Raw genomic sequence first — 59153 nt, 5'->3', positions numbered from 1 at the left:
CGAAACGTTTTAGGTCCAATTGGTCATAAAGAAATCGTGTTTATGAAACAAGTTTACATTCTACACGACAGAATTAAGTGTGAAGAGAAATGTATCATTGTAGGGCTGGAAAAAGAAAAAAAACTTGCACTGGCCAAACTACCTTACATATTTCTCCACTCTCTTATTTTACAAGCCGCAATCTACACATGATCGTTTCTTATCTGCTGTAAGAGAATATCAGCTTTATTGTTGGCATTCAATGTCAGTTTAGTTTATGGGCCTGAAAACAACAATTTTCTTATGTGCTCTAGGACTGCTAAGTGGATATTTGACGTGTGCAGATATTCGGCAGTGGGGCGCTCTCTGTGCTTCACCTTACAGTCGTTAAAATCCATGCCAGTAACATGGAGAATTGACCATACCATGAAAGGCCAAACAACCATTTTCAAAATTGTTCTTGACAAGGTTTTGTTCTTGATTTATGGAATTTTGGATCAGTGCTTTAACAGAATTTCTCGACTTTTTCTTTTTTTAAAATGGTATCAACCAAAATTGATACCATCTACAATAATCTGACCACCTCCCTAGCCCTCCTCTGCTCGCCCCCATTCTCAAAAAACCTGGACTCAACCCCCGACATCATGTGCAATTTCCGTCCCATCTCCAGTCTCCCCTTTCTCTCAAAAATACTGGAACGTGTTGTCGCCTCCCAAATCAAAGCCCACCTCAGCTCAAACGACTTATTCGAACCATTTCAATCTGGTTTCCGTTCACAGTACAGCACAGAATCGGCTCTGCTCAAAGTCACCAATGACCTACTCCTCTCCTCAGACTCTGGCCACCTCAGCATTCTCATCCTCCTCGACCTCACCGCCGCTTTTGACACCATCAACCACACCATTCCTCTTTCCCGTCTGGAATCCCATGTCAACATCACTGGCACTGCCCTCTCCTGGTTAAAGTCATATCTCACAAATAGACTGTTGGAAAAATACTACTCTCCTTTAAGATAACCACTGTAGTAACCATGATAAACAATGTAACCATAATGTATTCATTATTATAGGGGTGAATCAATGTAATCGTTTATATTAACAACTATATAACTATACAATCCTTTGTATTGTAAGAAACATCAAGTTCTCTTTGTTCAGAAAGAAAAGGCCTGTGTGGCCCTTTAGGGGACTGCATGTGAGATAAGGTTGGCGCCTCTGCCAGAGTGTTGTGGTCAGTCATAATATATGGAGAAGGTGAAATATTCCTGGTTTGTGATATATCTTGCTCCACTGCTTAGCAGGGCAGTAAATATTGGAGACGACGTATGGTAAAGGTAGAGGAACTAGACAATAATGACGTAATCTAAACCAGCCATAAGAGGAGTCTGTGAAGATGGGCTGGCAGAGGTGCCCCACATACAAAGAGACAAAGTAATGTGTATCTTTTTTTGAGAAAACGTGTATAAAGACCAGTGTTTTGTGAGAAGGAGTCAGTCACTCCCCGGGACCTGACTCAGTTTGTTGTATGTCTTTTGAACTATACAATAAACTTACACTGCATCTGACTCATTGTTAGACTCCTGTTGTTTTGTCTCAGAACAGGTATCGTGTGGCGTTGGGACTCAGTCTCATTTGGCCCAGGCTGAGAATTTCACCCACATTTGAGTGGCGAGCCAGCCAGGAGAGGCACGGGGAAGCCGACAGCTTGGACGGATCTGCTCCTTGGATCGACGGTGGCCACATACAAAAGGTAAGCAGAGCCTTTTTCCAAAATTCTGCATAAAATTGTCGAGATCAAGAGCAGTGGATCCGCCCGGGCCGAGGCATTATCTAGCCTCTCCTCTAAAGAATCTAAATTATAGCAGAGTCCGATGCAGTAATTTGTGAATGTGAGATTGTGTGTGTGTGACTAACTTTTCTGTGTTGTTTAAGTAGAAGCTGTTTACACTGCATGTGCTGAGGGACCGGTGTATGGGAGAAGGTGTTTGTGTTTTGTTTGAGTGTGCTTCCAGTAGAAGCTTGGTGGCTTCCCAAAGGGCTCTGGCTTGGTGTATACCGGGCAGGAGCAGATATGGGGGCTATCCGCTGGAAGTGGACTCCCACCCGAGGCTGTCTGGGAGGTGATGTATTGCACGGTACCTGCCTCCCGGGCCTCGTACAAGCAGACTGGGGAAACCTTGCGGTGTTAACAACCAGTCTGCTTCGGTAAGTATCCAGCCCTCTGTGAGTCCCCTTGGGGCAACGCACACCAGAGGGTGGTCTGGGGCCAACAGACCTTAAATGGGGCCCAGTCTTCTATCGGTGATTAGCACCACTCACACAACAGCACACATAAACACCATCCTGTGGATACCGCTCCCATTGTGTCGAGGAAGTGTATCAGTGGGAGGTCTGCACGGGCAGGAGGGGTGTAGATCAAATCTAGGTTAGCTAAGGGGCCCGCTTCGGACGGCAACCTAGTAGTTGCTAAGGGGCCTAAGGACGGCGACTTAGAATAACACCAGACTAGCTAAGAGGCCTGTTTAGGACGGCAGTCTGAGTAGTTATCAGAAGTTAGACTTGCTAAGGGGCCCAGTTGGGACGGCAGTCTAGCTGTCACTAAGAAGCTTATGAGACAGTGACGCTAAACAATAAAGAGAAAACAGAAAAAAACCCAAAAAATTTATTGTATATATACGTGTATGTGTATGCATGTGTATATATTTGTGTGTGCGTATATACATGTATATATATATACTTATGTTATTTAGACTGATTAAGGGGCCTATTTAGGACAACAGTCTATAGTGGGTCGCTAAGGCTGAAATTAAGACAGCGACTTTTGAGTGTGAATGTACCGGCAAATGTATGAATGAGTGAACGGTATGAACGGCGAGTGAATCGTATATGTTGAGTAAAGTGAGAGAGTGGATATGAGTGGAGGAGAAGTGAAGAAAAGCATCGATTAAAGTGGTAAATGCTGAAATTAATATAGTTGTGAGCGCTGAAGAGAGGTATCTAATAGAAAATATTCCTGTTGTTAAAATAAGAGTTGTGTTTAAAGCGGCATTTTAGAACCACGGAGAGGAGGACGCGGAGTGCGCGAAAGAAGTAATAACTGTCTTCAAACAGTGAAAAGTTATGTGGGATGTCATGTAATTTGTAGTACTCATAAGGTAATAGTAGTGGAGGATTTAAAACTGTTGGGTGCATTATCCGAGGGGTTTTTTGTTAGACATAGACAAGTGTAAGTTATTTCAGCGGGTGCCATGGGGAAGCGCCAGGACCTCCCTAAACATTGCTAAGTGTGCCCATTGTCATGAACAACACTTGTTTCGCTATCAGCCCCAGTCTAAAGAACCACTGAGTAATGTTAAATGTCTATGCTATAGCAGCAAACATCCATATGTGAAAAGTACATGCGAAATACCAAATAAATTAAGCAGTAAACTTTGTGTGTGATAAAAACGCGGACTACTTCATTTTTGTTATGTGTATTACTAGACGCAATCGCCGTTTTTGACCAGTTAAATTTAAAAAGACTATGTAGAAACGTAGGGAATTAGGACACGTTTTTGGTTAAAGCGAACGTATAAAGATTTTAACAGTATTAAACACTGGCAAAGTGACCGGCTGATCGAACTAAAGCTTTGGCAAATTACTAATTGGTAACTTTATAAAAGGTGCTACTTGACGTGGACTGTATATTTACGGAGGCTATGGAGTGCTAGTACGTCGCAGCCGATATTAAAAGTCTCTATAGAAATTCAGACAATATTGTAATCGTACCGTTAAGTCCATTTTCGATGGTATAAGAAAATTAATGTATTAAAGGTCCAGGAAGGCAGTTGGTTAGTCCCAGATTGTGTATAACCGTAAGCTCGCGCAGAGACAGGGACGACAGGCCAGAACTATTGAAATCAACTTAAAAACGTGTATCTGTGATTAACAACATGAAAAAAGCCGTGATGAGCAAAAGCATGAATACACCAAAAGAATTAGTCGTTCAAAAACACCCACAACACAAAGCCCACATTTTAAAGTGCATGAAAAAGTGGAATAAAAGAACAGTTGGAGATCGCCAGTGGCCGTTAGAGGGTACGTTTGACATTGCATGCTGTAAAGAGGTAGAAACTAATATAACACATTACAAAGTGGGAGACACTAGTGATAAGAGGATAGGAAAAAAGCAGAAGGAAAAAGAGGTTCTTGGTTGGTTTATGCAAACAGGGACAGCGTGTAGGCAGTCAGCTAGAAGGGCTGGGGAAATGCAAAATACACATAGAGAGGTGCAGGATGAGAGAGAATGCGGGAAAATAGCAGATAGGCAAGAATCATTGTCTGAAGCAAATGTTTGCACACCACCAACAGTCTTCATCACCCCCATCTTACTCAGCTTACAAGAATCCACTGAAGGCAGGACAATACGTCTTACAGACAGGACAACCCCAGGAAGAAAGAAGGATTGAAACAGAAATAGAGCTGGAACCGATAAGAGGGACTGTCAAACTTGCATGGAATCCCACAGACACCCATACAGATGCAGATGCACACACCCATACAGGCATTCCACTACGTGCAGGCACACATACACACACACGCACCCACACACACACAGGCATGCACACATACCCGAGCACACATACACACAGAGGCACACAGACATATGCAGACTTCAAAGAGAATCAGGAAGAGGGGGGCTACACCTGGAAGGAGTGGAGACAGAGAGGAGCAACAGGAGGCACACACAGTGACGGAGAAAGAAAATATATGGAGGACCCACAAGAGAGGGCAGACAAGGAGGAGTTTCACAGACTAGTGGATACGCTTCCTGCGGATATGGAGAAGCCTCAAAGGTCAATGCTTATCAACCCAGAGGAGTTAATGGACGAGGGATACACAACTTCCACGCAAAGCACAGGGACATGAGTTGCAGAAGGAAGACAACAGAGCCGCCCACAGGGTCAACCTCCATGGAGAGATTTGTGTCTGGAAAATTATGGATAGAGGGAACCGAAGAGGCCCAAAAAGAGAGGAAACAGAACTAACCAACAATATCAACATCTACTTGAAGACTTCAGTAGGGCGGAGATGACAAGATTAACAGAAACAGCAGAGACCGGAATGGAGCTGAGGAGTGGGCGTAGAGTCAACACAGCACCGAGAGAACAGGTGAAGTCGGAGGAGGAGGAGATCGAGATCCAGGCACCACTGATTGTGAAAAGAGACAGAGAGCAATACGTGCCATAGTCATTTATGGACATGCAAACCCTGGCCAGCAAACTGCCTCCGTTGACTGAAGGGGCCAATAAGTGGATCGTGGCCCTAGAGGAGTTCACAGGAGGAGTGAGGCTGGCACTGGGTGATATCAAAGCTTTATTAATGCATACGGCAGGAAAACAAATAGCCCATGAGATTTCCGACGAAGCAGAACTACCGCAATTGGCCGTTAGCAATATTGCAGATGATGTAGGGTTTAATGGTCATAGAAGGGAGATTTGGGCTGCAGTAAGAAAACAATATCCAGAAAAGATGGACCCTTCAAAACTAGAGGGGGAAACATTAAAAGATGACGAGTGCCCACTGAAATTTCTGCATGCCTTTCAAAGAAAGTGGAGGGAAGAGACAGGAAGTCCGTGGAATGCTAATGCTACCACTGCAAGTTTATTTAAAATGATGGTTAAAAAGAGCATGCCACACGAGGTGCAGCAGAAATTAGATAATGTGGTGGGGCTGCTAAAAATGGATTGGGCGATGTTTTCTGAACATATAGTCCATCATGTGGAACAACACAGAAAGGAGCAGCGGAAGCAGGAGGAGGAGTCCAAGCGGCTGGCCAACAAACTGACTCAGTTGCAAGTAGGACAGCTCACAAAGAATACCAAAGGCAAAAATAAAAAAGGAGCACATCCAAGCACCTGTAGTGACAGCTATACCACAAGTGCCATCACCGCCTCAGACGCCCCCTGCCCCAGTACTGAAGCAGCAGCAGCCAATGCCACCCACACACATGTATCAACCATCTACAGCCATAATCCAAGTGCACGTGAATTCACTCCCCTATGGTTACAAACTGTCAAGAGGACAGGGCAAACGACAAAGAGGAGGTTACAGAGGCCCGACACAAACGACAGCTGGGCACCCTCCACAGAACCAAGCATACCCCCCACAGAGCCAACAACCAGGACCACAGCCGTATAATTCCTGGCAAGCACAGCAGGGGCCAGCACAGCCTGGACAACAGCAGCCACAAGCCCCCACTCAAACAAGCAACGAATTGTGTTGGGGATGTAACCAGGTAGGGCACAAGAAAAGAGAATGCCCAATCAATCCGTGGACAGGCCCGGCAACAGGATTGCCATATTAGGGCTGCCCAGAGAGGCCCGAGGGAGAGCAGATGCTGCCTGTCACCTCTCAGCATTCACAAGAACAGCCCACCATACCTGTAGTTATAAACCAGAGAGAACACTTATTTATGGTGGATACAGGCGCAACATATTCATGCATTGGTAAAGAGGGCTCAGCTCTCCCCCTTTCAAAGTCATCTGTGAAGACTGTGGGCTTCTCTGGGAGATTACAGGTAATACCATTAACAGAGCCCGTACCAATGCAAATTAACGGTAGAACAATAATTGCATCCTTACTCTACTCAGCCAACACACCAGCAAATCTCATGGGAAGAGATATCCTATGCTCTTTAAAAGCTAAAATAATGTGTACACAAGATGGGATTTATGTTGACTTTCCAGACGAAATTGTGAGGTCTGTGATGTCACTTTCAGCAGCAGAAGAACAATCCCTAAATCAGCCAGTAGCATACTGGCTACGTCTCACACAGCATAATACAGCCTTACAACAACAGTGGATGCTATGGAAACCATGGGTGCAGGCCCAGCTGGGGAAAGCAACAGACCCAAGGTTATCCTTAATTGCACAATGAAGTTTGATGAGGTTCAGTCAGATAAAGACTATGAGGAATGTTGGGATGAAGACGTCAACGGACTCCAACCCTATATCATAAGGGAGGACATTTATGTGGGGCCGCAAGGTGCAGCAGCAGCCGTAACCTTACCAGCCCAGCTCCAGCAGTGGTTTCAAGTCAATAACTCTGTGCCTCATGTAACTTTACTGATTGCTAATGGACATGAGTCACATGAATTAGGACCTATGATCAAAAAAACATTGCAGGTACAAGATTGGCTTCCAACCGGTAATCCTAAGATTCACATTTCTTCGGATAAACAATTTATTAGGATATCAAATAAGACATATGATCAGAGTGTAACTGAAAAAGTGTTGTTAGATGAAAGAATAAACACACAATTACCACTCACTGAAGAACAAAACACCCTGTTGCAGCAGGTACCAGACAATCTATGGACATTGCATAAGACAGATGTAGGTCTGGTTAGATCTGCGCAACCAATAAAAATTAAAGTTAAAGCAGGGGTTAACTTACCATATAAAAAACAATATCCACTCACACCTCAGGCCATAGACGGCATTAGGCCTACTATTGAGGGCTTGGTACAAGCAGGAGTCTTAATCAAAATTAAAAGTCCATGTAATACCCCGATTTTCCCCATCAGAAAGCCACATTCAAATGATTATAGGTTAGTGCATGATTTAAGGGCGATTAATGCCATAGTTGAAGCGGAGACTCCAGTTGTACCAGACCCTCATACAGTGTTGTCCAATATTCCACCGGACACTCAATGATACACAGTAATAGATCTATGTTCAGCATTTTTTAGTGTACCCTTACATCCAGACTCACAATATCTTTTTGCATTCACATACCAAGGTCAGCAATACACATACACCAGGATGCCACAAGGTTTTTGTGATAGTCCGACCATTTTCAATAGAGTGCTTTCTGAGGACTTAGAACACATCAATATTGATAGCACTTTAATTCAGTACATGGATGATTTATTAATTTGCAGTCCTACAAAACAGCAGTGTGAAAGAGACACAGTAACTGTCTTATGTGCCCTAGCAGAAGGAGGTCATAAAATCAGTAAGGATAAAATACAGTTGTGTAAACAAGAAGTAGAATATTTAGGTAGGAAGTTGTGCGGTGATAAAAGGTGTATTGCTCCATCACACATAGATGCCATAATTAAAGTTCCACAGCCACAGGCAGTTGGACAGATGCTTTCTTTTCTGGGTATGGCGGGATACAGCAGACAGTGGATTTGTGATTATGCTCTTAAAACAGCGCCATTACGGGCTATGATTAAAGCAGCAGGGCAATCAGATAGTGCTACACCTTTACAGTGGACTACAGAAGCAGAGGCTGCATTCCAATTAATTAAAGGTGAACTGCAGTCTGCTCCGGCATTAGGCACCCCAAACTATAGCAAGTCATTTCACTTGTATGTATCTGAAAGAGCGGGTTTTGCTAATGCAGTGTTAGAGCACACTGCACTGGCTCCCAGTCAAATCTCGTATTGATTATAAAATCTTACTATTAACATATAGAGCATTAAATGGTCTTGCGCCACAGTACCTGCGCGAACTCCTGGTCTTTTATGATCCACCACGCCTACTTAGATCAAAAGGTGCAGGCTATTTGTTGGTACCTCGAGTTATGATGGCTACAGCAGGGGGCAGAGCCTTCTCTTACAGAGCCCCACAGTTATGGAATAGCCTCCCAATTAATGTTCGAGACTCAGACACAGTCTCTATGTTTAAGTCAAGGCTGAAAACTTATCTGTTTAGCCAAGCCTTTTGCTAATAGCTCTATACTAGGCAAAGGAGCAGATCTGGAGGGTTCTCGGGCATAGATTGTTTGGTGAACTGGGATGTTTGGATGCTGTCGCCCCCCCACTTTAACATGTTCACTCAGGTTTGTTGACTGTGGAGTGGGTGGCCGCCTTGTGTCCCAGAGTGCCATCATGTCCATATTACCTTCTAGCTCTCCCTTTTAGCTATGCTGTACTAGTTAGTCTTGCTGGAGTCCCTGCCTGCACTCGGCACACGATGTATATTTACCTCAACCATTATGTGGAAATGAACATCTAACAATGTCCCTCTCTCTCTCTCTCTCTCTCTCTCTCTCTCTCTCTCTCTCTCTCTCTCTCTCTCTCTCTGTCGAGCCACACATGCTACTCCTGAGACACCAGTGATCCTGACTCCTCCCGCCCTGTGGACTGATCCATCCTGGTGTCATCATCTTCCATCCCCCGTCAGCCTCCTGTCTACATCACCATCCCCTTTGTTCATGCCCCAATTTATTTTCAGCTGTAACTGCCCACGTGGTCGGCACCTATTGCACACCTGTCTGACCAAGGAGGGGTCTCCTCTCTCTGTGGTCCTCCTCAAGATTTCTCCCATTTTCCCATTTCCCTCTTGGGTTTTTGGGGAGTTTTTTCTTGCCCGCCATGAGGATTAAGTCAGGGGGTGCCGTCATATTTTGATTTGACTGTTGTGGCCTGTAAAGCCCCTTGAGACTGTAAACAGTGATATTGGGCTCTAAATAAACTTGAACTTGAACTTGAACTTGAACTTAATGCAGGACACCCCCACAGGTAAGCAACCAATAGCGTACTATAGTACTAAGCTAGATACAGTAGAACAAGGTTTACCCCCATGTTATCAGGGACTTGCGGCTACATCGTTTGCATACCAAAAAGCTTCCACCATAACCATGGGACATCCGGTAACACTGTATACATCTCACCAATTACACGCCCTGTTAACTAGTCCACGCTTTGTGTTAAACCATGCCAGGAAGACTGGCTATGAAGTAATTCTTTCAGCACCTGAGCTCACTATTCAACGTTGTACCACTATTAATCCAGCCTCCAGAATGGTACTTCCAAATGAAGGCACTCCACATGATTGTGCCCAAGCCACGGATAACTTTCTCAAGGTTCGTGACGACCTCTTTAACCACCCTATCGATGCTGATCTTACATTATTTGTTGATGGATCATGTTATAGAGATGAAACAGGTAATCATGCGGGCTATGGAATAGCACAATTGAACATCCCTGATAATTCTTTTTCTTCGATACAAGCCAAAAAGCTTGATCAGCCGTGTTCTGCTAAGTTAGCCGAAATTAAAGCTTTAACTGCAGCGTGTACATTTGCGGCAGGAAAACGTATTAATATTTATACTGATTCGGCCTATGCCTACGGCGTATGCCACATTTACGGTAACATTTGGAAGCAAAGAGCATTCCTGAGGGCTGACGGTACGCCAATTACACATGGGAATGCAATTTCTCAATTATTAGAGGCCATGCATCTACCAACCGCCTTAGCTATCATTAAATGTCCAGCTCATCAAAAAACAAACACTATAGTTGCAAAAGGAAATACTTTTGTAGATGAACTGGCCTGTCATGCAGCTGTTGGTACTAAATTAATAGGGGTACTAGTGGCGGAAGAACCCAGTCCAGCAGGAGACTTAAACTCTCTTATACAAGCACAAGAACAAGCCAGCGTCTATGAAAAAAGCGTTTGGCTACAAAGAGGGGCAATTCAAACACCAAACGACCCAAATCAGGGTTTATGGAGGGGTCCTGCGGGACATTTCGTGGCACCTGCATCACTCATTCACACCTTAATTAATGATGCGCATGGTCAAGACCATTGCGCAAGGGGGGAGGTTATTAAGCGTATTCAAAATGCATGGTGGTCACCCTATTTGTCAGCAATGGTGGATCAAGCATTACATAATTGTACAACATGTGCGGCCTATAATAACAGAAAGGCTTTTTCAGCGCCTATAGGACATATTCCACCACCAGACGGAGCATTTAGACATCTCATGATAGATTACGTGGACATGATTGAGAGGGTTCAGGGGAAAAGATATATGCTGGTAATAGTGGACAGGTTTAGTCGGTGGGTCGAAGCAATACCTACTAAGGGACCTGATGCCAAGTCAGTGGCAAAATTTTTGTGTACGGAAGTGTTTCCTAGATTTGGAATTCCAGATAGCATAAGTTCTGACAATGGACCAAATTTTGTAGCTCAAATAATGGCAACAGTGACAAAGGCGCTTGGAATAAGGCAAAAGTTTGGGTGTGTTTATCGCCCCCAATCGCAAGGTAGGGTTGAAAGAGCGAATGGTGGTTTAAAAGCAAAAATAGGTAAAATATGTGCCGATGGGAAAATTAATTGGGTGGAAGCACTGCCATTAGCACTAATGAGCATGAGAATGCAAACTAACAGAATTACGCATCTAACACCGCATGAAATGCTGACGGGTCGACCCATTGCCTTTGCCATATCTGAGAGGACCATACAGAGGCCCTCCGCTTGAACAGTTAGAAAGCCAACTTGCTACTTATGTGCAACATTTAACTGTCATACACAGAACTATTTTTCAACAGGTAAAAGGCGCCACTGAGGGGAGGAGTGCTGAGATTCCAGGGGACCTGCAGAAAATTCAGCCAGGCGACTGGGTGTATGTTAAAGTGTTTAAAAGGAAGTGGAGTGAGCCAAGACGTGAAGGACCATATAAAGTGGTACTAGCGACACCCACAGCCCTTAAAGTAGAAGGCAAAACCTAACCTGGTTTCACCTAAATCATTGCTGCAGAGCTGCAGAGCCTGGGCGTACACAGCAAGACAACAGTTCATCAATATCAACAACTGCACCTCCTCCATAGCCCCTCTGTCCCAAGGCGTCCCCCAGGGTTCAGTGCCTGGTCCTCTCCTATTCATCCTCTACATGCTCCCCCTTGGCAACATCATCCGTCAGCACAATCTCCACTTCCACTGCTATGCTGATGATGTCCAGCTCTACATTTCCACCAAATCCATCACCACTGCAATTTACTCTAGTCTGACCAACTGTATCACTGAGGTGAAATCCTGGATGCAAGCCAATTTCCTCATGCTAAACTGGGAAAAATCAGATATGATCATCATCGGTCCCAAATCCCTCACTAAAAATGCTCACAACGTCTGCCTCACCATCAATAACTCCACATTGTCTCCCTCCCCACACATCCGACACCGTGGAGTCATTTTTGACAGTAACCTCTCTTTTGAACACCATGTTAAGCACATCACCAGAACTACTTTCTTCCATCTAGAGAACATAGCACGTCTCCGTTCATCACTCTCCTTTTCTGCTGCAGAAACTCTGATCCATGCTTTCATTACATCCAGTATTGACTACTGCAACAGCATTCTTCACGGCTCATCAACCAAAGTCCTAAATAAACTTCAATACATCCAGAACTCTGCTGCTCGCCTGCTCTCTCACTCCTGTTCCCGTGATCACATGACCCCGGTTCTTCAGAAACTCCACTGGCTTCCTGTCCCTCAACGGATCCAATTCAAAGTTCGCCTTTTCACCTTCAAAGCCCTCCATAACCAGGACCCCTCCTATCTCACGACCTGCTCCATCTCCATGCTCCTTCCCGAAGCCTCCGTTTCTCTGATGCGAAACTCCTGTCTGTACCATGCAGTACCAAGCACCGGACCTGGGGCGATAGAGCCTTCTCCATTGCTGCCCCCTCCCTCTGGAACTCCCTCCCCCAACACATCCGAGACTGCACTGAACTATCATTATTCAAATCCCTCCTTAAAACCCACCTCTTTCGAACTGCTTTTAATCTATGATTAACACTGCGTCTTATACCCTTTTATTGCATTGATTTTACGACTTTTTAAGTCAAGTGCTCTTATTTCTTATTTTATTGTTTCTTATGTTCTCTTATTATTTTTCTTATGATTATGATTCTTTTACTGATTATTTTATGCTTGTTAAGCGTCTTTGAGTGTCATGAAAAGCGCTCTACAAATAAAATGTATTATATATATATATATAATTTTATTATTTTTGAAATCTCAGAATTTATCATTTTTTTGGACTATGCAAATTCAAATTTCAGAGTTACAGTACGTTTGTTTTGCAGCATGTTAATCCTCATGTTAATCTGTATGTTAATCTGCATGTTAATCTGTTAATGTCTAATGTTCCGTCTCTGAACAGGCTGCTGCGTCATGGTGTACAGTGCAAACTGACGCCCCCTCATCGGTCGGACTGTACGTTAAATGATGTCTAATCAACTCTTAACACGCCCACTTAGATCAAAAGGTGCAGGCCAAAAGTGTTCCGGACTCAGAAAAGTCTCAGTGTTTAAGTCAAGGCTGAAAACTTATCTGTTTAGCCAAGCCTTTTGCTCTGTACTAGGTAAAGGAGCAGATCTGGAGGGTTCTCGGGCATAGAATGTTTGGTGAACTGGGATGTTTGGATGCTGTCGCCCCCCCACTCTAACATGTTCACTCAGGTTTGTTGACTGTGGAGTGGGTGGCCGCCTTGTGTTCCAGAGTGCCCTCATGTCCGTATTACCTTCTAGCTCTCCCTTTTAGCTATGCTGTAATAGCTAGTCTTGCCGGAGTCCCTGCCTGCACTCGGCACACGATGTACATTTTCCCTTAACCATTATGTGGCAATGAACATATCTAACAAGTTCTCTCTCTCTCTCTGTCGAGCCACACGTGCTACTCCTGAGATACCAGTGATCCTGACTCCTCCTGCCCTCTGGACCAATCCATACTGGTGTTCTCATCTTTCATCCCCCTGTCAGCATCGCCATCCCCTTTGTTCATAGTCTGAATTTACTTGCAATTGTAATTGCCCGCTGGGTCGGCACCTATTGCACACCTGTCTGGCCAAGGAGGGTTCTCCTCTCTCTGTGGTCCTTCTCAAGATTTCTCCCATTTTCCCTGTTATTCCTGTTACACCTGGGTTTTTGGGGAGTTTTTTCTTGCCTGCCATGAGGATTAAGTCAGGGGGTGCCGTCCTGTTTTGTTTGTTGTGGGCACGTAAAGCCCTTTGAGACTGTAAACAGTGATATTGGGCTGTAAATAAACTTGAAACTTGAATAGTGTTAATATCAAACAACTGTCCAGGTGTTTTGTGATTATTAGCTGGTGGAAACATAATCAGGTAACATGACATAAGCATTGGTTTTGTGTGTGAATGCCACTCATGTACTGCATGAAGAGAGAGGCCCTGTTTACACCTTGCACTTGTAATCGGATCACCAAAATCGGATCTAATGCAAGATGTAACCAGGGCCAGAGAGAGAGGTTTTTAAGTACAAGTAAGAATTCTGTGGTGTTTTCACACTTGCAAGTGTTTAAAATGTTTCAGTTTGTGTAGCTGGTGTCACAGGGATAATAATGCTTCCACTTGCCAGAGAATAACTGAAGTATTTCATTGATGTGTTCTGCCACTGGGTTTTAAGACCATCCGCTTCATTTAAGGGAGTGAGGCAGCCCAGTTCATTACGATATGCAAACAGTGACGTTTATGAAATATGTTATGAAAGTTGTTCATTACTCAACACTTATGTTGTATTTTTAATACATAGGCACTTAAAACATTAAAAACAGACATATACATTTTGGTGCCTTCTTAAATATACATATTCTTTTTACCTGTTTTAATAGGGTGCAGAGCTCAGACACCCAGAAGGAGCTCGGAGTGGAGCTGCTGCTCCTCCGTATTGAAAGGAGCCAGTTGAGGTCGTTTGGGCACCTAGTCAGGATGCCTTCTGGGTGCCTCCCTGTGGAGGAGTTCTGGGCACGACCAACTGGGAGAAGACCCTGGGGCAGACCCAGGACACGTTGGGAGAAATATATATCTTGACTGGCCTGGGAACGCCTTGGGATCGCTCAGGAGGAGCTGGTGGATGTAGCCGGGGAAAGGGATGTCTGGGCTGCCCTCCTCAGCCTGCTGCCACCGCGACCCGGGCCCGGATAAGCGGGAGAAAATGATGATGATTTTACCTGTTTTATCAACACTGGAATGTAGGCTATGCAGTGCGACTAGCTATTCACCAAATTGTGTGCGTGTATTTGCAGTGAGAAGAACACTGAAAGAAAGCTGAAGATATTTTTCGAAACAGTCCAGTGGTTGCACTGTCTGGTGGTTACTGTCAGAATAGTGGTTGTCTCAACTGTGAAATCCTGGTTCTACTTGTATTCCTCAAAACACACCACAAATGCACTATCATATCTGTAACGTGAGCTTTCACTTATGTAATGTCTTTCAGGCATTGACTTGATGCAGTTCATTTACAGTTTGAGATCAGGGCTGCCTGTGGAGTATACCGTTGTGTGTACGGAAAACTAACAGGTTTTTTTTTTTAATTAAGTTTGTGCAGCAAAGATGTCTTTGGCCATTTGAATCACCTGTTCGTTGGGATATTTCCTGTAGTCATTTGCGAACGCTCCAGGGTGATAATGTATGTAATCGTGTAGACCTGTTTGGAAAAGTCTTTCCCACTAATTCTTTTTTAGTCCTTTTCCCGTTAATCCTTTAGATCCGTTATCAATTATGACCGAATAGAACAGAATGCTAAGTGGGCGGTGCACACCAGTAGTGAATTATAGTACTGTGTCAAGTGTGCAAAGTCGAACTGATGGAATAAATTAATTTCCTTCATGTAACTTGTTCCCTGTCAGATGTTTCTAACCCTCAGTCAACATTCCCACCTATCCATTCACTAGTCTTACTGTTTATTCATCTCAGCTGCTCTGTTCATGTACCTGTTTGTCATTTGTATTTTAATGTATCTGGCTGCTATGACAATTTAATTTCCCTCCGGGCATTAATAGTCAACTATCTATCTATCTATCTATCTATCTATCTATCTATCTATCTATCTATCTGTCTATCTATCTGTCTATCTATCTGTCTGTTTGTTGCCTGTGTTGTAAAAGCCACTGTTGTATCATATCTTAATATTTCATTTCATGCAAACTACACCAGACAAACTCTCAATTTTGTGAAGTTCCATGGGGTTATTTACAGAGGCAAACATACTGGTGACTGAGGTACCTTTTGATAGCATCTATCATGCTTTGTAGTATATACTGGCTCTGTCTCTCATCACTGACGATGCAGTGCTTAAATATTAGGATTTACTTTACTTGTGAACTGACTTGAACAGAAAGAGTTTCATCCAGCAGGGCATGTATCCACACTTTTCGATATTTGACCCAAACTCCCCACACATGCCATAGTACTGCGTCCCCCATCTGAGTTCACAGCATAACCAAGCGTGTGCATATGTTGACTTGATTAAATGACATTGGTGTACATTGCATATAAGTAAGAACTATTCGTTTACCAATTCATATCGGCAAAAACAACTCTTTTTTCAGTTATTCTAGTTTGCCTAAAATATTTTACAGGACTTTAAACTGAAAACCACGCTGAGGGACAGGTGGAGAAGAAGAAGCAGCAGCCACATGGACACTGGTGTAAGCCTTACATGAAACCATGCCATTTCTCCCGCGACTCCTCATAGCCGCATATCAGCTGCCAAGTAAGCGCCTCGAGCCATCGGAGCAAACACCAGCATGAGATTCCAGGTATAGCCTCCAAAAGTCTAGCCCAGGGAAAACCTGTTCCATTTGTAAAAATGGTTAAGAATATACGGGCTAAAGTAAAGAGTATATACACAAAGCGCCTTATTCTGTTTTATACTATACTATTCCACAAGTCCCAGATACATACGGGATTGTGTGTCGTTGTGAAGACGATATGTAGTGTTGCATTGGTGATTGTGAAACGACTGTAAATAGGTGTTGATCATATGTGATACTATGATGACGATATTTGTATTGCGTATGTAGTGTTTTGAGCAGTGATTTAATGCATTTTGAGCCGAAACAAGGCTGTTTTTCGATGCGTTTGATTTATGTAAATGTTGTTTCGTGTAAATATTATTTTAGATATTATTTTTTAATGTAAATATTGCCTCGCTGTTGTTTCGAGTGTGTTTACCAAATCAGTAATAAAAACGTACACACTGCCCATGAAATATTTCATCATCATTAGTTGCAAACGGTGCTGCTTGCGAATCGTCGGAAAGGACGAGTTAGTCCAATCAGGGAAATGAACGATCTGGAATGTGTGTTGTTGTACAAGGAGACGTAAGCATGTATTTAGCCAATCGCCTATAACCTATAATCACTCGCTCAACCAATCATATTACGGGTTGAATGGCAGTTGGATCCGGAGATCTGAGGAAAGCAGATGTGGATGGGGCTTTCATAATACAAGAGGCTACCGCTCCGAAACAACTTCAGCATATTTAGACGAAGAAAGTAATCTGATGTAAATTATCTTGATTTATCCTGTCTAAATAAACAGCACTAAAACGTTGTCGTAGAGAAAGTCTAGGATTATGCAGATTTTGTGAACCAGCGTTAGCCTTCAAAGCTGTTACGGTGTGCTTGTAGGCAAAGTTTAACAGCTGTTAAACAGAACACAGTACTTTGTTTCTGTCCGGATATAGCAAACAGCAGGTGTCCATAGCTACAGACCGTATGTGCTTTATGTTGATAATAGTGGCGTCACTTCATTTCTCACATGTACATGAGTCAATGTTTATTGTATCAGCTTGTTTCGAGTTTTGTCACGCAGAGAAACAGCTTTCGATCTGTCCTCCACCAGGTGACATTTTCAGTGCAAAGACTCGCTTTACTGTTGCTTGAGACTTGGTTTTTGGTGTGTGATCTTCCCTTATTGTAACACAGCCGTATTCCATCTGTTTGTGTTTTTTGTCTTGCAGTATGGTGGCTGTGTGGCTGGACAAAGTGTGTATTTGTGTTTGATGGCGGCATTGGCTGCTCGGCGGCAGGCGAGCTGTCCGGTGCTACGGGGCTGGGGACCGGCCGTGTGCGTTCTGCTTGGATCGGTGATGGTGGTGCTGCTGCCGCTGGTGGGTGTCGAGGAGCCTTGCTGCGCCATGCTAAAGGGCTTCGCTCTCCTCCGATGCCAGATTTGGGGGATCGCACAGCGGCCCACGGTCCACTCTACCAGCCTGGCCGTCCCGTTCACTGCTCTAGACCTGCTACCGCTCAGGGCCAAGCCGAGTCGAGGTAAGTCTGATTAGATGTAGAAAGGTAGCGCAGAGTGCTTCATTGTAGAGGGGCAGATAAGAGTGCCATGCCGTGTTTGATTATCTATAGAGGAGTAAAGGATATGTCATGAAATAAGTTTAATCAAAAGTTCCCAGAAGTCAGCTGGCTTCACACAACCAGACATTCCCAGTTGGGCTTGAATGTTGTCATATTGGTGATTAACAATGAGATATGTGGAAAATAAACTCTTCCAGTAATATTCGTTTTGTATTCATATGTGAAAACTACATAGTTTATAAAGCAATGGTATATTACCTGTAAGTAAATATAATTGATGAATTTGTTATTCAATTTCCTTGGTCTGAGACAATTTGAATGACAGAAAAAAAAGATTCAGTGCATTCATTAATTACAACAAAAAATGAAGAAATGAAACGGGGAAGCATGAGAACGCCTCACTTCCTGGTAACACCCCTGTGACGAGCTGCCCCTGGCTAACTCAGAGGTCAGAGGTCACCTTTCTAAAGCAGTTCAACACGAGCCCCTGAAGGTTACAGCACTCTGATTTGGCTGTGTCTTTGTAAAGATAAGTTTGTACATCTTACTGTGTGTGTGTTCACAGAGACAGAGCTTGAGGCAAAGGCAGCCCTGCAGCAGGCATTAGAGATGAAGAAACAGGGAAAGAGGGAGAAGGCTCATAAGCTGTTGGTTCACGCGCTCAGTATGAACCCTGATTTTGTGGATGCTCTGACAGAGCTGGGGACCATTCTGGAGGAGGAGAAAGACGTCGTCCAAGCCGATCATCTTTATACCAAAGCTCTGGCCATTTCGCCCTGTAACGAGAAGGCCCTGATCAGCCGTGACCGCACCCTGCCACTGGTGGAGGAAATCGACCAGAGACATTTTGGTATTATTGATGGTAAAGTCCGTCGACTCATGTCTATTCCCAAGGGAAACTCTGCCCTGCGTCGAGTGATGGAGGAAACTTATTATCACCATATCTACCACACTGTTGCCATCGAGGGAAACACACTCACGCTGTCGGAGATCCGCCACATTATCGAGACGCGCTACGCCGTGCCAGGAAAGAGTCTGCAGGAGCAGAACGAGGCCATTGGGGTAGATGTCGCTATGAAATACATCAACACCACTCTTCTGTCCCGCGCCGGACACATGGCTGTCAGTGACATCCTGGAGATCCACCGGCGTGTGCTGGGATACGCCGACCCCGTGGAGGCCGGGCGCCTCCGAACCCATCAGGTGTTTGTGGGTCATCATATTCCTCCCCACCCACAGGACGTGGAGAGGCTGATGGAGGAGCTGGTGCAGTGGCTGAACTCGGAGGAGGCTCTGCAGCTGCACCCAGTGGAGTTTGCCGCGCTGGCGCATTATAAGCTGGTATATTTGCATCCTTTTGTGGATGGAAACGGTCGGACGTCCAGGTTGCTGATGAACCTGGTGCTGATGCAGGCCAGCTACCCGCCAATCACCATCCGCAAAGAGCAACGCGCCGAATATTACGCCACACTCGACACGGCCAACGAGGGCGATGTCAGACCTTTCATCCGTTTCATTGCCAAATGCACAGAGATCACCCTAGATACGCTGCTCATCGCCACCTCAGAGCACTCCGTGGGCCTGCCAGAGGCCACTCATCACGCCTGCCCAAACTGTCGACACACCATCTCCATTCAGAACTGAATTTAAAGCATCTATTATCTCAGTTTGCGACTAAACCTTCCCCCCTCTATGTTCATGACGTTGGGCTGGGTGGGGCGGGGTAGGGAGGGTGGAGACAGGCATTAGAACATTTGGGCAGAATTTGGCTTCTGTTCCATCATCCAGCTTTTCATTCTGATGGTGTGAATGTCACATAAGGGATTTTTGTTTTGAAAGTTTAAACTCCAGTGACATGACAAAGTTCACATGAATATTAATTTAGGAGCGTACATGCATTCAGGGGTTTGTTAGATTTGTTTGGCCACTGGTGAAAGTCTATGTTCAGTGTATCTATGTAGCAATAAATTTCCCCACATCATTTCTCACAGAGGTTTGTTAGTGTGTAAGAATTTATTTCTGCATAGATACATCAGTGACCAGACCAGAACCACACTCAGACTCCATCTGTGTGTCAGTCCACTGTAGAGTAGTCACAATCAAACAGATTAATCATTTTTTAGATTAATAATTTAGAAAAAAAAAATAAGTCAAGGGCTCTTGGTCTAGACTTGTGTCCCTGTGGTAATTCGTCAGTGAAACCAATGGGAGTCATTTTAATGAAGCACTTCAGACTTGTTTTAATGTGACTTTTGCTTTTGTTTATGTGAGTGTTCCAGCTCTGCAATGCTGCCATTCACCTTTGACCTATTTAAGGACAGAATATTTATTTAATATTGGGCTGTTTTACCGCTGAAAGTCCAAAATGTTCATCGGATGCCTAATTTCTGTTATTCCATAAACTGTATTTTTAACAGTTTGACATACTAAAGCTGGACTTTCAGGGAAGAGGACTGGGTAATCATGGGGACTTACACTTGTGTGTGCTGCTATATTTCGCTGAAAGATTTCTTTCAAAATAAAGGTCTTATTAAAACAGCTTAATAAAGATGTCAGAATTCTAGCTGTTGTATGATTACACACTATCTCTTATATATTAGAGCAGCACCAAACTCTGGTGTTTAGGAGGATAAATGACCAATGCCAGCATTGGTCTTTTACCATGAGTTCAAATGGAAAAAACAGGAAACCAGTAAACAATTAGGACCAGTGATCAAATGAGGCGTTTGGTGATGGCTGGTGTTTCCCAGTTGCAAAACCAGTCAGACGACTGGTTTTTCTCAGTGTATAAAACCAGTGTCAGACGACTATGACAAAGTGAGTCACAGCTGTGAGACTGAAGGACTGATCCATGCAAATGCAAAACAAGCCCTGATTCTGACAATCACATCATTTTAATCCTTTTATAAACAACCTTAAACAGAAGGGTGTGTCAGATTACGATATGACCACATACAGTTTATAGTAACACAGAAATTATAATCCAGAAAAACATGGAACAAGCACGAAATTACAACAGGAAAAAAGACCCCAAATAAAATCCGTAATGGATATTTCAGTAAAGAAACATGTCACCTGTAGTTATAGTAAACACTCATTACCAGAATAAATGAGGATCAGAAATGGTATTTGAACTTTACCACTGTTTTTATACATGATAAAACCAAAGCCAAAGAGCACATGTCTTTTCTTAACACTATTTTAGGCCACTGTGGTGTTCAAACACAAATATACAGAGCTACTGTTCCATCTGTTCAAAATATACAAACATCTTTCCAAAACAAAGGAAACCACTCAACACTTAGAGCAAGAAGTGTGAGACTCAAAACAAAAAGAAATGCTTTATTGCAAAAACAACTACTGTAAGAAACACTAAGACTGGGCCATGTTGATCTGTAATACTAAGGGAATGGTGGCTGAATACTGGGAGGACAGTTGCAGTGTCTGGTCACCTATGGGGAGGTCCTCTAAAAAATCTGCATAGGTTTCTGTCCAGTCACACAGAGTGAGGGTTAGACCTAATTATGTACCTGTGTCAGACAGAGAGGGCTAGGGTTAAATGTGTGTGTGTGTGTGTGTATCAGAGTGGGTATAAATTGGATAAAGAACGCACATATAGAAAAAGGCAGGTTTACACCACAAACACAGTCAGGAATTAAATAATCAGATGCACACACACACACACACACACACACACACACACACCAACAAGGCAGGCAGCACACCAGGCACAAAAACACTACATTACTGTATCTAACACACACACACACACACACCTCAGTGTAAAGGTAAAACCGTACAAAGGGGAAAGTTGGCAGCTGGAAACCTGCTTCTCAGACATCCCAACGATTTCACTTTAAATCGCCTGACGGCTGCTTAAGGCTCTCAGACGGAGTCAGCTTTCAGTGATGGAGGGTCTGTCAATAAATTATCTGTACAGATCCAGATCATTACTAATCCAGACCATTTAGTGTGAAGCAAAAGCGCACAGCAGGTTTCTGACATCAACACTAAAAAATTCACCTCTGCACTTTACTATATACACACTATGTATAGTACAACGTAGGGTCAGAATACATGTCGATCTCTTGCATATAGCTTTTAAAAGAAAAGCAAACATAATACACAAATCTGGTTGTTTTTAACATTGTGTTAAAAAAATACTTCTGGTCTCAATTCTGCCATTCCAGAGGAAGCATGACTGAGGTTTAAAATCTTTCATATAATTATCAGGGTGTCAAATATTTACAGAGGAAAAAAACAGGGCAGCGTTTGCCTGTTAGTAAGGACACAAAATGGCTTTTCTGTCAAAGGCAGCGACTCCTAATGCTAAAGCAGGACGCGGTCTCACTTCTTCAAGAGCATCCGAACAAAGTCCTCGTTAGTCATGGGCTTGGTTTGGCGATCCTGCCCGGAGCTCTCGGCCGCCGTAGCCGCGGTGCCGTTTTCGGTTTTGGGCTCTGTGCTGCTCTGGCGATGCAGTGATCGCGGGAGGAGAGAGATCTGTGTGCGGCCTTTCCCTCGTCTGGAAAAAGAGAGGTGAATGAACAACAGGCACGAGGATGTCTTAAAATGAAGAGCATTAACATCAGATGACTGGCAGTTCAGTTGGACATTACTTAGACACCCCAAAAAGAAAAATCAAATGAAAATTTAGTGATTAACCGTACAATGTGTCACATCACATGTATGTAACACATATGTAACACGCATGTAACACATACGCTCCGTGTAGCTGGCGGGGCATCGCGGCTCCCAGTGGTCTGTGGCTTCCCGCCGTGTCTGTGTTTCGGCGGCTCGGTGGGTTGCTAATGGCAACAGACAGCGTGTGTTTCTCTAGAGTCATTCCGTCCATCTTCATCACCGCCTGCGATGCCTGAGCCTCATCGGCAAATTCCACATAAGCCAAACCCTGGAATACAGAGTGACATCCTGCCTCATCCTGCCTGGATCACTCCTTCACACCCCCACACCCTCTCTCTCCAGACTGATTCCCACAAAACCAGAACATCAGACTGGATCTGAATGAGAATGAACAGTAAAACTCAGGGCTGAGTGTCAGAGGAAGGGTTGGAGACGGGGTTAGGGCTGGTGGACCAGATCATAGAGACAGTGGTAGGGCCACGTATGATCACAGACTAGGGTTAGGGCTGGTGGACCAGATCATAGAGACAGTGATAGGGCCATGTATGATCACAGACTAGGGTTAGGGCTGGTGGACCAGATCACAGAGACAGTGGTAGGGCCACGTATGATCACAGACTAGGGTTAGGGCTGGTGGACCAGATCACAGAGACAGTGGTAGGGCCACGTATGATCACAGACTAGGGTTAGGGCTGGTGGACCAGATCACAGAGACAGTGGTAGGGCCACCTATGATCACAGACTAGGGTTAGGGCTGGTGGACCAGATCACAGAGACAGTGGTAGGGCCATGTATGATCACAGACTAGGGTTAGGGCTGGTGGACCAGATCACAGAGACAGTGGTAGGGCCACGTATGATCACAGACTAGGCCTTCTCATTTTTAGAGTAATGTAAGGGTCAAACAGAGAGACGGAATCTCATATTGATCTACAGACTTTATTTTTACTGATTATGTTTCATAAGGTACTTTATTAATACAAAGCAATGACACCTCATAAGATCTCAACTGATCTATTGGTCTAACTTCTTTTACTACCCCAAGCCCTTAAAACCCACATTAAAACCACCAGATCTCCAGTACCACCCAACACAGGACCTAAACCAGTGAGACCTGCAGGTCCAGACCTGAGGCCCAAACCAAGTGAAGACCTCTTGCTCTTAGTCTGTGAAAACCCTTTCATAAGGCCAAATGCTGAAATGAAAGATAATTAAGTCCAAGCTTAAAAGCTCATTATAACCAGAATAATTACAGCATTAGAACTTCGACTTGTTCCAATTATCACAGGGGTTCTAATTTGCAGAAGTAGAACTCCTATGACAATTAGAAGAATTAGTCCCAGCTTCAGGACTCAGCGTACGGTAACTCTTTAGTACAGCATTAAATTGTTTTATCCACCTGGGCTAGGGTCAGGGTCAGGGTCAAGGTCAGGGTCAGGGTCAGGGTCAGGGTCAGAGATTACCTTGGGTTTGCCGGAGCGGTTGGTAACCAGGCGGATGGCCTTCACAGTGCCATGCTGCTGACAGATTTCCTCCAGTTGCTCTTTGGTGCAGGAGAAGGGCAGTCCAGATACAAAGATCTTGTGTTTTTCCAGAGATGGACTGTATTTGAACACCTAGAAAACAAACAAACAAACAAACAAACAAACAAAAAAACCCCACATAAGATTTATTTCCAGTCTTTATGTGTTCTTGTGCCAGCAGCACAAGGTCACGCTACACAAGGTCACGCTACAACAATCCAAACATCAATTTATTCCAAACAAAACACAACTTAATCCCAGATGCCCATATGCTAATCAAAACATAACTCAATTACACAACAAAATTAGGACTTCTTTTGGTCATATTAACCACTGGCAGTCCAGTACCTTGAACTCTGGATTCTTGCTCTTGTCCACACATGGTGACACAAACATGGGTCTTCCCTCCACGTCCTGACGGTCCAATTTTAAAGCTTTAGGTACAGCCAACTGATCGTCAAACTGGACGTAGCAGTACCCCCTGAAGACGCCCTTACTGGAGAACACGGGTCGGACCTGCTGGATGGAGCCGCAGTCCGTAAAGAGACTCCTCATTCTGCCCTCGGGGTCATCCAGTGTGAAAGCCAGATTACTGACAAACACGCTCTTCTGGTCGCTGCGCTGGTCTCGCGTGGTTTCCTGAAACTTTCGTGCAACCTCTGCTGCCTCCTGCTGACCTTTCCGCGCCACTGAAAGTTCCATTTTACGAGATGAAAAAGTTCTTCGACCAAACAATCCGCTCTCCGTCTCCATCTGTTCATCCGCCCCTGCCTCTCCCTCTCCGTCACCCCTGTGTCGCTTTGCAGAATGCTCTGAAACCATTAGTACATTATACACATTATATCATTTACATATACTTATTACAGAATTACAACATTATACCCATCATAAAACCATATTACACCATACAACTCTTTACAGAATGTTACACCAGTCATACATTCCAATCACACCATTGTGACATACCAGCAATACACACCTGTTGTATAATCGTTACATTGTATCTTTGATCCATCCCCGTTATACCACTATAACATTACACTGGCCATGTATCCCCCTTATACCATTATAACATTACACTGGCCGTGTGTCCCCCTTATACCACTATAACATTACACTGGCCGTGTGTCCCCGTTATACCATTATAACATTACACTGGCCGTGTGTCCCCCTTATACCATTTTAACATTACACTGGCCGTGTGTCCCCGTTATACCACTATAACATTACACTGGCCGTGTATCCCCCTTATACCACTATAACATTACACTGGCCGTGTATCCCCCTTATACCATTTTAACATTACACTGGCCGTGTATCCCCCTTATACCATTATAACATTACACTGGCCGTGTATCCCCGTTATACCATTATAACATTACACTGGCCGTGTATCCCCGTTATACCATTATAACATTACACTGGCCGTGTGTCCCCGTTATACCATTATAACATTACACTGGCCGTGTATCCCCCTTATACCACTATAACATTACACTGGCCGTGTGTCCCCCTTATACCATTATAACATTACACTGGCCGTGTGTCCCCGTTATACCATTATAACATTACACTGGCCGTGTATCCCCGTTATACCATTATAACATTACACTGGCCGTGTATCCCCCTTATACCATTATAACATTACACTGGCCGTGTATCCCCCTTATACCATTATAACATTACACTGGCCGTGTATCCCCCTTATACCATTATAACATTACACTGGCCGTGTGTCCCCGTTATACCATTATAACATTACACTGGCCGTGTGTCCCCCTTATACCATTATAACATTACACTGGCCGTGTCCCCGTTATACCATTATAACATTACACTGGCCGCGTATCCCCGTTATACCATTATAACATTACACTGGCCGCGTGTCCCCGTTATACCATTATAACATTACACTGGCCGTGTGTCCCCCTTATACCACTATAACATTACACTGGCCGTGTGTCCCTGTTATACCATTATAACATTACACTGGCCGTGTGTCCCCCTTATACCATTATAACATTACACTGGCCGTGTATCCCCCTTATACCATTATAACATTACACTGGCCGTGTGTCCCCGTTATACCATTATAACATTACACTGGCCGTGTGTCCCCCTTATACCATTATAACATTACACTGGCCGTGTCCCCGTTATACCATTATAACATTACACTGGCCGCGTATCCCCGTTATACCATTATAACATTACACTGGCCGCGTGTCCCCGTTATACCATTATAACATTACACTGGCCGTGTGTCCCCCTTATACCACTATAACATTACACTGGCCGTGTGTCCCTGTTATACCATTATAACATTACACTGGCCGTGTGTCCCCCTTATACCATTATAACATTACACTGGCCGTGTATCCCCCTTATACCATTATAACATTACACTGGCCGTGTGTCCCCCTTATACCATTATAACATTACACTGGCCGTGTGTCCCCCTTATACCATTATAACATTACACTGGCCGTGTGTCCCCGTTATACCATTATAACATTACACTGGCCGTGTGTCCCCCTTATACCATTATAACATTACACTGGCCGTGTGTCCCCCTTATACCATTATAACATTACACTGGCCGTGTGTCCCCCTTATACCATTATAACATTACACTGGCCGTGTGTCCCTGGTACATCTTTTATGCCCTATTGTTTACAGGTCACAACTTACTGACTCCTCCATACTTCACTGACTATTCTGCACTGTTCCATGTGCATATTCTGGTTTTAATGACTGGGACACAATGGAGTGGCAATGTTAAGTTCAATTGCTCCCAGAGCTCCCAGTATACCTTACCTGTCTCCTCCCACTCATCCTCGTCCTCCCCTTCACCTTCGGCTTTTCTCTTTTCCCCTGCTTTGTTTGCTTTCTGCTTTTTCTTCTGGGCCTTCTTGTCTGCTTTCGCCCTCCTCCGCAGCTCGGTCCTCTCCTCCTCCTGCCGCGTTAGCTCAGCCTCTTTCTCTGCCACCTGCTCAGCAAAGCAAAGGAACAGGCCACAGAGTGGATCAATCTCTGCTGATCTGCTACAGGCAACACCTGTTGTGAAAGTTTGTTTGGACTTTTCTCAGGAGGCTCTGGTCACCCAGCGATAACCTCCTTTGGTAACTGGAGCTAAATTAGAATTGGCTAACAGTGAACATAACTCGACGGGCTCGTGCTTAATTATTACAGTTGACAACAGTCTTCAAACATCATGAAGTTCTAGCCTTTAGCATCATGTGCTTTGCCTATCAGTCTAACACAAACGTTTTATGTAGGGACTGCAGAGGAGACCACAGTGCTCATTCTGTCTTGCTTATATGTTATGTGTGTAATACTTATGACAACTGAAATTTTCTCAATGCTAAATGTTAGTGTATCACCAGTCAAATCGACTGGTGCTGGTGTATTGTACAATTCAAACTATGTAGCACATCTACAACTCTTTCAGGTGCATTCTCCGTTCTCATGCTCTTACGAATTTGTTCTTGCAAGGCACCTAGACAAAAAAGTTCTTCCTGAGAACACAAACCTGTTCTTTGAATTCTTAGTTACTGAGAATCACCCTGAGACTCTGTCCATGCAAGCACTGTAGCCTGTTACTGAACTATAGATGCCTCTCTCTCACAGACTCAAGTACAAACAATGCCCCTCTCTCACAGACTCAAGTACAAACAATGCCTCTCTCTCACAGACTCAAGTACAAACAATGCCCCTCTCTCACAGACTCAAGTACAAACAATGCCTCTCTCTCACAGACTCAAGTACAAACAATGCCTCTCTCTCACAGACTCAAGTACAAACAATGCCCCTCTCTCACAGACTCAAGTACAAACAATGCCCCTCTCTCACAGACTCAAGTACAAACAATGCCTCTCTCTCACAGACTCAAGCACAAATAATGCCTCTCTCTCACAGACTCAAGCACAAACAATGCCTCTCTCTCACAGACTCAAGTACAAACAATGCCCCTCTCTCACAGACTCAAGCACAAACAATGAATTATGGCTTTAGGGTTTAGAGTCTCTGCTTTATGGATTTAAGGTTTGAGGTTTATGCCTTAGGGCGTTAGGGTCTCAGCGTTAGAGGTTCTGGGTTAATGTTTAGGGTTTATTATTAGGATCAGGTGGTAGCTTTCTCTTACTCTGGCTCTCTGCTCACCGACACGAGCCAATTTGCTCTCAGTCTTCAAGACGGCAGCATCCCAGTCTTCTAGAGAACCTGCACAGAAACAGACACTGAGTACTAAAAACAGTCTCTCACACACACACACAGAGCACTAAAAACAGTCTCTCTCACACACACACACACAGCACTAAAAACAGTCACACACAGGACACAGTATCAAAAACGGTCACACACACACAGAGTCACAGACACACACAACCTCACTCACACTGGACTAATGGAGTCACACATGCACACACAGAGCACTAAAAACAGTCTCTCTCTCTCACACACACACACACACACACAGAGGACTAATAGGGTCACAGACACACGTGGGCACGTGAATGCGTGCGTGCACACACACACACTGAGAACTAAAACACAAACATACAGGTCTGCCCTGCCATCTCTGTTTCATCGTTTCCTCACACCCTCACCTTCAACTCTTTCAAAGGTGAGGAGGACCTCACACAGGTGTTCAGGGTAGTCAGAGGTGCACTGTACAGCTCTGTGGAGAGCTTTTCTGCAGTGCTGTGTGTCTCCATACAACCTACACAGACACAAGACCATCATAGCTCTCATTTCAGTCCTCTCTCACCATACATCACAATACCAGAACATTAGTGGAACTGGCAGATCGCTATAGCAACTGCCTACACTTTTTGCATTGTAACATGTAGTATGATTACAATAACCTTTCCTTTTGATCCTGGCACTGGATCATGAATTTTGATACACAAATACTTTTCTATATTTTCTTTAAAGAGGTAAACTGTTAAAATACCATTATTACGCGGTATTTTAAACCTGGACATTGCTTTCAGTAAAACAAACAAAAAAAACTTTTAGAACAGGAACAATACATAAATTATCAAACAGTAAAATGACAATAATCTGTGTCAACTAAAACTCCAGTAAAATCTGGATTAACTAAGTCATCTGATAATCTCAGTGTGACAGTCTGACTTACAAACGATAATCAGGAAGACACTGTCAGCACTGCACAAACACGGGTGTGTGTCTGCGTATGCAGGACTATATATTATATGACTGTGTCTGCGTATGCAGGATTAGGGTTATGTGTGTCTGCGTATGCAGGACTGTATATTATATGACTGTGTCTGCGTATGCAGGATTAGGGTTATGTGTGTCTGCGTATGCAGGACTGTATATTATATGACTGTGTCTGCGTATGCAGGATTAGGGTTATGTGTGTCTGCGTATGCAGGACTGTATATTATATGACTGTGTCTGCGTATGCAGGATTAGGGTTATGTGTGTCTACGTATGCAGGACTGTATATTATATGACTGTGTCTCCGTATGCAGGACTGTATATTATATGACTGTGTCTCCGTATGCAGGGTTAGGGTTATGTGTGTCTGCGTATGCAGGACTGTATATTATATTACTGTATAGACCACTCTTTCGACTCATCCATTTCATGGATGTAAGAGGGGAGTTCACAAGTCAACTATCACCTGTTAGTCTGTACATCCCCTGAACAGGAGGTGGATGTTTGTCTGACAGACGTTTGACCAGGTTTAATATGTTACCTCCCTTTGTGTGACACTCTCTAAAACAGCGTCTGCTCAGCTGTGCTGCTCTGTTTAGGTGCTTGTCTTTTTCGTCCACTTTAAAGCCAAAATTTGACTTCAGGCTCCATCTTATGTTTATTAAGGTGTTGTTGATGCCATCTCTAGCCTCCTCTCAAAAGAAGTTGCTCATTCTCTCTACAGAAGCTCTCACTCCACGCTTGTTATGACTCATGTTATTATGTCATTATGACAAACGCCTGTTGGCTGGATTAGATCAGCATTGGGTTTACAGAGACAGACGCCTGTTGGCTGGATTAGATCAGCATTGGGTTTACAGAGACAGACGCCTGTTGGCTGGATTAGATCAGCATTGGGTTTACAGAGACAGACTCCTGTTGGCTGGATTAGATCAGCATTGGGTTTAAAGAGACAGATGCCTGTTGGCTAGATTAGATCAGCATTGGGTTTACAGAGACAGAAGCCTGTTGGCTGGATTAGATCAGATCAGATCCAACAGTAGTTTGCATGATAAAAAAGTGTTTTTTTTTTTTCAAAATGCTGGTATTGTTCCAAACTCTAGTGCCACTGCACTTTTCCATACCAATTTAACCACGAGACACTAGTATCAAAATATAAAAGTGTCTGATCATTATAGTGACAGAACACAGCACAGCAGATTTATTCACCATAAGGAAATCGTGTCATCCCTGTTACTGACATGTGTTATATGATTTATTACGTGTCGTATGTTTTGGTACAGGAGAGTCTGAGTGCGTCACGTGTGGTCACTGACTCTTCGTGTTCATTAAAAGTGTTACCTTTATGGACATGGTTGGCAGGAATTAAACATGGTCACATTCTGAGAAAATGTACAATAAATGTAGCCCTACATATAATGTAAATCTGAAAATAAGAGAAATGAAATCATTAATACAGCTTTAAAATAATCAAAAGTACCTCTCCAGATGGTAATACTCTAACCACATGTTGGCATATTTGGCATTCCCTTTTGTCATGATGCTATCCCACAATTCCCGGGCTTTCTGCATGTTCTTACAGTGCCGGGCCTGTCCAAGGAACAAAACACATCATACAGAGCACCATGGTGACACAGCCATAACACGACTGAGTTCAGCAGCACAACAGCTTCTATACGAACCAAACCGAACTGACTACAATAACACAGCCATGGTAGGAGTGGCCTATTGCACACGTGGTAAATTACTAAAAAAATGAGTAATGCCTAATGACTGTCTAATGAGTAATTATGGAGTGTGGGGTGGACTGCACCTTACTTCAACACTGGCCCAAATCTGCATTATAGAGCATGAGAGATCTCCACTCTCACTGAACCCTGGGAAAAAAAACCCCCCCAAAAACCCAGTCATTATCTGACATACAACATAAGGAGTCCAGTCTAAAGGTTCTCATGGACCGAACCGTTATCTGACAAACAACATAAGGAGTCCAGTCTAAAGGTTCTCATGGACCGAACCGTTATCTGACATACAACATAAGGAGTCCAGTCTAAAGGTTCTCATGGACCGAACCGTTATCTGACAAACAACATAAGGAGTCCAGTCTAAAGGTTCTCATGGACCGAACCGTTATCTGACATACAACATAAGGAGTCCAGTCTAAAGGTCATGGACCGAACTGTCACTCACTTTCCTCCACGTCCTGTTTGAGATAGTCCAGAGAACGAGTGAACGCTGCCCGCAGCTCCTCCAGCTCCCTGCTCCACTCTGCACCAACCAATCAGAGACAAGAGTCCATTTCAGATTAAAGCACCAGCACTTCATATCACAGTGAATCCATCAGCGAGTAAAAAAAAGGATTTCATATGGCTTTTATTATTAATCAAAAGCAAAAAGGTAAAAAAAAACCAAAACACGACTATTTTTAACTTTCAGTAGCTGTACTCGGAGTACATGTTTTAATAAATGTACATCTGGTTCAGTAGATGATGCATAAACAGACATTTCAGAGACAAATTGATCAACATTGTATTATTACAATAATAAATAGCGCACACATGTTGAAAGCTCAACATGCAGATGCTGCATTGACCTGAAAGTGCAGAGTCTCACCTTTACTGAAATCCACACGCCGCCTCAGGTAGTCAAGGTAAGCCTGCCAGATCTCCACATAATCCATGGCCTGGATGAATCCAGCAGCCAGAGCCTTCTCAAAAACCTCTACAAAAGAGAGCCGCTTTAAAATGACCCACAGCTACTTCTGTTTGCATTAGAACTAACAGGAATATTCCAGAATACATGCACATTCAGCCTTATAAACCCATTCAGCACCTGATACAATCTGATGTTCTGCCCCATGTCTCTCCAGGGCCAAGAGGAAACCCCTCCACAGAGTCATGGTCCAGGGACAGTTTCTCACCGCTCTCTCGTGAGCAGACAAGACCAGGTCTTTGATCTTCAGCTGTCGGTCCTAAAACAACATAAGCACAGTGTTCCAGTCTGTTATGAGAACTACTGTCGCAATACAACACCACAAATAATGTTCTTACAAAAGCAACATGTTTGATGTGTTCAGTGGTGCAGAACCAGTGGGTATGTCTCTCTAACGCAACGCCAGAGTCTTTACAACACTTTACAACCCTGTCTCTCTCCACCACCTTCTCCTACACAAACACTTTACAACCCTGTCTCTCTCCACCACCTTCTCCTACACAAACACTTTACAACCCTGTCTCTCTCCACCACCTTCTCCTACACAAACACTTTACAACCCTGTCTCTCTCCACCACCTTCTCCTACACAAACACTTTACAACCCTGTCTCTCTCCACCACCTTCTCCTACACAAACACTTTACAACCCTGTCTCTCTCCACCACCTTCTCCTACACAAACACTTTACAACCCTGTCTCTCTCCACCACCTTCTCCTACACAAACACTTTACAACCCTGTCTCTCTCCACCACCTTCTCCTACACAAACACTTTACAACCCTGTCTCTCTCCACCACCTTCTCCTACACAAACACTTGAATAAACTAAGGAACTACATTGACCTGTTGGTTATCACTCTCAGAACCCCGATAAAACACAGATTACATTCAGTCAGTGGACACTGCCCAACCTGCACAAGCGCGCACACGCACACACACAAAAACACACACACAAACATGCGTATATGAACAGAAAGGAACTCACCAGATAAGTAGTATATTTGACCCACAGATCTGGGACCAGGCAGTTCTCCGCCAGCGCCCGCTCAAAGACAAGCTGAATCCTGGCTGGATCTCCATCACTCAGCTCATAGTCTATGTAGGTTTGGTACTCAGCCAGTTTGGGGGGCTCTGAAACCAACTGCAACCCGCAAAAAAACCCCTGTCAGACTGGTGTTGTGTAAGAATGCAGGTGAAGGTGTTGAGCATAACGGTGGTGAAGGTGTTGAGCGTAACGTTGGTGAAGGTGTTGAGCGTAAGGTTGGTGAAGGTGTTGAGCGTAACGGTGGTGAAGGTGTTGAGCGTAACGGTGGCGAAGGTGTTGAGCGTAACGGTGGCGAAGGTGTTGAGCGTAATGGTGGTGAAGGTGTTGAGCGTAAGGTTGGCGAAGGTGTTGAGCGTAACGGTGGTGAAGGTGTTGAGCGTAAGGTTGGTGAAGGTGTTGAGCGTAACGGTGGTGAAGGTGTTGAGCGTAACGGTGGTGAAGGTGTTGAGCGTAAGGTTGGTGAAGGTGTTGAGCGTAACGGTGGTGAAGGTGTTGAGCGTAACGGTGGTGAAGGTGTTCAGCGTAACGTTAATTAAAGAGAGATACCAAAGCGTCCTCGTATGGTTTCCTCTTCTCCAGCTGCTGCAAAGCTTTTCTGTAGTTCTGAGTGACGCTGTCTGGCACCCCCTCATCCGCCCACTCACTGTACTCCGCATAGGTATTCTCCATGTCTGTTACACATCACAGCTCCAACAAGTCATATCCACATCATACATGCACATATTCAACATATTAAGAGATATTCAAATTCATATCTGTTAGACATTACAGCTCTTAGCATTCTCAGCGTGTTCACCCGGTCAGCCGCGTGCCAGAGTCATTTTATGATTTTATTTAATCCACTAACCTCTGGCTGAACTTAAAGAACAGCTTTAGGAAAAAAAAAAAGAGAGAAACAGAAATATGTCGCTGTTTTGGCTGACAGAATAATGTAGTTTATGACTTTATCTCAAAGTACAGAAAGGGAAAAAGTTCATCAATATCATCATTCTACAATGTTTTGAATAGGGCTTTAACGCTAACCCTCAGCTCAGACATGTTCAAATTCCAATGTGCAGTTTTCTGTTCACAGTTTCACCGTGGCACATTTTAGACAGAAAACGTCCAAAGGGCTCTGAGGAGCAGCATGGAACTGCTGCTTCTTCTGTCTGACACTCAGCGCAGTGCCCAGGTGTCTGTGTGTCAGTAAAGCACTCCAGCCTTCAAAGCTGGCAATGCAACAAACAAAATCTGTAAAGAGATCGACCTCCCGCTGGTTCTGTGCCATTCCCAGCAATTCTTATGTGTGTTATTATGCATCACAAGAGAGTTAGAGGTTAGAGTCAGTAATGAGTCAGTTTGTACCTAAGAGAGGAACAGCCAGCTGGCGCCGGAACAGGTTGTGGATCCGCTCAAGCTGGACATTCAACAGCTCCTGCTGCTCACGTGTGGGAATGCTGCCCGGAGCCGGCTGAGACAGACAGACAACTTCTGCTAATCATGATTCCACTGAACAATACCATCAGAGCTCTTCCTCTACCTCTTCAACAATACCCTCATCACTGTCTATTACAGGATAACCTCTTCAACAATACCCTCATCACTGTCTATTACAGGATAACCTCTTCAACAATACCCTCATCACTGTCTATTACAGGATAACCTCTTCAACAATACCCTCATCACTGTCTATTACAGGATAACCAGGGCCAAGAGTGCACACACAATGAGCTCTCTTCACACTTCCAACACATCACTGACCACACGTCATAGCCAACAGCCTGTGTTCAACAGTCCTGTTACTGAAACGGCTGATGGGGTGAGGGGGTGATGTGTGGAGTGAGGGGGTGATGTGATGAGTGAGGGGGTGATGTGATGAGTGAGGGGGTGATGTGATGAGTGAGGGGGTGATGTGATGAGTGAGGGGGTGATGTGATGAGGTGAGGGGATGTTGTAATGGGGTGAGGGGGTGATGTGATGAGTAAGGGGGTGATGTGATGGGGTGAGGGGGTGATGTGTGGACTGAGGGGATGATGTGATGAGTAAGGGGGTGATGTGATGAGTAAGGGGGTGATGTGATGGGGTGAGGGGGTGATGTGATGGGGTGATGTGATGATAGAATGTCATACCTGAACTGTAGACAACATGACGATCTCAAACTCCCTGTACGCCTCCCAAAGTGAAGCTCCTTTGGTCATGTGCAGGCCCACCGCAGTCAGGGCTCTCTCAAAAACAGACCTGGTGCGGTCAATGCCTCCTGCAACTCCCATTCCACCGATTGAATACTGAGCGTACTCCAACCAGATATCTGGACCTACAACAACATTGCAGCCGAAAGAGAAGTGAGCTTCTCACACAAATTTAGGCTCTTACTCCAGAGTTTCTAAACTGTTTAACATCATTACCAACAAGGTGAAATCAAATGTTGATGTGCTTGTTAAGACTTACAGATGTAATCCTTCACGGCCTTCTCAAAGAGCCCATACACTTTCTCCCTGTCAGCGTCATCTTCAGCCAGCCCAACCTCGTCTTTCAACCAGTCCAGCCAAATCTCTGCATATCACATTGGAATATTACTAATGAAGAGACAGAATCACGAATCACTCCATTCCACACACATTCCGTATCACTCCATTTCCCACACATTCCGTATCACTCCATTCCACACACATTCCGTATCACTCCATTCCTCACACATTCCGTATCACTCCATTCCACACACATCCACACACATGCTACTTCAAAGAGACACCTCAGTGGTATGTTCAGCACTTAGTAACACAGCTCTATGCTTTCCCACGGTGAGGCAGAGAGTGAGTCAGACGGACAAACAGACAGATGGACAAACAGAAAGAAGTTTGTTGTTTAGGCAGGAACACACCTTCAGTGAGAGGAAAAAGCTCACTCATCTTCTGTCTGGCTTTGCGCAGCCTGTGCAGTTTCCCCTCCTGACGCAAGAGTTTGATCAGGTCCACGTGACAGTTGTAGTCAAATGCATTGATGGAAAGCTGAAAAGGTGCCAGAGGTCAAAATCGATAACACTGAGGATCATTTAGACTAGATCTGTTAGCAATACTGAAATCTCACAATATGAGACGGACGTCTACCTGCAAGGATGAACAGCAGTAACACAAACTCATATTGTGTTCTTGGTCATAGTTTGAGTATAGCATTCAAAAACCAAACTTAAAAAACAAAACCAAAAAACCCTGCCCAAAAGATTAAAACGATCATGTAGGTTGTATTAATCAGAAATTTCCTGCGGCGTCAGTGAGTGCTATTACACGTGCTCCAATCACATATACACTATGATTGGACGACAGCTTGTATGAATCAACTATTCAGATTTCCAATCCTTTATAATCGCAATCTGCTCTGATTTTGAAAGGTAAACCCATATGTGCAGATGTACAGAAATCACGCGTTGTAGCTTTATTGTGTTTGGGTTATGTTTACAACAGCAACAGCAAAAGCACAAAATCAAAAAACCCAAATAAAACAGAGGACCACAAAATTCTACTGAAAATAACTGCAGAACAATCAGAACTCATCGGAGATCAGTACTTTACCAATACTACACTATTACTGCGTTTACTAGTACTAACAGAGCAATAAATTTAACCCCAGTTTAAAATGTATTTCTACTGTCGGTAAAATCCCTGTCCAGATTAGCATGGGGCGCAGAACTAGTTATATCATTGAAAATGCGCGGGTTCTATTAAGCATTTGCGCAGTAATCGGGGCGATCGAAGGCAGGCAATCTGAAAATAACCGCCTTTAGCCAAAAATGTATTGTCTGTCGTTAATACAGCAACGCGGATGGATATTCTTGCCTTCAATGATATTGCAATATTTGTAAGAAGAGACCGCGAATGCTAACAGATTAGCAGATTACCCTCGTCTGAAACTGGCTACATCGCAGAGGGTAGGTAGGAGGCGGTAGCTAACAAAGCTTAAATTGATTTCAGTCTAAATGACAGAGATTCCGACATTGTCGGATGGAGTGTAATGTACACACAGTAAATCAGAGAATGTACGCTCTCTTTGGCAAGCCAGCTAAATGTTTCGCAACATATAGAATCCTCGGCTAAATCAGCTACGCACTTTATCATCAGTGTAGCTGCTAACTAGCATAGCAATAGCACAACGCTCCATTCATTTGCATTTCATTTAGGATACCTGTTCTTCCAAACGCTGAATTTCGGCCTCGTTCTCACGTTCGTCCTCTGATGTGTCATCTTCTTCATCGCACGAATTTTCGACCCCCATTCCCTCTCCTTCATCAGACTCCATTTCACCTTCCATCCCTTCTGTCTCCTCCTCAATATCTGGTAGTAACGTCTCTCCTTCGTTTCTTGTAGCAGCCATGTTACAGTTGATTCGCCTGGAAACAGGGCGGACCTGGTCGCGCTGCTGTCCGGAAACAGGGCGGGACTGTTCTGTGGTAGCGACAACAAGAAAGTTTAGGTTGCCCAGGATTCTGAGTAAAATCTCGCTGGAATGAAGGTCCGTGTGAAATGTTCATCGTGCATTTGCTAGAAATCCTTGGCTACTAATGTTCTGTTGACCTATTCACACTATTGTCAATATCATCTGCTATAGACATATTAAAATGTAGTGTGACAGTATGAAATAACATAAAGATTTCAATAATAATGTGTATCAAACATGAAACATGAAACATACTATACCATCAGACTAGGATGTTGTTTTTCCATTTTTTCCCCACTTTCATTTAAAACAGCATAGACAGTGTTCACAGTTCACAGACTCTGAAAGATCAGATGCATTTCTTTTTTTAACAGTATTCGAAAGCTGAGACAGTTTGTGGCAACTGGAAAGACCAGATACAACAACAGTTTATGTTTTTGTTAATGCATGCATTTTGTTAAAGATGCTGGTTGTTGCACTCCTGGTTAACCAGGATGGGCTTCAGCCCCCTATGAGGGCACCTGAAATGTAAGACATGGAATACCATGAGGCTTGGAAATAACCCCACATGGAAGGTGCACAAGTTATTCTTTTCCTAGCCACACAAATTCAAGATTGTGACCAGGCGACAGCAATAGGTCCGCTGCATGTCACTGGGCTGCCGTTCACTATCCCTGGTTGCTGCAAGGGCAATTCAGACCTACGAATCTACATATTTTCTAAAAGATGATCTCATGAGGTTTTGAAATGACCCTCAAATTAAGGGTGCACAGGTTGTTTTCCCAGCAACTCATCTTCAGTTGCGTTAGTACATTTCACAAAAGTGCAGAGGACTCTTAAACCTCTTCATTTAATTCTAAATTCTAATGAGGTTCTAAATTCTAAATTAATTTTAATTTGTGTTATTTTGTTGTTTTTGTTTAAATGTATAGGCTCCTATTTTTACAGTCTTACAACTGTTTTAAAATGGAATACTACTTGTTATTTTGGCTTTTTTAGTGCTCCATGTTCCCCAAATCAACATCCATGCATTGGCTTTTATTCTGAAATTTACGTAAAATTTATCCGAAAACGCTAATATCCGGTTCCCCCCATTATTTGCGCTAGTTTCACACAGCTCCGTTCACTGTGCTGTACGGAAACAGGGTGGGACTGTTGGCTATATTGCCAAAATGCGCATTTCACCCAGATGCGGCCAACTGTGACCGGAGAGGCTCTCACACAGTGGCCAGTACATTAGGTACAGCTCTCTATTACAAGGTTTGATACTTCCATGGAGGTACGCTGGTATCATGCAGCTGCTGCAGATTGGATGGAGCTACATTCATTCCGTCTGCGCTGTACTAGGCTGAGGTCTGTGGACTGCGCGAGTCAGACAAATAAATTGAACTCAGATTCATGTTTATGGTCCTGTAAGCATTGTGACACAGAGTGTGCTTTGTGACTTGGTGCATTATCCTGGTGGAAATGTCAGTGTGGTGGAGGGTTGCACCTAATCACCAACACTGTTCAGATATGCTGTGGTATTCAAACATTGCTCCACTGGCTGCCACAGAAAAACTTCCTATCCAATATTACACTGTTATGACCCACCTGCACCACCGACTCCTGGCAGGAGAAGTCAGTGAACTCATGCTTACACCAGATCCTGACTCTGCCAGAGGTACGGTGTAGCAGGAACCAGAATTTGTCCAACCACCTCACAGTTTGCAGGTGCTGGTAATCAACTGCTCACCAAAGCCACTTCCTCTCTGTAACTTCAAGGCCCAGTTTTGCATGAAATGCCTAGGATAGCAGCGGTATACTGTAACTGTCTGTAGGAGTGACCCATTTTCTCTTTCAGTGGTATGCCTGATAAACTGGCCACTGAGGGTCCACAAATGAGTTTAGATTAATGATATGGTGAGAATGACGTCCAGGAGCTTTGATGAAATTATGGGATCAGTATTGTCTTCATTATGGTGTGACGGTTTTATGAAAGGGACACAATAACACAATAACTCACGATAACATTAGATGATCGTTGCCCGCATTAAACCATATTCAACGAAACAAACTTGAAACCTTAGTGTGTGTGTGTGTGTGTGTGTTTGTGTGTTAGTGTGTGTGTATGAATGACTGTGTGTATTTATTTAGCTTAGTTAGCTTGGATGCTGAGAAGGCTTCTTAGTTAGCTTTGATGCTGAAAAGGCTTCTGATTCAGTGAGTTGGCCTTTCTTATATAAAGTTCTTGAAAGATTGGTATGCACAAAAACTTTGGTAAGGGCATCCTTACGTTATATAGTAAACCATCAGCCCAAATAAAAATAAACGGGTACCTTTCAGACGCCGTCCTGTTACAGTGTGGATCGAGACATAGGTGCCCAATTTTATCGTTTTTTATTTGATCTTTTTAAGTAAGCCCTCATTTTCTGAATCGATGAACCTTTTAGAAACATTTGGTAGATATTTGGGAGGATGTTCATTTTAACAGTTGAAATTCGGACAATTAGAGATAGTGGTAATTTATTCCATCTTTCCAGACTGTCTTTTATTTCTTGTAGTAGGGGGGTGAAGTTCAGTTTGAATAATTCATTTAAATTTGGAGAAATGTGGATTCCGAGGTATGTAATAGATTTTGCTGTTGGTTTGAAAAGGGGGACCCCAGCCTCAGTATCCCGGTTGAGCTTGGTTATAGGCAGAATCTCTGATACACCCTACTGTAGTTACTGATCAGAGTTTGGACTGCTGGAAGTGAAGATGAGGGGTTTGTAATGTATAACAGAATGTCATCGGCATACAGACTGATTTTTTGGTGCTGATTGGATAGCTGAGATATGGTCACATTGCCATTGGGATTTCAAATTTAAACCAAGTTGTGTTTGAACTAATCGAGATGTAACTATATTAGTAATTAACCTACATAGCTAACGCATTACATACGAACTCGTGCAGATAGAACTGTCCATTGAATTCAAAGTCATTGTTACGGAGACTGATTTCTAATAATTGTAATATTGCCTGATCTGGGCGTTCTTTGTTTGGGTATTTTTGGAACCATTTTTGGATCGATTGTAAGCCCATTGTAGTGTCAATATTCTTATATAGATTGTCTACATCCATTGTGAATAGGAGAATTGGTTCCGTTAAACTAAGCCTTTCTATTTTACTGATGAAGTCAAATGTGTCTTTTATGTAGCTGGGGTGTTTAGTTGATAACGGGTTTAAGAAATAATCAATATATTCCGCTATCCTATAACTTTCACTGCCGCAATCTGATACTATCGGTCTGCCAGGTGGAATTGTATGGAATACTGTCCATGTTTCAGGCGGCTTGTGGACCTTAGGTAACAAGTAAAATTGTCGTGCTCGAGGAATTTTGTCCTCCTTGAGGTATTCGATTTGCCCTTTCGTGAGGAATTTGTGTTGTCCCAGGGTCTTGAGTATCCTAGGGTTAGGGTTAGGGTCAGGGTTAGGGTTAGGGTTAACCCTCATGAATACCAGTTTGATTTTCCAGGTGCTTTAACAATATGGTGTGATCGACTGTGTCGAATGCTGCACTCAGATCAAGAAGTATAAGAATTGAGGTATCATCAGCATCCATGGCTATTAAGAGATCATTAGTCACTCTGGCTTGTACGGTTTCAGTAGAATGCAAACACCTGAATCATGACTGAAGCACTTCAAACAGATTGTTGGAGGACATATGGGCAAAGAATTGAGCAGCCACAATGTTTTATTTTAGACAGAAGCAGGAGATTAGAGATCGGCCTGTTATCATTTAAGGCGAGCTGATTTGTTTAACTTAAATTGACTAATTTGAATATCACCAAACATTTTTTGTGAGAAACATTTAACAAAACCGTTTGCTCTAAAAGAGCTAGATTGAGGGGAGTAATTCTGGGTTAGTTTTGATTCTGTATCAAAAAGGAACCTCAAGTTTTTTTGTTAAGACTAGGGAAGGCAGATTTTGGTGTGGAGAGGGCACAGGTATAAACTGCTTCATGCCAGGCCAGACCTCTACTTTAGTGGCATGCCTGCTTCAGCACACATGTATCGTTATTAAACCAGGGTGTTGAATATTTATGCCTATTTTTTATAATTAATGGTGCGACCATATCTAATGCAATACAGACAGAGGTGGGAAGTAACGAAGTACAAAGCCACACATTCACCCAGCGGTGTTGGGGTTAACCCTAACCCTAACCCTAACCAACAGGAGGAAGGGTGACAGTGACGTGTGTCTGTTTTTTGGGCAGCCTCAGAAAAGAAGAAAAGTAAGTTGAGAGCAGTGAGAAAATGAGTTCCAGTCAGATTATAGAAGTTCACAGTAGTACAAGAGATATTCAAAAATCATTGCCATTCAGATCAGAAATGGTTGGTAATCCATTCCTGAACATCATGGCAAGAAACACCACTTGTATACTGATTATGTTTCTTTCACGTTTACTCTGGTGTGTCCATAATAAAGAGAGAGAGGGAGAGAGAATGGTCAGAGAGACAGGAGTGTAACCTAAGAGAATGGTCAGAGAGACAGGAGTATAACCTAAGAGAATGGTCAGAGAGACAGGAGTGTAACCTAAGAGAATGGTCAGAGAGACAGGAGTGTAACCTAAGAGAATGGTCAGAGAGACAGGAGTATAACCTAAGAGAATGGTCAGAGAGACAGGAGTGTAACCTAAGAGAATGGTCAGAGAGACAGGAGTGTAACCTAAGAGAATGGTCAGAGAGACAGGAGTATAACCTAAGAGAATGGTCAGAGAGACAGGAGTGTAACCTAAGAGAATGGTCAGAGAGACAGGAGTGTAACCTAAGAGAATGGTCAGAGAGACAGGAGTGTAACCTGGACACTAATGAGAGAATGGTCAGAGAGACAGGAGTGTAACCTGGACACTAATGAGAGAATGGTCAGAGAGACAGGAGTGTAACCTGGACACTAATAAGAGAATGGTCAGAGAGACAGGAGTGTAACCTGGACACTAATGAGAGAATGGTCAGAGAGACAGGAGTGTAACCTGGACACTAATGAGAGAATGGTCAGAGAGACAGGAGTGTAACCTGGACACTAATGAGAGAATGGTCAGAGAGACAGGAGTGTAACCTGGACACTAATAAGAGAATGGTCAGAGAGACAGGAGTGTAACCTGGACACTAATGAGAGAATGGTCAGAGAGACAGGAGTGTAACCTGGACACTAATGAGAGAATGGTCAGAGAGACAGGAGTGTAACCTGGACACTAATGAGAGAATGGTCAGAGAGACAGGAGTGTAACCTGGACACTAATGAGAGAATGGTCAGAGAGACAGGAGTGTAACCTGGACACTAATGAGAGAATGGTCAGAGAGACAGGAGTGTAACCTGGACACTAATGAGAGAATGGTCAGAGAGACAGGAGTGTAACCTGGACACTAATGAGAGAATGGTCAGAGAGACAGGAGTGTAACCTGGACACTAATGAGAGAATGGTCAGAGAGACAGGAGTGTAACCTGGACACTAATGAGAGAATGGTCAGAGAGACAGGAGTGTAACCTGGACACTAATGAGAGAATGGTCAGAGAGGGCAGCGGAGGGGGGAGAAACAATTCCGTGAGAGGTATGTAGTCCCTGAGCTAGAATAAGATCTAAAGTGTTGCCACTGATATGAGTTGGTCTGTGCATATATTGGTTAAAGCCAAAAGTGTGTATGATAGCTGTAAACACTTTATTTAGTGAATCAGAACTGTTACTGATGTGGATATTAAAGTCTCCCAGTATCAGGATTTTATCCACTCTAGATAGAATAACAGAGATTAATTCAGAGAACTCATCTAGAAATTGACTGTACTAAGGGTGTTAGGAGAAATATTCAGCATTTTAAATTAGTGCTACACCCCCTCCTTTCTTTGTTGCCATAGCAACATAAGAAAAGGAATAGTTAGAGGGTGAAGCTTCATTTAAAGGGAAAAAACCCCCATCTGGCTTTAGCCAAGTTTCACACAAATCCATCTTGTCAAGGCTGAGATCACGGATCAGGTCACTGACCAGCAATGCCTTATGTGAAAGTGATCTGATATTAATAAAACCTAACTTCAGCGTCACCAGGCTTACGGCGCTCATATCGGAGGAGGGAGTCAGCTGAATTGGAACTAAGTTGTTGTGAGATATGGTCTGTGTGACTCTAGACCGAGGTGAGCTGCGTGCGTGTGAAAGCACATGGGAGAAGCCAGATTGTTGCTGTCAGAGGGATAACCAGAGTCCAAGTTATGCCATACAACTAAGGTACAGTGAGGACTAGGACGATTAGAGAGGGGAGTAGTCTCCGCTGAGGTCTCTCCACTAACTGAATCACTAGTCATATTAATCTTAACCTTAGGGTGGGGGAGAGGAGTTATTGACTTGTGGGCCTCTGAGGGCTTTTCCTTAGCAAGTTCTCTAATCACCTGTGACCTGGCCTGCTCTAGCCACATGTGTCATGCCTGACTCAAACATTTATCTGTGTTGCCTGATAGGAACAGTGGCACTTACTAAAGCACACTCCATTAAACTTTGAATAATGACCTTTATAGTAAACCTAAATGTTATCAACGTATTGACAGAATGGCAAATATATGAGTCCTTTTCAGCAGGCAATGATCAAAACTGATACAACTGATATAAATATGATCAGGCTGATGGGACAAGCTGTGAGGACAGGTCTGGTGTTCAACAGTGACCAATGCACAATAAAACAGAATCATTTCATCCCATGACAGTCTGTATACAGATAATGGTATCAGACCAGACTGATCTAAGGTCTGAGACATATAAAAAAGCCAGCCCTCCAAAACAAGGATGATTTGCCCAGATTCATGTACAGGCTGAATTACCTGTGACCGTGTATACCAAAGTCTGCCAAAAAAGCCCGCTCCCCATGAGGATTACTGAAAACTAGAAGACCGTGTACACGACACCGTAACCATCAGAAATGCTCTGAGGATGCAGATCATTCCCTACACAGCTGTGACATTGACTTGGTGGTTGCATGGTGGCAGATGTCACACTGGCACTGGTGAATCCTGCACAACAATGTTGCTGGGGCCTCTGCACATGCAGTGTCACTGCTGAAATGAGAGTGGACAGTGTCACTGCTGAGATGAGAGTGGACAGTGTCACTGCTGAGATGAGAGTGGACAGTGTCACTGCTGAAATGAGAGTGGACAGTGTCACTGCTGAGACGAGAGTGGACAGTGTCACTGCTGAGATGAGAGTGGACAGTGTCACTGCTGAAATGAGAGTGGACAGTGTCACTGCTGAGACAAGAGTGGACAGTGTCACTGCTGAGACAAGAGTGGACAGTGTCACTGCTGAGACGAGAGTGGACAGTGTCACTGCTGAGACGAGAGTGGACAGTGTCACTGCTGAGACAAGAGTGGACAGTGTCACTGCTGAGACAAGAGTGGACAGTGTCACTGCTGAGACGAGAGTGGACAGTGTCAGTGCTGAGATGAGATTGGACAGTGTCACTGCTGAGACGAGAGTGGACAGTGTCACTGCTGAAATGAGAGTGGACAGTGTCACTGCTGAGATGAGAGTGGACAGTGTCACTGCTGAAATGAGAGTGGACAGTGTCACTGCTGAGACAAGAGTGGACAGTGTCACTGCTGAGACAAGAGTGGACAGTGTCACTGCTGAAATGAGAGTGGACAGTGTCACTGCTGAGATGAGAGTGGACAGTGTCACTGCTGAAATGAGAGTGGACAGTGTCACTGCTGAGATGAGAGTGGACAGTGTCACTGCTGAGACAAGAGTGGACAGTGTCACTGCTGAGATGAGAGTGGACAGTGTCACTGCTGAGACAAGAGTGGACAGTGTCACTGCTGAAATGAGAGTGGACAGTGTCACTGCTGAGATGAGAGTGGACAGTGTCACTGCTGAGACGAGAGTGGACAGTGTCACTGCTGAAATGAGAGTGGACAGTGTCACTGCTGAGACGAGAGTGGACAGTGTCACTGCTGAAATGAGAGTGGACAGTGTCACTGCTGAGATGAGAGTGGACAGTGTCACTGCTGAAATGAGAGTGGACAGTGTCACTGCTGAGATGAGAGTGGACAGTGTCACTGCTGAAATGAGAGTGGACAGTGTCACTGCTGAGACGAGAGTGGACAGTGTCACTGCTGAGACAAGAGTGGACAGTGTCACTGCTGAAATGAGAGTGGACAGTGTCACTGCTGAGACGAGAGTGGACAGTGTCACTGCTGAGACGAGAGTGGACAGTGTCACTGCTGAGACAAGAGTGGACAGTGTCACTGCTGAGACGAGAGTGGACAGTGTCACTGCTGAGATGAGAGTGGACAGTGTCACTGCTGAGATGAGAGTGGACAGTGTCACTGCTGAAATGAGAGTGGACAGTGTCACTGCTGAGATGAGAGTGGACAGTGTCACTGCTGAAATGAGAGTGGACAGTGTCACTGCTGAGATGAGAGTGGACAGTGTCACTGCTGAGATGAGAGTGGACAGTGTCACTGCTGAAATGAGAGTGGACAGTGTCACTGCTGAGACAAGAGTGGACAGTGTCACTGCTGAAATGAGAGTGGACAGTGTCACTGCTGAGATGAGAGTGGACAGTGTCACTGCTGAAATGAGAGTGGACAGTGTCACTGCTGAAATGAGAGTGGACAGTGTCACTGCTGAGACGAGAGTGGACAGTGTCACTGCTGAGACAAGAGTGGACAGTGTCACTGCTGAAATGAGAGTGGACAGTGTCACTGCTGAAATGAGAGTGGACAGTGTCACTGCTGAGATGAGAGTGGACAGTGTCACTGCTGAGACAAGAGTGGACAGTGTCACTGCTGAAATGAGAGTGGACAGTGTCACTGCTGAGACGAGAGTGGACAGTGTCACTGCTGAGATGAGAGTGGACAGTGTCACTGCTGAGATGAGAGTGGACAGTGTCACTGCTGAGATGAGAGTGGACAGTGTCACTGCTGAAATGAGAGTGGACAGTGTCACTGCTGAAATGAGAGTGGACAGTGTCACTGCTGAGATGAGAGTGGACAGTGTCACTGCTGAAATGAGAGTGGACAGTGTCACTGCTGAGACGAGAGTGGACAGTGTCACTGCTGAGACAAGAGTGGACAGTGTCACTGCTGAAATGAGAGTGGACAGTGTCACTGCTGAAATGAGAGTGGACAGTGTCACTGCTGAGACGAGAGTGGACAGTGTCACTGCTGAAATGAGAGTGGACAGTGTCACTGCTGAGACGAGAGTGGACAGTGTCACTGCTGAGACGAGAGTGGACAGTGTCACTGCTGAAATGAGAGTGGACAGTGTCACTGCTGAGATGAGAGTGGACAGTGTCACTGCTGAGATGAGAGTGGACAGTGTCACTGCTGAAATGAGAGTGGACAGTGTCACTGCTGAGACAAGAGTGGACAGTGTCACTGCTGAAATGAGAGTGGACAGTGTCACTGCTGAGACGAGAGTGGACAGTGTCACTGCTGAAATGAGAGTGGACAGTGTCACTGCTGAAATGAGAGTGGACAGTGTCACTGCTGAGATGAGAGTGGACAGTGTCACTGCTGAAATGAGAGTGGACAGTGTCACTGCTGAGATGAGAGTGGACAGTGTCACTGCTGAAATGAGAGTGGACAGTGTCACTGCTGAGACGAGAGTGGACAGTGTCACTGCTGAGACAAGAGTGGACAGTGTCACTGCTGAAATGAGAGTGGACAGTGTCACTGCTGAGACGAGAGTGGACAGTGTCACTGCTGAGACGAGAGTGGACAGTGTCACTGCTGAGACAAGAGTGGACAGTGTCACTGCTGAGACGAGAGTGGACAGTGTCACTGCTGAGATGAGAGTGGACAGTGTCACTGCTGAGATGAGAGTGGACAGTGTCACTGCTGAAATGAGAGTGGACAGTGTCACTGCTGAGACGAGAGTGGACAGTGTCACTGCTGAGACAAGAGTGGACAGTGTCACTGCTGAGACGAGAGTGGACAGTGTCACTGCTGAGATGAGAGTGGACAGTGTCACTGCTGAGATGAGAGTGGACAGTGTCACTGCTGAAATGAGAGTGGACAGTGTCACTGCTGAGATGAGAGTGGACAGTGTCACTGCTGAAATGAGAGTGGACAGTGTCACTGCTGAGATGAGAGTGGACAGTGTCACTGCTGAAATGAGAGTGGACAGTGTCACTGCTGAAATGAGAGTGGAAAGTGACCATTGATGAAGGGTCAAAGAGATGGCATTAATATATATGAACAAAATGAATCATTTTATAAATGTCACACATGGAACAATAGCAGTTCGTAAAAATGTGTTTATTCAGCTAATTCTGACAGGAAAAAAGCACCTTGCACATCAAAATATAAACCCTCTTTCTATACTCCGTTTTATGGCTAATTCATTCCAGCTCTTAGTTTTTTTTTTTTAGATTGTTCAGAGATGAGTGATGCTCACCATGCTAAAATCCCACCCCCCTCTCCTCTCTACATAGACTCATCTATCCATCAGGGAATTATTCTCAATGAGAATGAAAATGGTTCACTAATAATATGAGAATGAATATAGGAGTAGCTCAGGGGTGAAACAGCCCTGTAACACTGTTCATATTTCAGAAGGGGAGGGGCCTACAGCCGTTATTTTTCTTATTTCATCTGTTAAGTGCTGCTACTCCAATAATGCTCTCCTTCCCTCCCTCATCTCCTGCATGGCTGTGGCTCATCTGTTCGAGCATGAGAGTCTGGTTTGAATGTGGCTACTTTCTTCTTAGGTGTGCCCCCCCCCCCCCCCCCCCTGTCATCTCTCTCTTCATCGTCATCCCGATGGCTGCTGTGGCTTCGTGGCTTCCTGCGCTGCTGTGGCTGTGTCATCCACCCCAGCTGAGCCCCATCCTGTCTTGTCATTCTTCATACTGCCGACTAGTTGTGTTGTCATGTTGATTATCACTGTGTTGTTTGTAATTTGCCAACTGGGTTGGCACATATTGCACACCTGGCTGGCCTGGAAGGGGTCTCCTCTCTCTGTGGTCCTTCTCAAGATTTCTCCTGTTTTTCCCCTAGCATCTGGGTTTTTTGAGGAGTTTTTTCTTGCCCGCTATGAGGATCAAGTCAGGGGGTGCCACCCTGCTCTGTTTGTTGTAATCCTGTGGGCATGTAAAGCCCTTTGAGACTGTAAACAGTGATATTGGGCTTTAAATAAACTTAAACTTGAAACTTAATAATAGGGGGAGGGTCCTACAGCTGTTAATAATAGGGGGAGGGGCCAACAGCTAGGAAATAATTCCTGTGTAGAAATAAGGTCTTGTGCTAGACCTACTACTAATGAATGTCCTCTGAGCCAGATTTGACATGTGTGACAGAGACCAGAGTGAGTACAGTATGGACACACCTTACAAAAGTTATGACAGTCATTTTTACCTGTCCAAATATTCATTATCTAATTTCATTCATGTAATTGGATTAAAATTAGGACTGAGGGCAAGGGACCTTTTTAGAGCTTCTTAATATATCAGGTATGAAAAGTTAATAATTACCATCTCATGTGATGATCTAATTATTTACTTATATATATATATATACACACACACACACACACACACACACATATATATATACATATACAAACACACATATATATATATACGCAATTAAAATCTAAGTCTAATCTGTTCATTATGCATTCGTAACACACAAAGGCACAAAGAGATTCCATTTCCATCAGGCATTTAATTATGAGATAATACAGTTTATCATATTATACAGTAAGGGTGGCATGGCATTTTAAAAGATATATTTCATTAAAAAAAAAAAAAAACATTTTTATGGTTTACATTTGTCAGTCTAAGTGTGTGTGCGAAGACTGGAGTCATAACATGTTAAAAACAGTGACTGGCAGTTTAAAAAACACACAACAGATAACAATCCAAGGACGTCATCTTATCTGGATGTATATTTGACCTAATGCAATGGGGCTCTCTTGTAATACAGCTGCTTAACCTGACAAATAAAGAAATAAGAAAAACAAATTACAGAAGTAATACAGTCCACAGCTGACGATAGATACGAATAAAAAAAGAATTTACTGTGAAGTTAAAAATATGTATCTTCTCCATGCACTGGGAAAGTAATCACAGCATGGAAATTTGTCCTGTCCCACTGCCCAAAGATTACATTGGCTCAGTGAGCAGGGTTTGTCAGATTTACAGTTCCAGTTTTTAAAGAACATAACCTGTTGTTATTTATTTTGGGTTGGGTTCCTCGATACTCTGTTAAACAAAGTAAAAGAGGAATGTCTTAACACATTCTGCATATGATACAAACATGATATAAATCAAGAGCAGTTCCTCAGCTATCAGACAAACTGTTTCACCAGTGATTTGATCCTATATTTCAATCCACCATCAGCAAACTACAGCACATTATAGTTTCCCTTAGAAAAATACATTAATAAGAATGGCAAAAATAATAATTGCTTTTGTTAGGCAACACCCAGGCTGAGGTAAAACAACAAAGCAACATGAACTGACTAATATTTAGATTTCTATGCACAGTGTGTGCTAACTGCAGTCCCTGTTAGTGCCCCTCTGTGCTCAGTGGGTATGGACAAACAGCTTTAAAGGCTGGTGTGAGAAGATTATACTGACTGTCTACAGGCCTTGGACTGTCTGCCCACAGAGACTTAAACACAAAATGTTGAATAGATTCACATACACACAACTCTCAGAACAGATTATTACAACTAACAACTTGGTTTTGTATTATTATGGAAAGAATTAAAAGATCAGAACTGTATTTGTACCATTTCAATCCAAAACCAAAGACAGAAATAACTATGTTATCTTAACAAAGTGTGCTTTGGTAGGAATAACCACTTACACAGCATGCTGAGGAAATACTGCATTAATATACAGCAGCCAGTCAGGTAATGTGGAGAGCAGGTTGGGTCTTGAACTGCTCTACCTGACTGATAAGTGTATTTAGAGTGCATTTTCATATTTTAAACTAACCCCATGCAAAACTGATGATCCTGAGAACATTTTAAAAACATCGTCCTGATCCACCTACATTTCCGTAAACTGTGAAAACATGGATTTATTATGTGAAATTCTTATGTTTCTAGAGAGCACCTGCTTCAAAGCGCAAGACTGTCACACTAATAACATGTAAACCTGTGATTTCTTCTGTCTCACACTAATAACATGTAAACTTGTGATTTCTAACACCATATCTGTGCTTTAGTATAGAGGTAGTGGAACTATGATTTACTTTGCCCATAGCAACTGCAACCATTGAACAACATTGTGTTCAACACTTTCCACAGCCTGAGTGAAATTCCTCATTTATGTCATAGGTCTTTTATATATTACCATAATTGATACACAACTAATAAAGATGCAAACTGGAATAGCACTTACTGTTAATGAAAATGAATAATTTTACATTTAGCCCAGGGTCTAAACCTAACGACCAAAGCATCAGAGCCAAGTGAATGTCAGTCATACCGGGTTAACCCTAACCCTAACCCTAAACACACAGTATAACAGCTCCTAAGCTCTCATTTTCACTGAGGCTAATATCACCCTGAAGTCAGCTGACAGCATTGTCATAGTAAAGTCACAGGCATATGGTTTGTGAAAAAATTTAACAATAACAATAATCACAATTCCAGAAAAAAAATGGAAATCTAGTAATACTCACTTAACTTGACATTATAACAGCGCCCCCCCCCCCCCCCCCACACACACACAGAGTGTTATGAAAGGGTAGGATTTGGAAAAAGCCCATCAACACTAAAATAGTAACAAGATTTGCCTGACAGAGTCCAATGCCCATGTCCCCAGTATTCCAGATTTTGATCGGCAGTGCCACAGAGAATAATTTGCTACAAAAGAACCCAAAATAAAATTAAAAAAATAAGAAGAATTATTACTAGCATTATTCACCATCATCCACAATGATACATCATTTAAAAAGCAAGACTGTCCATCGTTATCAAACACACAGAAAAAAAGGAAAAAGTCTTTTTCTCTGTGTTTGCTGTACTCCAACATGTTTCATTTAACTGCAGTGTGTACACAAACTAAGCTACACAAACACATGAAACCACAGTAAAAGTGAAATAAACATTAAATATACTACAGCGGGTCGTAAAGGTCCCTGGCTATTGCGGTCTGTATAGTCTTCAGTTCTGTGTTCAATGCATTTGCAGTGTTTCCCAGCATGATGAGGTAGATTAGTGCCAATGCTTAGCATGGACAGACGGGCTGTGAAAGGCCAGTTTATAAAACCTAACATGCCATGACTTTTTTAAGCACAATCATGTTTTCATGTGTTTTATGAAGGTAATATGGTATGACTGACTATACGCATGCCTGTGTTTTTTGTAACTGTCAAAAGGCCTTGTAGAACTTTTTTGTTCCAATATATTCATACTCACTAAATACATTTTGCTATAACATTTTGACCCAATAAAAAGATTGGTCATAAAAAAATATTTCAATCATACTTCTCCCTTTTTGGTCTGTAGTAATGACTAAATGCAAAGTTATTATGTCCCAAGCACAATGATACTCTATGAGGAACAATTTAAGACTGCTACAGAGTTCACATGCAAACGCACTGGGTTTACTCATCACCCCCCAGACCGTGTTTCACCATAACTTAAACCATTAGTGGAAGCTCTGAGAACAGAATGGTTGAAACGGTTAAAAAAAAAAAAAAAGAACCTAGGAGTGAACACGAGAGGAAAAATATTACATCCATATTACAAGAACAAAGCTTTGGATGTAAATCCAAAGTACCACATACACCACACCTTGTTTACATTTATTTGGACATTCAATATTTCTTTGGAATTGTGCAATATGTACTATCAACCTCTGCTTTTCAAAGGCCAATACCTGATTCCAGACTAAATGGTGCTATGCATTCAGTGGTCAGTCTTGCCAGGCTATGATGATTATATCAAGTGCACAAAATAAAATAAAGTAAACACACTTTACCTGGCCATTCATCATCATAAAGCTGTCACTAACCAAAAGTCTAACTGGTCAAAGGGGTTTGGTGATTTCCTATACCCGAAGGCAGGAATAAAACATTCTGTGTCATTAGGAGAATGTATGCTGAGCCCACAGCAGAGCTCTGTTGTGATTTCAGCCGAAAACCCAAGAACATTTTGGCTTTAACTGCATTTTTCTCAGAATATCTGTGTCAACTGGATAATTGTATTAATATAAGAATTTAATTTACCTGAAAATATTCAGGAATGTGACAGTTTACCAGTTGGTCCAGCAAAAGGAAAAGAAACAACAAAACAAAAAAGAACAGTAGTTTTGTCTTAACTTTTAAATGCTAGAAGCAGAAAACTGTGTTTTGACCTGTGGACAGTTATTTTCTGTGTCTGTATTTTACACAATCACATTTTTAAACATTCACCTAATAAAACATCAAATCATTAAGAGGTAGTCAAGTTTATAACTTTACACAAACAGTACGTCCTGAAAACTAAACCGTAAAAAACAACTGTTGAGGCATGTCTGAAATAAAAACCCTGGTGGCAAAAAAAGCCAAAATGTCTAATTACAAACATTCACGAACATTCATCATCAATATTTATGAGGAGTGTTCTTCAAAAAAAGTATATGCTTCTGAGAAGAAAACTGCAAAGTTCAACAATGTGACACAGATCACATTTCACTAATTCGAATGTTAAAAATTCTCTGAAAAGATGAATTTTATGACTTTGGCAATGATCTGACTACAGAGGTAATTCTGAACTGTTTTATCCTTGAGAAACAAAATGCATTTCACCCACCCTAAAAGCTTGTTAACTGAAAATCTAAAACAAAAACTGATAAAATTGAATTTTTTTTGAACAAAACAATATACTTGATGTAGGATTAAAAAGGAGTCTCTCCAGAAGGGAGGGGCCAAGCATTTCAGACGAGTGACAGAGAAGATGTCGACCTCTAAATCTGAGAGGACAACAAAAGCTGAGAGAAAACCTAATATCTCGCCTGACATGAAGTGAATCCAGTGCTACAATTCTTTGGCTCGCCCTATGCTGATGAGGTATGCATTCGTAAGTGACTGATGAGGTTTCGCTGTTGTGTAAACTTCCCTCCACAGATCTGACACTCGTATGGTTTTTCTCCTGAGTGCACACGCATGTGCTCCGTTAAACGGTACTGCCTTGTGAAGCGCATGCCGCACTCCTCGCATGCAAATGGCTTGAGGCCGAGGTGACTACGCATGTGGCGTGTCATGGTGCCACGCTGTGTGAACATTTTTCCACAAATATCACAGGAGAAGGAGCGACAAAGCCAGTGAGTCTTCTCATGCTGCTGCAGGGTGGCTGGGTCTTTATAGGACCTTGAACAGCTGGTGCATTGGAATGGACGCAGATCAGAGACTTCAACAGCTGGTTTGGATGCTGTGGAGGGAAGATCCTTGACTTCATCTTCCTCATCACCCTCTTCCTCTTCTTCCTCTTTCATATGAATATCCTCATCCACATGACTCTGCACATGGGAGTTGAGTTTTTCTGCTGTGGGAAAACCTTTCCCACACGGTATGCAAACATAAAGGTTGTCGTTCAGTGAGGGTTTCGGAAAAGTCCCACGGCGATAAACATAATTAACTTTGGCTTTGCACAGCTTTCGGTCTTCTGAACCTTTACCCCCATAATCTTTCACTTCTCTACATGGATCTGAGGAGGAAAAGAAGCCCTGAGTAGAGTGACTAGCTACCCTGCATCCATTAACCATATAAACATCTCTAGAAGATTCTTTTTCACAAACGTTCTTCTCTTTCACATTTCCATCTGCGAGGAGCTCCTCCTCCTCCTCCTTCTGTGGCTTACTCTTGACCTCTGACCTTAAAGGGGCGGAGCCAATTTTGCAATTTCCCACAACTGCACCGGAGGACTGAGGGGGCTCCTGGGCCATGACATCATCGATGCTTTTCTTTGACAGATCCAACCCCAAATCATCCTGCTTGTTGCTCACATTACACTGGCTATTTTCAAGATTTTTCTTCTTATGAGAGACTAACATCTCATAGTCTAACAGAGGTTCTTTGTCCTCCAGTCTGAGTGAGTTTGGTGATGCGGGAGGAAAAGGGGTTAGAGGGGATAAAAGCTTCGGTTTACGGGAAAAATTCCCACCAGTTGACCGACTTTGGATCATCCCATTTTGACTGAGCCTGCTTTCACATAAAGCAGCCAGATCAGAGAGTTGGAGGTAGTTTGCAGCAGATAAAAGGGCTTTTAATTTCTGCTCTCCTTCCTTCTGCTCAAAATCTTCCAACCTGCCTGTATAAATAAAGTCCAGCGTGTGTTGGAATACAGCCGGCTCCACCATCTCTGTATCCAGACTGATGAGGTTGTCGTGAAGGACAAGCGACTTGAAGTAGTTGCTGCTGGCAGCGAGGACACTTTTATGCGCTCTGAAGAGCGAGTTTTCCACCAAAATGATGACGTCACACAGGAGGCCCTTGGAGCGCTGCTGGTTGAGCTGAAGCAGAAGCTGCTGGGCGTAATTTGGAAGCTCCATCTTCAGCCCTTTCCATTCAAACAGTTTCCACTGATCACTGTGGATGAGAGAAAAAACATTACGTTGTATTCACATGAATATACAGGAGACTGCCTCTGAAACAAATGTTAGAAGTCGTGGCAAGCAAAAATTAGCCAAAAAAAGATTAAACAAAGGCCCCTATGGCCGTGTAAACAATAGGACTAAGCAGTGTGTGAAAAGCTCCTTGTGTTGACAGTATACACAGTAAATAACATCGAATGCCATACTGTTGATCTCCACCCAGTTCATCTAAGACTTCTGCTGAGGACAAAGCTACTATTGAGATAGTTATTTAAATTGCTTACATAGTGAAATAAATGAACTCTGAATTGTGTGATCTCTAACGGAAACATTAACCACTGTCAGAGATCAACTTGCATCAATACAGTAACTCTAAATAAGCACCAGCTGGTTTTCATGTAAGGCGGAGTAAACATTACTTCTGTTTCCTGTATTGATTAATGCTCATTACCATTAGTACTTACTAACTACAGGCCAGGGAAATGTGAGGGCAGTTACAGCCATTTCATGTATTACCTACTTGATTTATATCACTCAGCACTGAACTGCAATAATGTTCATTGATTTAAACATTCATAATTTCTTGATGTGAAAAATCACCTCACTTGTCCTCAGCTTTGTCCTTACACTGAGGCTCACGAGCGGGGCTACCCATATCAGAACGTAAACATTCCAAAAAGAGACTACTGTGTGTGGAGTGTATTATCTCATAAATAAAAACAAGCAGTAAAGCCCTGCAGGTTAAAAGTACTTCCGCCACATCATAACATGTACCAATAAGAACGAAAACACTATGCTTTCAGAAAGAGAGCGAGACAGCTGCGACAACCGAAGGACAAACCTGAATGTTACGATATAATCACCTCCAAGCAACCGCAACTAATATTAAACTTGCCGTTCGTATCCCGAAAGACGGTACCCTTCGTAGCGAACTGTTTCACACTGTAGTGTCCTGATGTAAAAATGCTGATACCTTAAACGTGTGCGCAGCACTGCGAGTTAGTCGAACAGAAAAAAATTAATTCACCTTGTCAAGCTGGTAGTGCTAGACATGGAAGCAAGCTATACCTGTGAAACAACGTTTAGTTAATGTGACAACATGCATTCAGCTAATCATTGCACGGTCAGATCTACCAAAACGGACATATGGAACAACATTTAGAGATGTGACAAAAGATGAGCACATATTTAATGCAGATACCTTTAGACCGGGGCAGGAGATTCCTCCGCTTACCATCCTTACACATTGATTCTACTGCCATCAAAACGCCATCTTGGCAGCTTCTGACGTAAAGCCGTACGACCTCTGACCTAATTTGGTAAGCGTGAAGGGAGAGCGTAAACAACCCAGCAGCAGTTACCTGATACCTGCACTTATCGGTATGCCTCGCGAGAGAAGAGTGAACCATTTTCAGTCAGAGCGTCCTATTCATTTGATTTGTTATGTTTTCACTGTCCACACAAGACACTGATTAATTCCTAAGTTGAAAAAAAAAAGAGTACCGTATTCCTTTGGTTCAGACCATACATATGGCACCATTTAATTCAGTATCTAAAACAGGCATAGTTACGGTCTTTCTACATTCAGTAATTACAGTAAAATGTCATTTTAATTTCTCAAAATAAATGCTTTTACCTATTCACACAAATGTTGTAATACGCAACATCTGAATAAATTTTAATAAAAATAAATGAAATATAAAGATATTATTTGGGATTTTTTGACAGGAATGATGACCTCAGTGGTCAAGTCTTCTCCACTGGTGATGTTTCATGAGGAATAGTGGATAAAGTGATGTACACACTAGGTGTTGAGGGAAAGATGTCATTAGCTGTAATGTTAGTGCATTGGTTTGGCTTCAAAGATGAACACCCCTAAGTAAGCTGATTGTAAATATTAGTTTTTGTTTTCTTGCAAAGAGTCTCATTAAGTCCAAGGAGAGCATACAAAGAGGTACAGATTTGTTGGGTTGCAGTAAAATGTCTGAATGTCTTATGTTAGAATGCAGGAGCTCTGCACGTGAATTTGACTGGGAATGTGTGGTAATAGATTAGCTTGTGTATCTTTAAGGTACATCACAGAATTTTTTAAAAAAATGGTTTATACAAAGTGTTATTTATTAATATTTTATTAGTTTTCAAAAATACACATTTCATGTAATGAAACCCGAACTCAAGGTTTCATTACAACATAAAATGAACATAAAATGAAATGCAGAGGATAGCTGAAATAGTAACTTGAACAAAGCTTGAACTCTGTTTTTTTTTATTAACTAAAGTTCCTCTGCTTATTTGGACTAATTTTAATGCCATTACTTTCCTCCTATTTCAAATTCACATTCACATTCAAATTTACAGCAAATCAATCAAATTTGGACAGCACCTGGGGCAGGGTCCGTGTCAGCGGGGGTCAGGGGCCCATGGGCCCATGGGTAAGTTCTACCGCTGTAGGGAAGAAGCTGCTTTTGTGGCTTGTGTGTAACAGTAGTGCTTTACCTTCTCTCTCTCTCTCTCTCTGCATTGTGTTGTATTAATAGCAAATCAGGTAAGGCCACAACTGGACTGGGTCTACTGGGCTTTTATTGCTCACTCTGATGGAGTGTCACAGCTTCTGCCAACCCAACCAGGCAAACCACATTTTAAAAACTACGGAAAAGAAAATATTCGCCACGCACATGATAAAAAGGCTGACTACTTTGAATTGGTTAAAGCATTAGAACCGTAGACTGCATCCTCAGATGCTAGCTAATTAACCTCTCACTACACCCGTTACAACTCAAGCATATAAAGTGGGAAACTGCCAGTCTACATTCAATATTAAATGAAATACTGCAACATGACAAACTCTTACATAATATTCATAACTCAATAAATACAGGATGCAAGAAGATAATATTAGAAATACATGTATTAAATACAAATATTAAACAAGAAGACAGAAGAGACAGACATTTTTAAAAGTTGGGTATAACATACCTCTGCTGTGGGATAGTGTTTAAAGAGGTAGAGGAGGGGGTAACGCCAAAAGTTAAAGGACCCTAGCGCGGGAACAGAACCAATGCCCCACCCACGCCACACCCACCACTGTACCCTAGATCCATAGAAGTGTGGGAAAACACAAATGCACACACAGGGAAATTCACTCTTAACGCCGTCACATGTGGCTCTTGTCTTCACGGATCTCAGTCTCTTGCTGGAGGGTAGTGGTTTGAACAGTCCCTTGGCAGTAGTAGCAGTGTACCAGACAGTGATGGAGCAGGTGACGATGGACTCAGTGATGGCAGTGTAGAAGCTCACCATCATTGTCCTCGGCAGGTTGAACATCTTCAGCTGCTGTAGGAGGTACATCCTCTGTTAGGCTTTTTTGATGAGGAAGCTGATGTTCAGCTCTCATTTGAGGTGCTGGGAGATGATGGTGCCCAGGAAGTGGAGGGACTCCACAGTGTTGACTGGGGAGTCATGCAAAGTGATGGGGAAGGGTGGAGCTAAGCCACTCCTAAAGTCCACTACCATCTCCACTGTCTTCAGAGCGTTGAGCTCCAGTTTGCTCTGGCTGTACCAGGTCACCAGATGGTCAATTTTCCACTTGTAGGTGGACTCATCCCCACCAGAGATGACTCCAATGAGGGTGGTGTTGTCTGCAAACTTCAGGAGCTTGATAGAATCGTGACTGGAGTTGCAGCTGTTAGTATACAGGGAGAAGAGAAGGGAAACAGAACGCAGCCTAGAGGAGAATCTGTACTTGGGGTCAGGGGTTCAGAGACCTGCTTCCCAAGCTTAACGTGCTGCCACCTCATAGACAGGAAGTCAACGATCCACCTGCAGGTGGAATTTGGCATGCCCAGCTGGGAGAGCTTGTCCTGAAGCAGAGCTGGAATGACTGGTGAATGCATAGGTTGGAGCATAAAGTGAGGAGCCTGTTGACAGTATCATCTACAGGCCTGTTGGCTCTGGGCAAACTGCAGTAGGCCCAGGAGAGGGTCAGTTATTGACTTGAGAGAGGACAGTACAAGGTGCACAAATGACTGCATTACTACAGAGGTCAAGGTGACAGGTCTGTAGTCATTCAGTCCTGTGCGTCTAGGCTTCTTGAGTATGGAAATGATAGTGGACATTTTGAAGCAGGCTGGCAACATGGCACATCTCCAGGGAGGTGTTGAAAATGTCTGTGAGCACCGGAGACAGTTGGTCAGCATCTAAAAAAAAGTACATTATGTTGGGGAAAATTATGCTGG

The 59153-nt window shown here is 43.4% G+C and overlaps 3 protein-coding genes across 3 annotated transcripts; 1 reads left to right on the top strand and 2 right to left on the bottom strand.

Moving 5' to 3' along the window:
- The first annotated feature begins 17002 nt into the window (after positions 1-17002).
- Positions 17003-20398, top strand: ficd (FIC domain protein adenylyltransferase). Its single transcript, XM_030791548.1, has 3 exons — positions 17003-17060; positions 17518-17827; positions 18432-20398. The coding sequence occupies exons 2-3, from the start codon at positions 17560-17562 to the stop codon at positions 19508-19510; spliced, it is 1347 nt and encodes a 448-aa protein (XP_030647408.1). The 5' UTR covers positions 17003-17060; positions 17518-17559; the 3' UTR covers positions 19511-20398.
- A 1169-nt stretch (positions 20399-21567) lies between these two features.
- On the bottom strand, positions 21568-37320 carry sart3 (spliceosome associated factor 3, U4/U6 recycling protein). Its single transcript, XM_030791697.1, has 19 exons — positions 37132-37320; positions 35834-35960; positions 35401-35505; positions 35082-35266; positions 34318-34423; positions 33520-33644; positions 32914-33069; positions 32049-32187; positions 31830-31937; positions 31407-31484; positions 31035-31093; positions 30697-30806; positions 28640-28752; positions 28177-28253; positions 26850-27021; positions 24381-24844; positions 23973-24125; positions 22591-22778; positions 21568-22391 (listed from the first exon to the last, which is right to left on the bottom strand). Exons 1-19 carry the CDS (start codon positions 37318-37320, stop codon positions 22214-22216), a joined length of 2832 nt encoding a protein of 943 aa, XP_030647557.1. The 3' UTR covers positions 21568-22213.
- A 16006-nt stretch (positions 37321-53326) lies between these two features.
- Positions 53327-56157, bottom strand: LOC115827783 (hypermethylated in cancer 2 protein-like). Its single transcript, XM_030791695.1, has 2 exons — positions 56120-56157; positions 53327-54913 (listed from the first exon to the last, which is right to left on the bottom strand). The coding sequence occupies exon 2, from the start codon at positions 54874-54876 to the stop codon at positions 53383-53385; it is 1494 nt and encodes a 497-aa protein (XP_030647555.1). The 5' UTR covers positions 54877-54913; positions 56120-56157; the 3' UTR covers positions 53327-53382.
- Positions 56158-59153: the final 2996 nt, after the last annotated feature.

The sequence above is a fragment of the Chanos chanos genome, chromosome 14 (genome assembly GCF_902362185.1).
Source record: "Chanos chanos chromosome 14, fChaCha1.1, whole genome shotgun sequence".
Classification (NCBI taxonomy): Eukaryota; Metazoa; Chordata; class Actinopteri; order Gonorynchiformes; family Chanidae; genus Chanos; species Chanos chanos.
The sequence above is the reverse complement of the archived record's forward strand: the minus strand, read 5'-3'. Positions and strand labels throughout refer to the sequence as shown.

What these genes read in the sequence shown, in the direction of transcription:
- ficd (XM_030791548.1), top strand. Translation starts at nt 17,560, where the DNA reads ATGGCGGCATTGGCTGCTCGGCGGCAGGCGAGCTGTCCGGTGCTACGG. An exon ending in CAGGGCCAAGCCGAGTCGAG is followed by an intron (nt 17,828 to 18,431) that starts GTAAGTCTGATT and finishes GTGTGTTCACAG; the next exon opens with AGACAGAGCTTGAGGCAAAG.
- LOC115827783 (XM_030791695.1), bottom strand. Translation starts at nt 54,876, where the DNA reads ATGGAGCTTCCAAATTACGCCCAGCAGCTTCTGCTTCAGCTCAACCAG.
- sart3 (XM_030791697.1), bottom strand. Translation starts at nt 37,320, where the DNA reads ATGGCTGCTACAAGAAACGAAGGAGAGACGTTACTACCAGATATTGAG. An exon ending in GCTTTTTCCTCTCACTGAAG is followed by an intron (nt 35,506 to 35,833) that starts GTGTGTTCCTGC and finishes TGTGATATGCAG; the next exon opens with AGATTTGGCTGGACTGGTTG. An exon ending in GGCCGTGAAGGATTACATCT is followed by an intron (nt 35,267 to 35,400) that starts GTAAGTCTTAAC and finishes ATGTTGTTGTAG; the next exon opens with GTCCAGATATCTGGTTGGAG.